The following is a 52,349-nucleotide window of genomic DNA, read 5'->3' as shown; positions in this document are numbered from 1 at the left end:
TTATAGAAAAAACATGGTGACATCAGAAAATGTTAATGTTATGGAATACAATATATACTTATATATAAATACTTCAAAAAGTATTGTAAGCGTTTAAGATGTTAATAGTGGTTACCTCTATAGGTAATATAACAGGATGATTTTTCTTTGCAATTTTCTCCAATAAGCATGTAATAATTTTAAGATAAGACAAAGAGTGATAAACTAAAAGACAAAACAAAAAAATTCGTGTTTCCCACTCAAGTTTGAGTTAATTTCAATAAACATCACAACTAAAGCTTTTTAGTCTGAAGACTACCCTCTTAAACAATATTTAAAACATGAAAGTCAAATAAGCAAATTAAATATAGCATGTGTACCACCTCTGAAGGTCAACAAACCCATTATTTAAAGAAACAAAACAGGACACGAATTCCTGAAACAGGAATCATAGCCCACAAATATCCTGACCTCAGCTGCCCAAAGTCTGGACTGGAGAAATGAATGTCTATAATTTATTAGGATTATATCCTCATTGACAAAATGATTACTGAGTGTGTTGCAGCACCTGGGTAATGACATGAAAATCTGCTCTCTTAAATTTTGTTGTAACAACTGGAAACTGATTGCTAAGGTGCCAAATTCAGTTGACAACCAGAGCTGTGTGGAAAAAAAAAAAAAAGGCAAAAAAAAAAAAAGAACAAAAACAAAGAAATCCTTAAACATCAAAGGAAGAGTAATGAACTCTGAGGAGTAGCAAAATACAAAGCAATTTCAGAACACTGTGGCTGAGACTCTGGAGTTAGAGGACCTCTGTTCATATCTTAGTCCTGCCACTTAGTATTTCTGCGATTTTTGACAAGTGATAAACTCTTTTCTGTCTCATAGTCGTTATCCATCAGCTGGGTAAAATAACAGTATCTACTTAAGGAGGATGTCATGAGGATTAAATGATTTAATATAACGCTTTACCATAATGCTCAGCACTTAGTAATGAAACCATTAGCTGTAAGTATCATGCAAATGTTATCCATTATGGTTATCCATCCAATTGGAGTTTCAGGAGAGGAGACAGAGAATAGAATAGGAACAATATTGGAAAAGAGAATCACTAAAAATGTCAAGAACTGAAGAAAGACACAATGTTGAGGTTCACGTTATGCAATAAGTTTTAAGTAATATAAACAAAAAAAATGCATACCATACTCATTTCAATATCCATTCTCTGCATTTAGAAAGGCAAAGGCATATTAAAAGCAACCAGAGAAGACAGAGGAAACATCTTCAAAGAAATGAAGCTGTTTTCTCAATAGCAACCAGAAAACAAAAGACAGGGGGATATCTTTTGAGAAATATGTGCTAAGAAATAATAACTGTTGACCCATAATGGTGTTACCTGGAGGAGGAAATAGCAATCCACACCAGTATTCTTGCCTGGAGAATCCCATGGGCAGACTACATGGGACTACAGTCTGTGGAGTCAGACATGACTGAAGAGTTGGAAACAACTGAAGCGGCACACACACGCACACACACAATGATGTTCCCAATACAAACTTTTTTTTAAAATAGAAGGAAAAGAAAGACATCTGTATATAAAAACACACATTATTCCACCACTGTATCTTCAATAAAGGAAATCTTAAAGGATGCACTCAGGCAGAACAAAGTAGAAAGTCAGGGGTGAAAGAACTAATGGTGATTAAAGAAAATTAAATTGGGGGAAAGGAATCTAAATAAACACTGACAATATAAAACATAATATCAATTTTGGGGAGTAACAAAGTAGCATGAAGCAGAACCAAAATCTATAACAAAAGTAGTTTCCAAATTGTTTCAGTCAGTTCAGTCACTCAGTCGTGTCCAACTCTTTGCGACCCCATGGACTGCAGCATGCCAGGCCTCACTGTCCATCACCAACTCCCGGAGTCCACCCAAATCCATGTCCATTGAGTCAGTGATGCCATCCAACCATCTCATCCTCTGTCATCCCCTTCTCCTCCTGCCCTCAATGTTTCCCAGCATCAGGGTATTTTCAAATGAGTCAGCTCTTCACATCAGGTGGCCAAAGTGTTGGAGTTTCAGCTTCAGCATCAGTCCTTCCAATGAAAATTCAGGACTGATCTCCTTTAGCATGGACTGAGTGGATCTCTTTGAGTCCAAGGGACTCGCAAGAATCTGACAGAACGTGGTCCACTGGAGAAGGGAAGGGCAAACCACTTCAGTATTCTTGCCTTGAGAACCCCATAAACAGTATGAAAAGGCAAAAAGGACACTGAAAGAGGAACTCCCCAGGTCGGCAGATGCCCAATATGCTACTGGAGATCAGTGGAGAAATAACTCCAGAAAGAATGAGGGGATGGAGCCAAAGCAAAAACAACACCCAGTTGTGGATGGGACTGGTGATAGAAGCAAGATTCGATGCTGTAAAGAGCAATATTGCATAGGAACCTGGAATGTTAGGTCCATGAATCAAGGCAAATTGGAAGTGGTCACATAGGAGATGGCAAGAGTGAACGTCGACATTCTAGGAATTAGCGAACTAAGATGGACTGGAATGGGTGAATTTAACTCAGATGACCATTATATCTACTACTGTGGGCAGGAATCCCTTAGGAGAAATGGAGTAGCCATCATGGTCAACAAAAGAGTCTGAAATGCAGTACATGGATGCAATCTCAAAAATGACAGAATGATCTCTGTTCATTTCCAAGGGAAACCATTCAATATCACGGTAATCCAAGTCTATGCCCCAACCAGTAACACTGAAGAAGCTGAAGTTGAACAGTTCTATGAAGAACTACAAGGCCTTCTAGAACTAACACCTAAGTTGTTTGGGGCTTATCAAAGTTATTGTGGTCTAGAGTGTTTGTATTAGCTTGAGAGAGAAATAATATTGGTTAACTTTAGACTGTGATAAGTTAAGTTTGAGTTCTTTACTGTCTGAGCCACCAGGGAAGCCTGATAAGTTAAGTACACATGTTAAAAGTGCATTGCATGTGTATTTTGGAAATTAATCCTTTGTTGATTGTTTGATTTGCTATTTTGGGGTGGGATAGGGAGGGAGATGAGAGGGGGGTTTAAGAGGGAGGGGATATATGTATACCTATGGCTGATTCATGTTGAGGTTTGACAGAAAACAACAAAATTCTGTAAAGCCATTATCCTTCAATTAAAAAATAAACAATTTTTAAAAAAATATTTAAAGAAGTGCATTGCAACTGATAAGAAAATATAAATAGAGAGTATAACCTCTAAACTAGTAAAATGAAAAAATACAATGAGAGAAAATAATCAAAATAAAGAAAGAAGAGAAGCCAAACACAGTTAAATTTAATAGGCAAACAAATAGCACAAAACAAGATAGAAAAAAATAATAAAAAGCAATGCACAGTAACTACAATGAATGTCGATGGACTCAATGCTCAAGTTTAAAAGCTAAGGTTGTTACTCTAGGGAAAAAGTGCTATTTACAAAAAGATATATCTAGACTTTAAGGATACAGAAAAGTTAAAAGGATGGACACAAAATTATGGCAAAGTGGACTAAAGAGTTCAGCACTGTCACCCCAACAACAACACAGTTTAGTTGGAGAAAATTATTTGAAAAACCAATTATTTAAAGTCTCTAGAAATTGTCCTCAAGGTACACAACAAATGGAGAAACATTCATTTAAGAAAAATCTATTTAATCTTGGTAAGAATGAGAGTGGGGATTCCATGCTGAGAGGGGCATGTTGTGAAGACCCTAGGCTCAGAGCACAGCCAGCTAATCAGCGAAGGACTTCCATGACACAGCCAATCTTCGCAGACTGAGAGAGGTGGCTGTTTTTTCAAATGCACACTTTTTAACATATTTATGTATTCATCGCTGAGTTTTGGTTGCTGTGCACAGGCTTTCTCAAGTCACAGAGAGCAGGGGCTATTCTCTAGTTGTGATGCACCAGTTTCTCGCTACAGCAGCTTCTCTCATTGCAGAGCATGGGCTCTAGGATACTTGGGTTTCAGACACTATGGCACACAGGCTCAGTGGCTGTGGTGCACAGGCTTAGCTGCTCTGAGGCACGTGGAGTCCTCCCAGGCCAGGGATTGAATCTGTGTTCCCCGCACCAGCCGTGGACTCCTATCCACTGCACCACCAGGAATCCCTTGCGGATTCTTAAACCTTAATATGTCTCAGTATTTCTTCTTCCCCATTCCCAATCTGCAACCTTAGTCCAAGACATTATATTTCTGCTAAAGTCTAATACAAGTCTCTGCTCCCCAAATCAAAACATCCACTACTGTGGATATCTTAGTAATTATTCTAACAAGAATATCTGTCACTCCTTTGCTCTAATTCCTTTAAGGGCTCCTCCAACATGTTCATAAAACATTTTTTAGCATGCAATATTGTTCATTATTTCTTTTTTACCTATTCATGCAGTCACATCTGTAGCCATCCTCTCTCATGTAACCTAAGCTCCAAGCAAAGTAAATGACTTCTAGTTTCCAGATCTTTGGAATGTGGTGACCCAGGCTGCCAGCCCCATATACCTCTTTGGTCAAAAATTTTTATACACCCTTTAAGTACCAAGTTAATTGTTACCGCCTGTGAGAAATTTTTCAGTATTTCCTTTTACACTTTATGGCCATGACTTCCCAGTGTTCTACTGCTGACCTATCATTTATCTCTTTCAAACTCTGTCCTTATTATACCCTCAAAACTTCTCTCAAAAATTGGACATCACATTAATGTGGCTTGGATAGAGTGCCTGAAGAACAATGGAGAGAGATCTGTAACATTGTACAGGAGGCAGTGACCAAAACCACCCCAATGAAAAAGAAAGGCAGAAAGGCAAAATGGTTTATCAAACGAGGTCTTACAAATGGAGAAAAGAAGAGGAGTGAAAAGCAAAGGAGAGAGAGAAAGATATACCCAACTGAATGAAGAGTTCCAGAGATTCGAAAGGAGAGATAAGAAGCCCTTCTTTAAAAAACAGTGCAAAGAAATAGGGGGAAACAACAAGATCTGTAGTCTTCTACAGGTCCCCTCAAGAAAATTGGAGACGCCAAGGAAACATTTCTTACAAAGATGAGCACAATAAAGGACAGAACAGCAAGGATCTAACAGACTCAGAAGAGATTAAGAAGAGCTGGCAAGAATACACAGAAGAACTGTACACGAAAGATCTTCATGACCCAGATCACGATGGTGTGATCACTCACCTAGAGCCAGACATCCTGGAGTGTGAAATTCAAGTGGGCCTTAGGAAGCATTACTAAAAATGAGACTAGTGGAGGTGATGAAATTCCAGCTGAGCTATTTCAAATCCGAAAAGATGATGCTGTTAAAGTGCTGCACTCAAAATGCCACCAAATTTGGAAAATTCAGCAATGGCACAGGACTGGAAAAGGTTAGTTTTCATTCTAACCACAAAGAAAGGCAATGCCAAAGAGTGTTCAAGCTACAATTGCACTCATTTCACATGCTAACAAGCTAATGCTCAAAATCCTTCAAGCTTGGCTTCTTCAGTACGTGAGCCAAGAACTTTCAGATGTACAAGCTGGATTTAGAAAAAGCAGAAGAACCAGAGATCAAATTGTCAACATCTGTTCAGTTCAGTTCAGTCACTCAGTCGTGTCCGACTCTTTGCAACCCCATGAATCGCAGCACACCAGGCCTCCCTGTCCATCACCAACTCTCGGAGTTCACTCAGACTCACATCCATTGAGTCCGTGATGCCATCCAGCCATCTCATCCTCGGTCGTCCCCTTCTTCTCCTGCCCCCAATCCCTCCCAGAATAAGAGTCTTTTCCAATGAGTCAGCTCTTCACATGAGGTGTCCAAAGTACTGGAGCTTCAGCTTTAGCATCATTCCTTCCAAAGAAATCCCAGGGTTGATCTCCTTCAGAATGGACTGGTTGGATCTCCTTGCAGTCCAAGGGACTCTCAAGAGTCTTCTCCAACACCACAGTTCAAAAGCATCAATTCTTCGGCACTCAGCCTTCTTCACAGTCCAACTCTCACATCCATACATGACCACAGGAAAAACCATAGCCTTGACTAGACGGACCTTAGTCGGCAAAGTAATGTCTCTGCTTTTGAATATGCTATCTAGGTTGGTCATAACTTTTCTTCCAAGGAGTAAGCGTCTTTTAATTTCATGGTTGCAGTCACCATTGGAAATGATTTTGGAGCCCCCCAAAATAAAATCTGACACCGTTTCCCCATCTATTTCCCATGAAGTGATGGGACCGGATGCCATGATCTTCCTTTTCTAAATGTTGAGCTTTAAGCCAACTTTTTCGCTCTCCTCTTTCACTTTCATCAAGAGGCTTTTTAGCTCCTCTTCACTTTCTGCCATAAGGGTGGTGTCATCTGCATATCTGAGGTGATTGATATTTCTCCTGGCAATCTTGATTCCAGCTTGTGTTTCTTCCAGTCCAGCGTTTCTCATGATGTACTCTGCATATAAGTTAAATAAGCAGGGTGACAGTATACAGCCTTGACGTACTCCTTTTCCTATTTGGAACCAGTCTGTTGTTCCATGTCCAGTTCTAACTGTTGCTTCCTGACCTGCATACAGATTTCTCAAGAGGCAGGTCAGGTGGTCTGTATTCCCATCTCTTTCAGAATTTTCCACAGTTTATTGTGATCCACACAGTCAAAGGCTTTGGCATAGTCAAGAAAGCAGAAATCGATGTTTTCCTGGAACTCTCTTGCTTTTTCCATGATCCAGCGGATGTTGACAATTTGATCTCTGGTTCCTCTGCCTTTTCTAAAACCAGCTTGAACATCAGGGAGTTCACAGTTCACGTATTGTTGAAGCCTGGCTTGGAGAATTTTGAGCATTACTTTACTAGCATGTGAGATGAGTGCAATTGTGTGGTAGTTTGAGCATTCTTTGGCATTGCCTTTCTTTGGGATTGGAATGAAAACTGACCTTTTCCAGTCCTGTGGCCACTGCTGAGTTTCCCAAATTTGCTGGCATATTGAGTGCAGCACTTTCACAGTATCATCTTTCAGGATTTGAAACAGCTCAATTGGAATTCCATCACCTCCACTAGCTTTGTTCGTAGTGATGCTTTCTAAGGCCCACTTGACTTCACATTCCAGGATGTCTGGCTCTAGATTAGTGATCACATCATCATGATTATCTGGGTCGTGAAGATCTTTTTTGTACAGTTCTTCCGTGTATTCTTGCCACCTCTTCTTAATATCTTCTACTTCTGTTAGGTCCATACCATTTCTGTCCTTTATCGAGCCCATCTTTGCATGAAATGTTCCTTTGGTATCTCTAATTTTCTTGAAGAGATCTCTAGTCTTTCCCATTCTGTTCTTTTCCTCTATTTCTTTGCAATGATCGCTGAAAAAGGCTTTCTTATCGCTTCTTGCTATTCTTTGGAACTCTGCATTCAGATGCTTATATCTTTCCTTTTCTCCTTTGCTTTTCGCCTCTCTTCTTTTCACAGCTATTTGTAAGGCTTCCCCAGACAGCCATTTTGCTTTTTTGCATTTCTTTTCCATGGGGATGGTCTTGATCCCTGTCTCCTGTACAATGTCACGAACCTCATTCCATAGTTCATCAGGCACTCTGTCTATCAGATCTAGTTCCTTAAATCTATTTCTCACTTCCACTGTATAATCATAAGGGATTTGATGTAGGTCATACCTGAATGGTCTAGTGGTTTTCCCTATTTTCTTCAATTTGAGTCTGAATTTGGTAATAAGGAGTTCATGATCTGAGCCACAGTCAGCTCCTGGTCTTGTTTTTGTTGACTGTATAGAGCTTCTCCATCCTTGGCTGCAAAGAATATAATCAATCTGATTTCGGTGTTAACCATCTGGTGATGTCCAGCATCTGTTGGATCATACAAAAAGCAAGAGAATTCCAGAAAAACATCTACTACTACTTCATTGGCTATGCTAAAGTCTTTGACTGTGTGGATTACAACAAAATGTGGAAAATTCATAAGAGATGGGAATACCAGACGAACTGACCTGCCTCCTGAGATACCTGTATGCAAGTCAAGAAGCAACAGTTAAAACCAGACATGGAACAATGAACTGGTTCAAAATTGGGAATGGAGTACATCACAGCTATATATTATTACCCCGCTTATTTAACTTATATATGCAGGGTACATCATGCAAAATGCCAGTGTGGATGACTCACAAGCTAGAATCAAGATTGCCAGGAGAAATATCAGCAACCTCAGATATGCAGATGACACCACCCTTACGGCAGAAAGTGAAGAGGAACTAAAGATCCTCTTGACAAAGGTGAAAGAGGAAAGTGAAAAAGCTGGTTTAAAATTCAACATTCAAAAAGCAAACATCATGGCATCTGGTTCCATCACTTCATGGCAAATAGATGAGGAAAAAGTGGGAGCAGATTTTATTTTCTTCAGTTCAGTTCAGTCACTTAGTTATGTGTGACTCTTTGTGACGCCATGAACTGCAGCATGCCAGGCTTCCTGTCCATCACCAACTCCTAGAGCTCGCTCAAACTCATATCCATCGAGTTGGTGATGCCATTCAACCATCTCATCCTCTATCGTCCCCATCTCCTGCTGCCTTCAATCTTTCTATCAGGGTCTTTTCTAATGAGTCAGATTCTTCACATTAGGTGGCCAAAGTATTGGAGTTTTTTTGGGTTCCAAAATTACTGTAGACAGTGACTGCAGCCACAATTAATTTTGCTCCTTGGAAGAAAAGCTATGACAAACCTAGACAGTATATTAAAAAGCAGAGACATCACTTTGCTGACAAAGGTCTATACAGTCAAAGCTATGTTTTTTCCAGAAGTCATGTACGGATGTGAGAGTTGGATCGTAAAGAAGGCTGAGCACCAAAGAACTGATGCTTTTGAACTGTGGTGCTGCAGAACTCTTGAGTGTCCCTTGGACAGCAAGATCAAACCAGTCATGCCTAAAAGAAGTCAACCCTGACTATTCATTGGAAGGACTGATGCTTAAGCTCCAACACCTAGCCACCTGATGGGAAAAGTGGACTCATTGGAAAAGACCCTGATGCTGGGAAAGATTGAAGGCAAAAAGTGAAAGGGGTGGCAGAGAATGAGATGGTTGGACAGCATCATGGACTCAATGGACATGAATTTGAGCAAACGCTGGGAGATAGTGAAGAACAGGGGCGCCTGGCCATGCTGCAATTGATGGGGTTTTAAGAGTTGGGCATGACTTAGCAACTGAACAAGTTTATCAGCAGACAAGACCTTGTGAAAACAGCACTGGACTAGAATTCAGAAGTTTTAGGTGCTCTTGTGATTGTCTCCTTCCTTACCTTTCCAGGCTTCAATTGCCTCACTCACTGAGGAATGTGGTAGACCAGAGCCCTAATGTTTGAGTGGAAATTTACAACTTTTTTTTTTTTTTCAAGTATCCAATCCAGCCCTTCATTTCACAGATGAGAAAAGTTAAGTCTTAAGGACCATATACAATTTAAGTCAAGATACCGGGGGAGAATGGATACATGTATGTGTATGGCTGAATCCCTTTGTTGTTCGCCTGAAACTACCACAACACTGTTAACTGGTATACCCCAATACAAAATTAAAACGTTAAAAAAAAAGAGAGGGAGATAAGATTAATATCTAAAGGACAGGGAATCTAGGGATATTCCAGGGCTGATCTGTAAAAACACTCCCAAATCTCAAAATTTTTACTCCGCCCATTTAACAGAAGTAGAGAATATAAAGAAAAGCCGAAAGGCAGGAGACTTGACGGAAACAAATGAAAAAAGTGAAACGCCAGAGTTTTCCATGAATTACAAATGAACTTCCCGTCCCGGGTAAACTTCCGCAATCAACAAGAGGGAGAGCCAATCAGAACCTTTCTCCTGGAGCCAATGGAAGAGCAGATTACAAAGAGCCAATCACATCGGCGCTGTCACTGTTATGGTCCTGTCAGGGCGCCGGCGTCGTGGTTCCTGGGCGGTCGCCGCCGAGGACACTTCGGTGGGGACCTTTGGGGATAGCTTCGTGGCTAGCTGCGTTCGTCTCCGGCCTTGCTCCCAGCCTGCATCTCCCGGTTCGCGGGTCCCACCGTAGGGCGCGGGTGCGGGTCGGCGGCGCGGCGGCCTTGGGGCCTGGGCCCAGCCGCAGCCTCCTCCTCCGCCGCGGGCTCGAAGGGGCCACGAGATGCAGCCGCCGGGCCCGCCCCCGGCCTATACCCCCACTAACGGGGACTTCACCTTTGTCTCCTCAGCAGACGCGGAAGGTGAGACTGGGCCCCCGAAGGGCCCGGCACCCCGGGGGACACCGGGCGGACACGACAGGGTCTTTCTGATGCCGAGGTGATTGTGGCCTGGTGGGTACGGACAGGAAGCTGACCTACGGGTGACTCGAGCCTGTGCGTTTGCCGGGCCTTCCGAGAGGGCCGAGTGGCCGAGGGTGGGGCGTGGGGAGCTTTCCAAGTGACTCGGTCGGCTTCTGGCTTTCCCCACACCATCTGGTGTCAGGTTTATTTGGCGGACTCCCCCACCTCGAGTGCACCCACGGGACCCAAAATTTTGTTTCTAAAATGACTTGCTGTAACTCAGAAACGGATGGTTAGCTTGGCCGGGACCGCTGTCAGAGAATGAGAATGAGGAAGGAGGGCTGTGTTGCTCTGTTGTTTATCAGTACAGAACTTTTGCGTAGATGAGGCGCTGCAAGTACTAACCTCCTTCGAGTTCGTGGCTTTTATGGAATCTAGTATTTTGCCTACGTCCTTAGTTTTCCTATTTCATGGTATTTGACAATGTTCAGAGAAGTAAACCCAGATGTATTTGAAACTTCTTGTAATCCAGCCTAGAGTTCCCAGTAGGTTCTCTAGATTTTCGCCAGATACTGTTTTGAGGAAGCTAGAGAGATTTTTCTACAGTAGGGGAGAATTTGTTTTCCTCCTTTTCTGTGTACTTTACCAAACTCTTTGTAACAGAAATCTTTCTCTGCTCCTTTCGTTAGACTTTGTTAACCAGTAATTTTCCAGTGCCGAGACTTACCTGTTCAATATGAAAAAAATAAATTTTTCTTAATTGTAGAAACTTCATTGACGAGGACATAGTGTGTTTCCTGAGAAGACTAGTTTTGTAATATTTAATTAATACAACTTGCTTTTCCTTTTTCTGTTTTGCTTTCCTCGTTTTTGTTTTATGAGTGTTATCTTTTTTAAAATACTGTAATTTTGGCTATAATTTAAAATGTAAAACAAAAATTTTATCATAGAGAACATAGCTGATACATTTAAATGTAATACCGAAATTTGGTGAAATATGGCCACCCAAAATAGTTTAATTTGTTACATCTACATTTGGTAGCCTAGTGCTTGGGGAGAAATAAGTGATCTTAATTTGCCAGGCTTTAAGGAAAAAATTATGTCATTTAGTATCACAGCCTGCTTGTTCAAACTCATGTATCTGTGTTTATAGTTTTCATATCCTTCCTTCCCCCAGAAATTACCTTTCTTAAATACACTGAAGAAATCTGATAATAATATAGCAAACTAATCCATTGACTCCATACATAATACCAAGAAACCTGGAATAAGTAAAATCCATAAGGCTTATTCAAACTTGTCCACATATCCTCCGAGATTGTATAGACTCCCTGTATATCTAGGGAAACATAGGCAAAGATAGATATGTGTATAAAATTCTCATGTGTATAACCTTATACAGTTGGAATATGCAGACTATTTTAAGCAAACGACTTGTTTGATCTTTTTAAGAATCTTGCGGAGCTTTATTATTTCTGAGTTTTAGTGAACCTGAGGCTTAGAAAAGTTCAATAACCTCCACCTGAAGGATCTGGAATTAAGAGCTAGTGTTCTGTCTCCTCAGATTTCTTTACACTAAATCATGATGCAGCTTTCACATATTTTTGTAAAGTGGATATTGTATATAAAGTATATAATCCTGGATTTCCGTTGTGTCGTTACCAATTACTGTCCATGTGATATTGGACAAATTACCATCTCTCTTAACCTCAGCTTTCGTATACTTGAAATGAGAATGATGGTAGCCAAGTGCTCAAACATTTTGCAGATGCAAAGCAGTTAGTACATCTGGCAGAGTGAAATGCTCAGTACTTGTTAGCGGTGTTGTTGCTGCTTTGCGTTTCATTATCAGCTGGCCCCACAATTATTTTCTGTTGTTCTCTAACATAAACATTCACGCTGTGACGCCAAGTCTCTTCTTTGGTTCCTAAGCATGCCATGTAAATTCTTGCTTTTCTGTGTTTATGTTTTTTGTCTAAACACGAATGTTTTCAGCTTATAGATGTTTTCATGTATACTGTCCTAGATTCTGCTCAGGTCTCTTAATACTTATCGTTACTAACTGTACATGTTCTTTGTTCTAAAATGTGCTTTGATGTTTGTATCCATATATGTGTGTATCCTGGTCCTCATGCTTAGAATGAGGTTTCTCTTCCTTATACCAGGATGAAATCAGATATTCCTTCCTTGCTGAAACTTTGCTTACCTGTTACTCAGAAACTTCCCTAATCTTTTCTGTATCCAGTACTTAGCACAGAACCCAGAATATAAACATCACAACATAATTGTTGGTTGAAGGAATAAATGATTTCTGCTTTCTTTTGTCTCATATGACATTGACATTTTTGTCTACAAAACTTAGCACATCTGGATGGTATAGCTAAGAACTTACTGGATTCAGAACCGGAAGACTTCAGTTAAAGTTCTGACTCTGACAGTAGCTCTGTGATATTGGCCAAATTACATAGCTCCTGTAAACTTACATTAAGTAAAATGAAAAGCACACTTATAAGAATATTGTGAAAACTGCTTAAGGTAATGTGTATAAAAGCAGGGTCCATAAGTACAAGTTATAAGAGCATAGGCTATGTATGGCCAGTAAATTAATAAATAAGTGAATAATGAAATCCAGACTGAATATTCAAGTCTGTGGTGTAAACCTACATCCAAAAGCAGTAATGAAATGCGTGTGTATAAATGCAAGAATGTAGAGGAGCCTGGCAGGTCCATAGGGTCACAAAAGAGTCAGAAGTGCTTAGCGACTGAACGGCAACAATGATACTGTTATACGTATGTAAAATATTATATAGAAATCTTTAAAGCAACCCTTTGACTTTATTTTTTATCACACAAATCAATGATTCTTTGCCTGTTACATTTCCACAGATCAGCAACATTGGCATTGCTGGGCGCTAGTAATGCAGAATAATCTGCTTAATTGTAATATACATTTTGAGAAGATCATCCTTCAGTGATTCATGTAGCACATTAAAGCTTGAGAAGCTCTGATTTAGAATTTTATGAAAGATCAGTCAGGAGAGGAGGACATTTTTTATAGCTGAAAGATCAGGGACAATTTAAGAGGGGTAATATTTTGCCAAATTTTGAGAAATAAGTAATGTTTTTTTATGTAGAATGAAGGGAGTATGTCCATATGTGAGGGACTGCATATGAAGAAGTCCCTAACACCAAAAAAATGGCTTAATAAGAAAGGGATTTTCAAAAATTCATCGTATATAATACTATAAAAAGGAGGTTGAAAGGTAGAAGTGGTTAAGTGCAGGAAGGGATCAGGAGGTCTTCAGCGAAAGATGAGGTACAGTTTAAAGGAAAAGTTCCTCAGGTTGAAAAGAGGGAAGAACATTCTTTAAAAGCTGTAATGTTGTTCAGTCACCAAGTCATGTCTGACTCTTTGAGACCTTGCTGCAGCACACCAGGCTTCCCTGTCTTTCACTATCCCCTGGAGTTTGCTCAGATTCATGTCCATTGAGTTGGTGATGCCATCCAACCGTCTTATCCTCTGTTGCCCCCTTCTCCTCCTGCCCTCAGTCTTTCCCAGCCTCAGGGTCTTTTTCAGTGAGTAGGCTCTTTGTGTCAGGTGGCCAAAGTATTGAAGCTTCAGCTTCAGCATCAGTCCTTCAAGTGAAAATTCGGGGTTGATTTCCTTCAGGCTTGACTGGTTTGATCTCCCTGCTGTCTAAGGAACTTTCAAGAGTCTTCTCCAACACCACAGTTCAAAAGCATCAGTTCTTTGGCACTCAGCCTTCTTTATGATCCATCTCTCACATCCGTACATGACTTCTGGAGAAACCATAGCTTTGATTATATAGACCTTTGTCAGCAAAGTGATGTCTCTGCTTTTTAATACGCTAAGTTTGTCATAGCTTTTCCCCACAGAGCAAGTGTCTTTTAATTTCATGGTTACATTCACCATCCACAGTGATTGTGGAGCCCAAGAAAATAAAGTCTCTCACTGTTTCCGTTTTTTCCCCCAGCTATTAGCCATGAAGTGATGGGACCAGATGCCATGATCTTGGTTTTTTTGAATGTTGAATTTTAATCCAGCCTTTTCACTCTCCTCTTTCACTTTGATCAAGGGTCTTTAATTCCTCTTCCCTTTCTGCCAGTAGGATGGTGTCATCTGCATATCTGAGCTTATTGATATTTCTCCCAGCAGTCTTGATCCAGGTTTGTGATTCATCCAACCTGGCGTTTCAAATGATGCACTCTACATATAAGTTAAATAAGCAAGGTGACAGTATATAGCCTTGACATACTCCTTTCCCAGTTTTGAACCAGTTTGTTGTTCCATGTCCAGTTCTAACTGTTGCTTCTTGACTTGTATACATGTTTCTCAGGAGGCAGATAAGATGGTCTGGTATTCCCAGCTCTAAGAATTTTCCAGTTTGTTGTGATCCACACAAAGGCTTTATTGTAGTTAATGAAGCAGAAGTAGATGTTTTTCTGGAATTCCCTTGCTTTTTGTATGATCCGACGGATGTTGGCAGTTTGATCTCTGGTTTCTTTGCCTTTTCTAAATCCAGCTTGTACATCTGGACGTTCTCAGTTCATGTACTGCTGAAGCCTAGCTTGAACGATTTGGAGTATAACCTTACTAGCATGTGAAATGAGCACAATTATCTGGTAGTTTGTGCATTATTTGACAGTGCCCTTCTTTGGGATTGGAATGAAAACTGACCTTTTCCAGTCCTGTGCCATTGCTGAATTTTCCAAATTTACTGGCATATTGAGTGCGGCACTTTAACAGTGTCATCTTTTAGGATTTTTAAATAGCTTAGCTGGAATTCTGTCCCTTCCACTAGCCTTGTTTGTAGTAATGCTACCTAAGGGCCACTTGACTTCTGACTCCTGGATATCAGGCTCTAAGTGAGTGACCACACCATCGTATTATCTGGGTCATTAAGACCTTTTTGTATAATTTTTCTGTGTTATCTTGTCACTTCTTTTTAATCTCTTCTGCTTCTGTTAGGTCATTACCGTTTCTGTCCTTTATCATGCTCATCCCTGCATGAAATGTTTCCTTGGTGTATCCAGTTTTCTTGAAGAGATCTGTAGTCTTTCCTATTCTGTTGTTTTCCTCTATTTCTTTGCATTGTTCATTTAAGGAGGCCTTTTTATCTCTCCTTGCTGTTCTCTGGAACTCTGCATTCAGTTGGGTATATCTTTCCATTTGTCCCTTGCTTTTTGCTTCTCTTCTTTCCTCAGCTGTGTGTAAAGCCTCCTCAGACAACCGCTTTGCCTTCTTGGCTTTGTTTTTCTTTGGGATGGTTTTGGTCACTGCCTCCTGTACAGTGTAACGCACCTCTGTCCATAGTTCTTCAGACACTGTCTCTCAAATCTCATCCCTTGAATCTATTAATCACCACTGTATAATCATAAGGGATTTGATTTAGGTCATACCTGATTGGCGGAAACAGCACCCCACACCAGTACCCTTGCCTGGAAAATCCCATGGATGGAGAAGCCTGGTAGGCTACAGTCCATAGGGTCACAAAGAGTTGGACATGACTGAGCGACTTCACTTTCACTTTGATTGGCCTAGTGGTCTTCCCTGCTTTCTTCAATTTAAGCCTGGGCCTTTTTTTTTCTCCTTTCAGTTTTAACCTCTTCATTGATCACAGCCTTGTGATTATTGCAAAGGCAGTAATTACCTGAGGCAGGCCCTGTATATTGCTTCCCAGGTGGCTCAGTGGTAAAAAAAATCTGCCTGCCAATGAAGGAGATGACAAGGGTTTGATCCCTGGGCTGAGACAATGCCCTGGAGTAGGAAATGGCAGCCCACTCCAGGATTCTTGCCTGGAAAATTCCATGGACAGAGAAGTCTGACAGGCTACAGCCCATTGGGCCGCAAAGAGCCAGACATGACTGAGTGTAAGAGTCCATGTATTTTATACCTCCCGATCTTCACAGACCTGAAACAACGCTGATTTATAGCTTGAGCTCCTTGGAGTTAGAAGCTGTGTTATACTGTCTACCAGTATCATACCCACTGCCTAGCACAGCACCTGGTTCATAGCAGGAACTTAATAAATGTTTGATGACTACATTATACTTTTTGATTACGATAAGGCTGTTGAGCTACTAGAACTGAAGCCAACACAAATTGGACAGAAGTCCAGCACGTGGTTGGAAAGGGGATGAACGAGACAGCTTAGCAAGAGAGATGGTCTAACCCACCAGTAACCATTTTTCTGCCCTCATGTTTTGCTACCCTAAATATCTTTGTATTTATATCAAAACATCCATCTTTCTTCCAAATCTTAAAGGAAAAGTTTCTTCTTTTTCTAGGATAAGCCTCTGTATGCTTTTATTCCCATATCTTATTGCTTCTTTTGGAGCTTTTCTTGCTCTTTGTTTTTCTGTGTAGCATTTTTTAAAATTTGTATTTCTACTCTTGTTTCTTCCATCTCTGTCATGACTCACAGGTCCCCTCCTAATTGACAGAATTTTTAATTAACTCGACTACTCCTGCTTTTCATTGCTTTCACAGCTAAACTATCTCTGTTACTTCCTATTTCCTCAGCATCCAGTAGTCCTTACCACTTTGCTGGATCTGTACTTGTTTCCTATCATCTACAGGTGGATCCTCAGCAGTGTTTCCCAAACGGGAAAGGTAATTCCCAGAGTCTTTAAAACTGGGCCTTTCATTAGCTTTGGTTGTCCATGCCTTTGTCTCTGCCCTTTGTTTTCCTTGGAATGATAGCTTTTTTAATTTTACTTTTTACTGAAGTGTGATTTGTTTTACGGTGCTCTGCCAGTCTCTCCTGCACAGCACAGTGACTCAGACACATGTGGACATTCTTTTTTAAGTATTCTTTTCCATGATGGTTTAGCACAGAAGACTGAATATAGTTCCCTGTGCTATATATAGGACCTTGTTGCTGATCCATCCTATATATAATAGTTTATATATGCTGATCCCAAACTCCCTGTCCTTGCCTCTCTCACTGCTGCCTTCTTGGCAACTGAAAGCCTCTTCTCTCTGTCTGTGAGTCAGTTTCTGTTTTGTAGATAGCTTCATTTGTGCCATGTTTCAGATTCCACATATGAGTGATAATGTATGGTGTTTGTCTTTCTCTTTCTGACTGACGTCATTTAGTATGATAATCTCTAGTTGTACCCATGTTGCTGCAGATGGCATTACTGCGGGCTTTTTTATGGTTGTGCAGTATTCCATCTTATATGCATACCACCTCTTGATCCACGCCTCTGCTGATGGACGTTTCGGTCGTTCCCGTGTTTTGGCTATTGCGAATAGTGCTGCCATGAACATAGTGGTGTGTGAATCTTCTTCAATTATAGTTTTGTCCGGTATGTGCCCAGGAATGAGACTGCTGGATCATAGAGTAATTCTGTTTTTAGTTTTCTGAGGAAGCTTCACATAGTAGCTGCACCAGGTTACATTCCTACAAGCAGTATAGGAGGGTAACCTTATCTCCACACCCTCCCCAACATTTGTCATTTGTGGACTTCTAATGATGGCCATTCTGACCAGCGTGAGGTGGTATGTCATTGTAGTTCTGATTTGTATTTCTCTAATAATTAGTGATGTTGAGCATCTTTTCATGTGCCTGCTGGCCATCTGCATGTCTTCTTTGGAGAAATGTCAGTTAAGGTCTTCTGCCCATTTTTCAGTTGGGTTGTTTGTTTTTTTGTTGTTGAGTTGTGTGAGCTGTTTGTATGTTTTGGAGATTAAGCCCTGGAAATATTTTCTCCCATCTTTGAAATGATTTCTTATTCCTTCTCTGCTCATCCACTTACCTCATGCCAGATTCAGGGTCTGCTTCCACATGGCCCTCCTGACCCCCTCTTTGATGACTTAGGCCTCTTTACTCCTCTGGCACCTATGATCTGTTGGCAATAGGCCTTGTCTTTTACCTAGGGAAGAGTGTGTTTTACAGTACTAGTAGGATTTTGTATCATTTTCAACACTCTAAAAAGAAACCCTGTACTCATTTTCAGTTACTCCTTTCCCTCCCTGTGTTCCAATCCCTGGTTACCACTAATCTACTTTCTTTTTTTTTCTCCTAATGTACTTTCTGACTCTAGAGATTTGCCTATTGTTGATACTTCATGTAACTAGAATAATACAATATGTGACCTTTGTGTCTTTTTTTTTTCACTCAGCTTAATGCTTTCAAGCTTTGTTCATGTTACAGTATGTGTAACTCATTCCTTTTCTGGCTGAATAGTAGTCCATTGTTTGGATATATGATCAATTGGGTTTTAAACTCTTTGAAGTATCTTACTTCTTTATATCACTCTCAGGGCTTATAGAAATAAGTAAGCCATAAATATTTATCGGTGGATTACTTAACCAATGTTGAAAATGAGGCAAGTACTAAAGAGAAAATGAGTTAATGTTTGTGATATAGTTCCTCTTGCCAAAGTCCAGAAACTTGTCTCCAGTCTCTCTTTCACCTTCTCATAGTCAGTTGATCATCCAGTTATTGCAGAATAGCTCCATTGCCTTAGTTCAAGTCCTTTCTGTTTCTCTTCTCTGTTCTTTACTGACAATACTTCCTCCTCAATCTCTCCCCCCTTAAATCACTCCTCCATAGTCTAGCTAAAATTATGTTTATTGTTGTTGTTTAGTCGCTAAGTCATGTCTGACTCTGTTCGACCCCATGGACTATAGCCTGCCAGACTCCTCTGTTCATGGAATCTCCCAGACAAGAATACTGGAATAAGTTGCCATTTCCTGCTTAAGGACTGTGTTTACAGAGTGCAAATATAATTTTGTATATCTGCTTTATTAAAACCCTCTAATGTCTCTTCCTTAAAAATTTTTTTTTCGTGCCTGTGCTGGGTTTTTGTTGATGCAGGGGCTTTAGTTGCAGTGAGCGGGGGCTACTCTGGTTATGGTGCATGGGCGTCTTGTCGCAGTGGCTTCTCTTGGTGGGGCGTGGGCTCAAGGGCGCACAAGCTTCAGTAGTTGCAGCAAGTGGGCTCAGTAGTTGTGGCACACGGGCTGAGTTGCTCCACAGCACGTGGGATCTTCTTGGACCAGAGATCAAACCCATTTCCTGCTTTGGAAGGCAGATTCTTTACCACTGAGCCACCAGGAAAGCCCTAATGTCTTTTCTTAATATAGCTTCTATTGTTTTTTATACATTCCAGTTCATTAGATACATGGCTTATTTTTCATGTTATTGCAGGTTACAGTGTTACCAAAATACACTGCAAAAAGTCTTCTTTCCTTTAACTTTCAGTTTTGAAACTGAGCTTGCAACTTCAACATTCTTATTACTTTCTTTCAAGATCTGTGCTGCTATGTGCCCTCCCATTAATTAATTCATCCAACCTGCACACATTTGTTGGCTGCCTACTATGGACCAGGCTCTGTAACAGGTATTGGAGTTAACGTGTTCAAAACAAAAGGACAAGAAACACACTTAGCTTCTCCCATCAGAGAACTTAGAGACATTAACCAAATAATCACACAAATATATTATTATAAACAATAAGTGCTGTGGAGGAAAAGCCAAGGGGACTATGAAAGGAATGTTATCTAGTCAGGGAAATCATGGAAAATTTCCTAAATAAGTATACCATAGAATTGAAGAATGGGTTGCATTTAATTATCTGAAGTTGGAGGAAACAACCAGATACAGAGTCCCTAAGGTTAAAGGGACCTTGGTTCATTCAGAAAACTGAGCGGCTTAATATGCCTGGAACATAGGGTCACAGTGGGGCGGGAGACAGAAAATTGTTCTGAAGAAGTGGATAGGGCATGTGGAGATTATTAGATTTAGCTGAAAAAGCAATGGGAGGCCACCAGAGGATTTTAGAGAGTGAAAGATTTGCATTCAAGAAAGGTCGTCCTGACTGTAGGTGAGAATGGATTGAAAGAATAATTAGGGAAAGCAGTTAGCAGACCATTGCAGTCATGCAGGCAGGAGATGGTAGTTTGCACTAGATTGGTACTGGTGGTAGAAATGGAGGAAAGTGGGCAGGTTCAAAAAATATTTGGAGATAAAAGTGATAGAATTTAGTGGTGGTTGAATGGTGCGGGAAGCATGTGAATGAAGGAGACTGTCAAGGATAATCAGACTTCTTCCTGGTTTACAATGCTGGATAGGATAGTGGTACTATTCACTGAAATAAGAAGCTAGAGGAAGACCTTATCCAGAATTCACTTTTGGAATATTGAGTTTTAGATGCTTTTGAAATAGCTACAGTGTGAAGCTGACATGTTAAGCTGACAGTTGATTAAAGTCTACAGAAGAGAACTGGGCTCAGTATATTGCCTTTTGAGCTCAACCTCCTCAACGTTTCTACCCCGTTATGGTCTGAATAGTTGTGTCCCCCAAAATTCATGTGTTTAAATTCTAATGCCCAGTGATGAAGTTAGGAAGTGGAGCCTTTGGGAAGTACTGAGATCATGAGGATGGAGCTCTCATGAATGAGATTTGTGCTCTTGTAAAAAAGATTCTAGAGCTCCCTACCCACTTCTGCCATGTGGATGCACAAGGAGAAGTCAGCCAGCTAGAAGAGAGCCCTTACTGAACATGCTGACACCTTGTTTAGCCTTCCAACCTCCAGGATTGTGAGAAACAAGTTTCTATTGTTTACAAGCCACAGTCTATGGTATTTCGTTATAGCAGCCTAAACAGACTAAGACCCTCCTATATAAAACAGTACAGCCCTTAGGACATGATTGTGATCAGTACTTTGCAGACATATGATGCAGTGATTTTTGTATTAATATGCTCTTTTTGAGTAAACAGCAATTTTCTGTTAATCTGTTAAGGTAACTATTTAGCCTACTTTGTGTGATATTCCCCCTCTCCAGAAAAGATACCATCTCTAATACAATTTAGTAGTGTTGATAGAGGAATCTTTAGTTTTACCTTTTAAAAAATTTCCTGCTTTCCTATTTTTAAAAACATTATATCCATGTAGGTATTATCACAAATATCCTTTATACAGTATGCTCATGAAACACAGTATATGATACATAATGGGTGCAAGAATTAGCTTTCCTTTCCTGTTTGAAAATGACTCAACCTTTCTTGGGAAGGGAAAAAAGGTAGTTATGCAAGATTTACCTTTTAAAAAATTCACGTTTATTTTCATAAATTTTAAATTTGTAAGGTACTAGACAAATCTACGGAGAAGGCGATGGCACCCCACTCCAGTACTCTTGCCTGGAAACTCCCATGGACGGAGGCGCCTGGTAGGCTGCAGTCCGTGGGGTGGCAAAGAGTCGGACACGACTGAGCGACTTCCCTTTCACTTTTCACTTTCATGCATTGGAGCAGGAAATGGCAACCCACTCCGGCGTTCTTGCCTGGAGAATCCCAGGGATGGGGGAGCCTGGTGGGCTGCCGTCTATGGGGTCGCACAGAGTCGGACACGACTGAAGTGACTTAGCAGCAGCAGCAGACAAATCTAAAATGCGGTAAAATTGCATAGAACTGTACGCACGTACAGGGCTTCCCTGGTGGCTCAGTGGTAAAGACTCTGCCTGCCAGTGCTGGTGACGTGGATTTGATCCCTGGGTCGGGAATATCCCCTGGAGAAGAAAATGGCAACCCATTCTAGATTCTTGCTTGGGAAATCCCATGGACAAAGGAGCCTGGTGGTGAAAGTCTGACTTGCAAAAAAGTTGGATGTGACTTATCAACTAAACAGCAACAACAAATACATATAGAAACACAAATAAGTGCTCTTTAAACTGGTAAAATCTGAATAAGTTGTATTGACTGCCTCGGTGTCAGTGTCCTGGTTTTGATAGTGATGTAATGGTGCCGTTGGGGGAAAACAGGGTGACGGGCACATCAGACCTTACTTCCTGTGGAGCTATGATTATTCCAGAGTAGGAGTTAAAAGACGCATAAAGCAAATGAAATACATTTCTGTTAGCTAATTGATTAGCTAACAGAAACGTGGTACAGTGGAGAAGGGAATGAATGGCAAACCATGTCAGCATTTTTGCCTTGAGAACCCCATGAGCAGTATGAAAAGGCTGATATGACACTGGATGATGAGCCCCCCAGGTTAGTAGGTGCCCAGTATGCTATTGGAGAAGAGTGGAGAAATGGCTCTAGAGGGAATAAAGAGTCTGAGCCAAAGCAGAAGCAACGCCCAGTTTTGGATGTGTTTGGTGGTGAAAGTAAAGTCTGATGCTATAAAGAACAGTATTGCATAGGAACCCAGAGTGTTAGGTTCATGAATGAATTGGTCAAACAGGAGATGGTAAGCATGAATATTGACATTTTAGGAATCAGTGAACTAAAATGGACTGGAATGGGTGAGTTTAATTCAGATGACCATTATGTCTACTACTATGGGCAAGAATCCCTTAGAAGAAATGGAGTAGCCCTCATAGTCAACAAAGAGAGTCTGAAATGCAGTACTTGGGTACAGTCTTTTTCTGGGGTCACAAAGAGTTGGATACAGCTGAGTGACTGAACAGCAACAGCTGGTTTGCCAACATGAGATTTAATTTTTCTAAAGGTAGGTTCAGGAGATTTAATTTCTTTTAATTAATATTATGTGCAATATGAAAATTAACTAGTAGTATCAAACAGTAAGAGCTTCCCTGATGGCTCAGACAGTAAAGCACCTGCCTGCGATGTGCGAGACCCAGGTTCAATCCCTGGGTGGGGAAGATTCCCTCGAGAAGGAAATGGCAACCCACTCCAGTACTCTTGCCTCAAATAGTAAAGCTACTAAAATTGTAAACCAAAATGATATGAATGAAAATATTACCTAGGACATAATTTTATGCAAGGCTTTAAAATTTTTTCTTATGGAGTAATATAATCAAGCTCCAATATAGGTCTATTGTTGCTGTTGTTTCTAAGTTGTGCCCAACTGTTTGCCACCCCATGGCCTGTAGCCTGCCAGCCTTTCTGTCTGTGGGATTTCCAAGGCAGGAGTAATGGAGTGGTTCCCATTTCCTTCTCCAGGGCATCTTCCTAACCAGGGATTGAACCTTTCTCGTGCATTACAGGCGGATTCTTTAGCACTGAGCTACTTGGGAAGTCTGCTGCTGCTGCTAAGTCGCTTCAGTCGTGTCCGACTCTGTGCGACCCTATAGATGGGCAGGCCACTAGGCTCCTCTATCCCTGGGATTCTCCAGGCAAAAATACTGGAGTGGGCTGCCATTGCTATTATAAAACCATTATGTACTTGCTTGGTTTCTTGAGCTCTTTCATTGAACTATATGTGCATTAAAATGTTTTTATAACTAAAATGGAACAGTGGAATTTATCCCTTAAGTGTGAAACATGTGCTTGTTTTATTTTGCTGCACAGATAGTCCATTGTGGTTTAGATTTAAGCTCACATGGATTTCATTTCATTTTCATTCAAATAAAATGGAGTAATTTTTTTATCCTTGATCTTGTTGCTTGTTAAGTAAGAAAATGCTTATTCACGTATATAAGAAGTTGGCAAGTACCAACAAAATATTCATGTTCATTGCAGTTTACTCTTCTTTCATAAAATTAGAACTTTCGTAGGGGCAGATCAGCAGTAAATTTCATCCTGAATATACCATCATACTACACTGACCAAATTCTTCAAAGTAAAGTTCTCAGGCTGAGTAGAAGGTTCAGAGAAAGGATTCCTCAACACAACTTGAATTGAATTGAAAAGGAGGGAGAAGTACCATTAAGTTTTGTTCTGCCATTTTTCCAGGTGGCTTTCAATAAAATTTGAAACGTATTGATATTCTTCACTCTGAGCCCAGACAAGCAAAGGAAACATTTTTGAGATTTCTTTCAAAGATTATTTCCTCTTAAATCCACTTACATTTATTATTATCCTTGTTGTTTTTTTACTTAGAAAATGACAAGAATGTTATAGTGTAGTAAGAGAGAATTGGGGCTTCCCAGGTGGCTCACTGGTAAAGAATCTGCCTTCCAAGCAAGTTTGATCCCTGGGCTGGGAATATCCTCTGGAGAAGGAAATGGCAGCCACTCCAGTATTCTTGGGTGGGAAATCCCATGGACAGAGGAGCCTGATGGTCTACAGTCCGTGGGGTTGCAAAGAGTCAGGCATGACTTAGGGACTAAATAACAACAACAAAGAAAGAATTAATTTAAAATGAGTGCATTATAATTCTGGTAGATGTGCTCAGTCATTCAGTGGAGTCCAACTCTTTGCAGCCCCGTAGGCTGTAGTCCGTCAGGCTCCTATGCCCATGGAATTTTCCAGACAATACTGGAGTGGGGTGCCATTGCCTACTTCGGGGGTCTTCCCGAACCCGTGTCCCTGTGTATCCTGCATTGGCAGGCAGGTTCTTACCACTAGCACCACCTGGGAAGCCCTGTAATTCTGGATACCTATGCTGGAGTTGATCAAGCTAGCTTCTTTCTATTCTGGTTTAATGCAAGACAGCTGTGCTCCTGGAGTGATTTGGAATATTTCTCATTGTTTTCTGATGTATTTTATGTGCTAGCTTGCTCATGTTTTAGGATAACTACTGAGTTTTTTATTTTTAACTTTTCTGTTGCTTTTTTTGTACTCACATCTACTTGTATCTTGGGAGAACTGAGTGATGTGTCAAACTGCTGCTTCTAGCATTGTCCTGTATGTGTCCATGATGTTTTTCTACATTGCCTAGAATGGAAAACACTACCAAATTGTAAGCCAAAGGTGCCTTTTTGAGGCTCTGCATCCATGCTATGAAAAACCACTAAGCATATACAATTGTTTCTCACAGCACTCCTTAGCTCTAGGATTTATATAGCTTTTTTTTTTTTTGGTTTAGAAAAGGACTTTAAGTGCAGTCTTTCCAAGAGGCCAGGAAACAGTTGTTAAGGTCCTTTCCTGTCTCATAATTCCAAAACCTTTCATGTCACTGTTGTACTAATGACTTCCTGATCTAAATCATCTTCTTGTTAAAGCAAAAAAAAAAAAAAAAACCACTCTTTGTACCTGTTGGAAGTAGAATTTTAGTTAAATTTCAACTCTTTCATCTTCATCTCAGAGTAAGATGAAGCAGAAAGTAATTTTGAGAGAGTATTTTAATCAAAAGATTCTATGGCAGCATCTACAGAGACTATTTTTTAAGCCTAAGCAGGGAAGGACAGTGCATTCAAAAGTACTTGGATTTTATCTCTAGCTGAATAAACTCCCATTTAAAAGCTTCTTAGAGTCATATAGTGTTAAACATGGAAAGAACTTTGAATAGGAAACTGGAGACCAGAAGCATTAATAATTTGCTGTATTAATTAGTAGCTAAGTTAGAACTTAGCTTCAGAATACAAACTTTATTATGATTAATTGCAGGAGTTGTCAGAACCAGAAATATGAATGCATAAAATATATGTAGATGTACAGAATGTGTGTTAATCACCTTTTTATGTAATCGTTAAGTCTTTCGGTCAACAGTAGGCTGTTAGTAGTTAAGTTTCGGGGAAGTCAAAATTATACATGTATCTTTGGTGGAAGGTGGCACCCATGATCCCCACACTATTCCCATAATTGAGCCCCTCAGTGATTAAAGTTTTAAGTCAGATTTTTAAAATAGCATTTTTCAAAAGCTAACCTAGAAAATTTAGGGTGATGTGCAAAATTAAGCTCTTCTTTTTACTGTATGTGGTCTTCAGGGAAGGAGAGTCTGTGTTGTGAGTGTTCTGGCTTGCTATTGCCAAAATTGTTTTTTGATGGACCACTCCAGTCATGTGACTAGGTAGCAGCATTGATGATTGTTTACTAGTGCATGATGTTTGGTCCTACAGATGTCTTTTTCAGTTAGTTCCTTTATCACCCCAGGCAAGTCCTTCCCTATTCCCATTTTTTTTTTTTTGGACCAGAACATGTGATACATGTACTGCTGTGATTATCTGTAACCTCTGAGGCACTGGTACAGACTGTGAATGGATTTATTTTATTATGTGGATAAACAGGATCTCTTGACTGCTTTTTAGAATTTACCCAAATTGCCAAAACTAAAGATAAAGGATGTAATTATATAAAGAAAAAAAGTTAGCTGAAATATCAGGGAACTCTTACTACTTAGATTTATCCAGAACTAAGCATTAATATATAAAGCACTTAGCGTAGATAGTTGATGATTTTAAAAAAAAGAATATTAATAAGTACATGAAAAAGTAGGAGAAATTATCTGTGGTTTTCCTTTAGCAAATAATAATATCTATTGGTTTACATATATAAATATGCAGTGCCTTTAAAAAGAATGTATGTAGTCACTTTGTTCTGAAGCACATAATGTACATAATGATGGAAATTCAAAATGATATCCTGTTGGGAATTCCCTGGTAGTCCAGTGATTAGGACTTGATGCTTTTGCTTCCAGAGTCAGGGTTCAATCTCTGGTAGGGGAACTAAGATCCTACAAGCCTTGAGGTGTGGCCAAAACCAAACCAACCAATGTACCAAACAACAACAAAAAAAGAAAATGATATCCTGTAATATATTTATTTTTCTATATCTTCCATTTAAAATTTAAAGTTACCATTAACAAGTCTAGATTCTGGTACAAGGTTAGCTAATTAGATGTGAAATCTTTCATATGTCTTCACTACTCTGATTTTCATTTTTTGTAAAAATAAAAGTGAAGGTATCTATTGGTGAAAAAATAAATTGAACTGAGTAACTTTTAAAGATTTTATTGGTTTATTCAGTGATTCATGAATTGGGCAGCATCCCATTTAGCAGATAGAAGGGAGCTTTGAGGGGCTGTACAAAATGAAAGACTTTAAGCAGAAGGAGGCAGGGAAAGGAAGTTGTGTTAGCTGGAAGTGGGTTAGTTATGGCAAAGTGACTTTCCTTTAGGAGATTGCAGGGTCTTTCAGGCAGATTACCTCACTCACGATGACCAGGTGATTTCTGACTCCCTAGTTTTAAGATTCTGTTTCTGGGAGAAGCCAAAACTGTAATTAATTTTTGCTTTGATGACACGGGACTTAGCATAAGTGACTCCCATTTTGTGTTTGTTGTCTTGTTTTTAATACTAGCAACTATAAAATATGAAAATTACATGCACTAGCAGGTGTTCATACTTAGAGATCTTCAAATGACAATTTTTAGTTGAATATTTGCTTATGTTGGTTAAGATCTACACATTTTACCTTGATTTAGAGTTTTGTCGTCTTTTCTCCTAAGATCTCAGTGGTTCAATAGCACCCCCAGATGTCAAGTTAAACCTTGGTGGAGATTTTATCAAAGAATCTACAGCCACAACATTTCTGAGACAAAGAGGATATGGCTGGCTTTTGGAAGTTGAAGATGATGACCCTGAAGATAACAAGCCACTCCTGTATGTAAAAATAATATATATTTTTTGGATTTTAGAGCTGGTCTGTGAAATGATTATATTCTTTCATGTTATTTAAGACAGGTATGGAAAACCTTAACCTTTTTGGTCAAAAGTTTTAGCTAATTTCAGTTTTGCTAGTACATTTGACCTTTGAACTACTGAGGTTTGAACTGTGTAGGTCTACTTATACATGGATTATTTTCAGCACTTGTACTGGAAAATTTTTTTGAGATTTGTAGTAGTGCAAAAAAAACTCGCAGGTGAACTGTGTAGCCTAGAAATATCATGAATGCATAAAATATAGATGTGCAGAATATGTGTTAATCAACTTTTTATGTAATTGCTAAGTCTTCTGGTCAACAGTAGGCTATTAGCAGTTAAGTTTTGGGGGAGTCACAATTATACATGTATCTTTGATGGAGGGTGGCACCCATAATCCCCACACTGTTCAAGGTCACCTGTAATTAGTAAAACTGGAATAATGAATAATATTTTTAACTCATTGAAAGTTACGTTTAAGACAAATTAAGAATTCCCAAAAGATTACCTCTCCAAACTCTCTCCCATATAGCAATTCTCAAGCTACCCCTGGGAGGACTACAGGGATAGTTTCACCTTCTTCATAGTACTTGAAGATTTTTAAGCGATTATGTATCCCTTGAGCTCCCAGGTGACGCTAGTAGTAAAGAACTCCCCTGCCAATTGCAGGAGATGTAAGAGACATTCAATCCCTAGGTTGGGAAGATCCCCTGGAGGAGGGCATGGCAACTCACTCTAGTTTTCTTGCCTGGAGAATCCCCATGGACGGAGGAGCCTGGCGGGCTGTAGTCCATAGGGTCGCAGAGTCAGACACGACTGAAGCAACTTAGCACATGTAAAGAATCAATAGCATGCATATGTATCACTTAGGGGGGGGAAAGTGAAGAATTTAACAGTTTGGAAAGAAGAACCTGCTGCTGCTGCTAAGTTGCTTCAGTCGTGTCTGACTCTGTGCTACCCCACAGATGGCAGCTCGCCAGGCTCCTCTATCCCTGGGGTTCTCCAGGCAAGAATACTGGAGTGGTTTGCCATTTACCTCTCCAATGCATGCATGCATGCTAAGTTGCTTCAGTTGTGTCCGACTCTGTGCGACCCATTGGACAGCAGCCCACCAGGCTCCTCTGCCCACGGGATTCTCTTGACAAGAATACTGGAGTGGGTTGCTATTTCCTTCTCCCCTAAGAACAACCTATAGCATTGTAAAATCAAGGCATTACCAGGTTATTCTCTGTAGTAATTATTGGTAGATCAAGTACTAAGAACATTCTGTTTCTTAATGTTAATATACTGAATTTCATCAAATCTAAGATGTTATAGATTATAAGATGCAGTTATTTTACAGTTATTAATAAAAGAGAAAAAGTGGCTAAGACAGCATAAAGCTAGAACATTAAAGGGCTATCTTATCTCCTTATTGTAAGGATAAAGGAGAAATGATCAGTCATGCAAAAAGAGAAACCAAGGAAGTTTGCTTGTCTGTTTGGCACTGGGTGAAGTGTTGGAAGAAAAAGTTCCTATGAGAATATAGACTTGCAGACTATGGTTCCAAAAATTCTCAAGAGAAGAATTTTATTTAAAGTCTCAAATTGGTAGTGCCTGGAGGAGACTGGCAAAAGGAAAAGCAGATCTTGGAAGCACTTGGCCTCACGCCAGACTGACAACAATTGTTAAGACACCAGCTATTGTGAGATGTATCCCAACTTTAGAGATGTTGAAAATGTACATCTTGGAAATGTACTTCAAATGCAAATGTTTTGTTGACCTGTGGAGACTACTGTTATATTTAAACTTTTCTTAAATTCTTTTACAACTGGCTCAGTATTCAAAAGTATGTGCCTTCTAAGAATTCTCATTTTAAAATTATAGGGAAGAATTGGATATTGATCTAAAGGATATTTACTACAAAATTCGGTGTGTTTTGATGCCAATGCCATCACTTGGTTTTAATAGACAAGTGGTGAGAGACAATCCTGACTTCTGGGGTCCTCTGGCTGTTGTTCTTTTCTTTTCCATGATATCATTATATGGACAGTTTAGGGTAAGTACATCTTCCTTTACACAAATTCTAAATAGTTTAGAGTTTTAAAATTTAAAATAACAAATATTAACTGTAGTACTTCATTATGTTTGAAAAATGCTATAGCTTTACCCATTATTTCTCACTTTTCCATCCCTACAACTGTTCTTAAATAAGTGGGAGGTTCCTTGGATTAATGGCTTGCAAACTGTTCTACATCATCATTCACATGAAAAGTATTAGTATTTATATGGCAAATGGGTAAGTGGTTGGGACTGTTCCCAGCTGCCCATGCCCTTTCTGGTTTTCCATAAGAATAAATAATTGAAAAAAACAATACTCATGTTTTTACCTTTTATTCATTTTTAGTTCTGTTTTTTAAAATAAACATTTTAATGATGACAGGAATTCCATCAGTATTTGTTTTTACCATGTCCCATTCTCAGAGGCCTTATCTGTATCATCAAAACACAGTATATACACATCACTCCCTCATCTTTAGTTTAAGGCTTTAGGGGAGTAAAAAATAATTCTTTATCACAGAGTGATTTGGAAATAAATTAGTTTCCTTTTGTTCTATAATACATTTCTGTAAGTTTAGTGACTTAATGCAGATTTATTCTTTGACAGTTCTCAAAGTCAGAAGTCCAAGCTGAGTGTTAAAGGGCTAGAATCAAAATGTCCGCAGGGCTGGTTCCTCTGGAGGCTCCAGGACAGTCTGTTGCTTGCCTCTTTCCAAGTCAGAGGCTGCAGCGTTGCTGGACTTCTGGTTGCATCACTGCAGTCTCCATTGTCACATTGCCTTCACTGCTGTAGTCAGATATCCTTCTGCCTCCTTTCCTAAAGGACATTTGTGATTAAATTTGTGCTTGCTTGATAATTCAGAGTATTCTCTCCATAGCAGAATCCTTAATGTTATGGAACACTAGTCCTATTAATATTTACCTTGGATCAATTTATATCAAGTATTATGTTGCAGACAAGCACCATTGAAGAAGTTGAATGGAGGTTCTGGTCTCTTGCCTACCACCAACCCTTCATGCAGAGCATCTCTAAGTGAATTTTAGCTATATAATCTTTCATTTGAATGCAGGGTTCTGAGGCTAAAAACAGAAAATTCTTACCTCCATAGAATGTTTCTTAACTTGAATTTGTTTAATATTTTCTCATGCTGGATTGAGGTAATACATTTCTGGCAGGAATATCAAAGAAGTGACATTGTGCCCTTCTCTACATACTATTAGGCATTACATGATGCTGATATGTCTTATTCCTGGTGCTGTTATTGTTGATCACTTGGTAAGGCAAGGGGGTGGTATCTGCCCAATTCCTCCACTGTAAAGTTGCTATTTTTCCCTTTTTAATATAATAAATGTCTTGTGGAGATACTTTGTGACTAGGCAAGCACTCTGTTTCTCATCAAATTTTAGCCCACTAATTTTAGCTTCTATTGATGGCTCTTCTTTCAATAATTATTACTATATTGTTTACTGAATATGATTTTCCTCCTTTCTTCCACATGGATTTATTAGTATTCTCTTTGGAACAGCTATTCTTTCTTTGTCATTACTTTCTTATCTTTGTTAGTATAGACAGATACTTTACTTTGTGGACTGTCAGTTCAATTCAGTTCAGTTCAGTCGCTCAGTCGTGTGTCCGACTCTTTGCGACCCCATGAATTGCAGAACACCAGGCCTCCTTGTCCATCACCAACTCCCAGAGTTCATTCAAATTCACCATCCATCGAGTCGGTGATACCATCCAGCCATCTCATCCATGTCATCTCCTTCTCCTCCTGCCCCCAATCCCTCCCAGCATCAGAGTCTTTTCCAGTGAGTCAACTCTTCGCATGAGGTGGCCAAAGTACTGGAGTTTCAGCTTTAGCATCATTCCTTCCAAAGAACACCCAGGACTGATCTCCTTCAGAATGGATTGGTTGGATCTCCTTGCAGTCCAAGGGACTCTCAAGAGTCTTCTCCAACACCACAGTTCAAACGCATCAATTCTTCGGCACTCAGCCTTATTCACAGTCCAACTCTCATATTCATACATGACCACTGGAAAAACCATAGGCTTGACTAGACGGACCTTTATTGGCAAAGTAATGTCTCTGCTTTTAAATATGCTATCTAGGTTGGTCATAACTTTCCTTCCAAGGAGTAAACGACCTTTAATTTCATGGCTGCAGTCACCATCTGCAGTGATTTTGGAGCCCCCCAAAATAAAGTCAGCCACTGTTTTCACTGTTTCCCCATCTATTTGCCATGAAGTGATGGGACCAGATGCCATATCTTAGTTTTCTGAATGTTGAGCTTTAAGCCAACTTTTTCACTCTCCTCTTTCACTTTCATCAAGAGGCATTTTTTAGTTCCTCTTCACTTTATGCCACAAGGGTGGTGTCATCTGCATATCTGAGGTTATTGATATTTCTCCTGGCAATCTTGATTCCAGCTTGTGCTTTATCCAGCCCAGCGTTTCTCATGATGTACTCTGCATAGAAGTTAAATAAACAGGATGACAATATACAGCCTTGCTGCTGCTGCTAAGTCACTTCAGTCGTGTCCGACTCTGTGCGACCCCGTACAGCCTTGACGTACTCCTTTCTTTTCCTATTTGGACCCAGTCTGTTGTTCCACGTCCAGTTCTAACTGTTGCTTCCTGACCTGCGTATAGGTTTCTCAAGAGGCAGGTCAGGTGGTCTGGTATTCCCGTCTCTTTCAGAATTTTCCACAGTTTACTGTGATCCATACAGTCAAAGGTTTGGCATAGTCAGTAAAGCAGAAATAAATATTTTCTGGAACTCTCTTGCTTTTTCAGTGATGCAGCGGATGTTGGCAATTTGATCTGTGGTTCCTCTGCCTTTTCTAAAACTAGCTTGAACATCTGGAAGTTCACGGTTCACGTATTGCTGAAGCCTGGCTTGGAGAATTTTGAGCATTACTTTCCTAACGTGATATAAGTGCAATTGTGTGGTAGTTTGAGCATTCTTTGGGATTGCCTTTCTTTGGGATTGGAATGAAAACTGACCTTTTCCAGTCCTGTGGCCACTGCTGAGTTCTCCAAATTTGCTAACATATTGAGTGCAGCACTTTCATAGCATCATCTTTCAGGATTTGAAATAGCTCAACTGGAATTCCATCACCTCCATTAGCTTTGTTTGTAGTGATGCTTTCTAAGGCCCACTTGACTTCACATTCCAGGATGTCTGGCTCACCATTGTGATTATCTGGGTCATGAAACTCTTTTTTGTATAGTTCTTCTGAGTATTCTTGCCACCTCTTCTTAATATCTTCTACTTCTGTTAGGTCCGTACCATTTCTGTCCTTTATCAAGCCCATCCTTGCATGAAATGTTCCCTTGGTATCTCTAATTTTCTTGAAGAGATCTCTAGTCTTTCCCATTCTGTTGTTTTCCTCTAATTCTTTGCATTGATCACTGAGGAAGGCTTTCTTATCTCTTCTTGCTATTCTTTGGAACTCTGGATTCAGATGCTTATATCTTTCCTTTTCTCCTTTGCTTTTCGCCTCTTCTTTTCACAGCTATTTGTAAGGCCTCCCCAGACAGCCATTTGCTTTTTTGCATTTCTTTTCCATGGGGATGGTCTTGATCCCTGTCTCCTGTACAGTGTCACGAACCTCTATCCATAGTTCATCAGGCACTCTAGGTACAACCTAAATCAAATCCCTTATGATTATGGACTACAATCCAGTATAATCATGTATTTTATTGCTTAGATTGTTGCAGTTTTAGCTACTGGAAGCTCCTTCAGCTTAGCTTTGGTATCCTTTTGACATATTCCCGTCCTTTTTTGAGTGCTTCCTTTCTTCTTGACTCCACAGTGGATTCTGGACTCATCTTTCATTTTCCCTGTCCCAGCCCTGGAATCAGTCATTTCCCTAGGGAATCCTAGTTCCTTTTATAGGGGAATATTTAGAAACCAGTAAGTGTCTGGGTTTCCCAGATGGCATTAGTGGTAAAGAATCCACCTGCCAGTGCAGGAGATGTAAGAGACGTGGGTTCGGTCCCTGTGTCGGGAAGATCCTCTGGAAAAGGAAATGGCAACTCATGTCTGGAAAATCCAGTGGGCAGTAGAGCCTGATGGGCTACAAGTCCATGGGGTCGCAAAGAATCTGACACGACTAAGGACACACATCATGCACCATAACTGGGCAGTTAGTCTTCTTACGTTGCTACCGGGTATCTTTATTTCTAGACCCCCTCAAGCAGATAGAACTTGGACATATATGCATGTATCATTATTATGTCAAGTCTCAAGAGTTAAAATTGTCTGAAGTGTTGTCCACATTCTATTACTTGGATAAATGTGTAATTAATGTAAATTTTAGAGACCTCCTGAGATTAGTAACTTGTTTCACAGATAAATTTACCATGTAGAATGCTGTAAAGCAGGAGTTGAGAGTCAACACTTTGCTCTCTTTTTGCAGTCATCTTTTATCATAGATCTTAAAATACTGAGGTTTCCTTAAGTAACTGATCATTGCCAAATTTTCAGTTTGGATGTAAAATTATATATTATATTCTTATTAGGTTTTGGGAAGATACCTGGGAACCCAAACTTCCTATGACCTAAAGTCAGTGATACCAAAATACCTTATATGGTAGAGAATTGAGCTCATGGGAAATTTTCAGCTTATTTGGTAACACAGATATTAATTGCACGAATTTTTTTCTCTTAAGGTGGTCTCATGGATTATAACCATTTGGATATTTGGTTCACTAACGATTTTCTTACTGGCTAGAGTTCTTGGTGGAGAAGTAAGTAGTTAATTTTGAAAATAGTCTTTGTTTTTTATGGTAAGCTTTATTTTTGATATTGCAGATACTATTAGTAACTATGTTCATTATAATTATTTGTTGCCCCAGAACTGCTTTTAATTTATGCTGCTTCTTTCAAGGTGACCTATATATTAGTATTATTTATACTCTACATGTTATGAGAAAGAGGAAAGAAAAAATCCTATCATTTATAAATAACTTAGAGCTTTATAGGGAAGCATACAGTTTATTCTCTATTTAGTCCTCAGACTTTTGATCTCAGGTCCATAGAGCTTATTGCCAAATTCAGACTTAAACTGAAGAAGGTAGAGAAAACCACTAGACCATTCAGGTATGCCCTAAATCAAATCCCTTATGATTATATGGTGGAAGTGAGAAATAGATTTAAGGGGCTAGATCTGATAGACAGAGTGCCTGATGAACTACGATGGAGTTTCGTGACATTGTTCAGGAAACAGGGATCAAGACCTTTCCCAAGAAAAAGAAATGCAAAAAACCAAAATGGCTGTCTGAGGAAGTCCTACAAATAGCTGTGAAAAGAAGAGAAGCAAAAAGGAAATATATACCCATTTGAATGCAGAGTTCCAAAGAATAGCAAGGAGAGATAAGAAAGCCTTAGTGATCAATGGAAAGAATTAGAGGAAAATAATAGAATGGAAAAGACTAGATCTCTTCAAGAAAATTAGATATCCCAAGGGAAAATTTCATACAAAGATGAGGTCAATAAATGACAGAAGTGGTATGGACCTAACAGAAGCAGAAGATATTGAGAAGAGGTGGCAAGAATACACAGAAGAACTGTACGAAGAGGATCTTCATGACCCAGATAATCATGATGGTGTGATCACTCACCTAGAGCCAGACATCCTGGAATGTGAGGTCAAATGGGCCTTAGGAAGCATCACTAGGAGCAAAGCTAGTGGAGGTGATGGAATTCCAGGTGAGCTATTTCAAATCCTGAAAGATGATGCTGTGAAAGTGCTGCACTCAATATGGCAGCAAATTTGGAAACTTGGCAGTGGCCACAGGACTGGAAAAGGTCAGTTTTCACTCCAATCCCAAAGAAAAGCAGTGCTGAAGAATGCTCACACTACTGCATAATTGCACTCATCTCACAACGCTAGCCGGCTGCCGTCTATGGGGTCGCACAGTCAGACATGACTGAAGCAACTTAGCAGCAGCAGCAGCAGCACACGCTAGGAAAGTAATGCTCAAAATTCTCTAAGCCAGGCTTCAACAGTACTTGAACCGTGAACTTCCAGATGTTCAAGCTGGTTTTAGAAAAGGCAGAGGAACCAGAGATCAAATTGCCAACATCCGCTGGATCATCGAAAAAGCCTGAGAGTTCCAGAAGAACATCTATTTCTGCTTTATTGACTATGCCAAAGCCTTTGACTGTATGGATCACAACAAACTGTGGAAAACTCTGAAAGAGATGGGAATACCAGACCTCTTAAGAAACCTGTATGCAGGTCAGGAAGCAACAGTTAGAACTGGACATGGAACAACAGACTGGGTCCAAATAGGAAAAGGAATACATCAAGGCTGTATGTTGTCACCCTGCTTATTTAACTTATATGCAGAGCACATCATGAGAAATGCTGGGCTGCATGAAACACAAGCTGGAATCAAGATTGCCGGGAGAAATATCAATAACCTCAGATATGCAGATGACACCACCCTTATGGCAGAAAGTAAAGAAGAACTAAAGAGCCTCTTGATGAAAGTAAAAGAGGAGAGTGATAAAGTTGGCTTAAAGCTCGACATTCAGAAAACTAACATCATGGCATCCGGTCCCATTACTTCATGACAAATAGATGGGAAAACAGTGGCAGACTCTTGTTTTGGGCTCCAAAATAACTACTGCAGATGGTGATTGCAGCCATGAAATTAAAGGACGCTTACTCCTTGAAAGGAAAGTTTTGACCAACCTAGACAGCATATTAAAAAGCAGAGCCGTTACTTTGCCAACAAAGGTCTGTCTAGTCAAGGCTATGGTTTTCCAGTAGTCATGTATGGATGTGAGAGTTGGACTATAAAGAAAGCTGACTGCCAAAGAATTGATGCTTTTGAACTGTGGAGTTGGAGAAGACTCTTGAGGGTCCCCTGGACTGTAAGGAGACCCAACCAGTCCATCCTAAAGGAGATCAGTCCTGAATATTCATTGGAAGGACTGATGTTGAAGCTGAAACTCTGGTACTTTGGCCACCTGATACAAAGAGCTGACTCATTTGAAAAGACCCTGATGCTCTGAAAGATTGAAGGCCAGAGGAGAAGGGGAAGACAGAGGATGAGATGGTTGGATGGCATCACCAACTCAGTGGACATGAATTTGGGTAAGCTCTGAGAGTTGGTGATGGACAGGGAAGCCTTGCATGCTGCAGTCTGTGGGGTCTCAAAGAGTCGGACACTACTAAGCAACTGAACTGAACTGAACCATAGAGCTTAATGTAGGTTGTGTTTACCAGTATTTATCATGGGGACTTCCCTGGTGGTCTAGTTGTTAAGATGCCACACTTCCACTGCAGGGGGTGTGAGTTCAGTCCCTGGCCAGGGAATAAACATGCCTCATTTTGTGACCAAAAAAGTTAAAGCAAACAAAATTATCATGTTAGAAATTAAAAATAAAAAAAATTTAATGTGTGTTTATTCATTTAAAACTAAAAGCAAATCAAATACATTTTAACATAAATAATGCATTTTAAAGAAGACTTTTTAAAAACAAATTGAGGAAAAGGCATTGTTATACATTCTTGCAAGTAGCTTTAATATCTGGGTTAGTGGAATCTGGATCCTGATATCTGCTTTCTGCATTCAATTGTTATAGGATATATCGCTTTGGATAAAGTATATATAAAAAAAACATCCTCATACAGGTATATAATTTGGAAAGGAAGGATATTTTAACACATTTTTTTGGATGATTGTGGTTTTTCTATTTTGATACTACATTAACACTCAGGAGATAATATAATAGATTTTTTTTTGTCTCGTTAATATTTATAATTTGCCAAAAATCAGACATGTTGTCTGACCTATACCATCACTTTTTTCAATTAATTAATTTTAATTGAAGGATAATTACTTTACAGTATTGTGATAGTTTTTGCCATACATCAACATGAATTAGCCACAGTTCTACATGTGTCCCTCCTATCCTTAACACACCCCCCCACCTCCCTCCCAACCCTGTTCCTCTGGGTATTCCCAGAGCACCAACTGTGGGTGCCCTCAACAGGAAATAGTTTCTTAAAAGTTTTCTTGTGAGGAATCTCAAACCATATTAGTGAACTTTTTATATTCTGTTTCATTGAAATTCATTTTGAATGGATCTTTTTACCCATGCATGGTCATCTAGAAAACACTCGTTCACTGAGGTTTGCAGAACTTCCAAATGTTGACACGTTTTATTCTACGATATCAGAAAACCACATTCATTAATATCACCTATCTCAGCAGAAAATGTCAACATTACAGTGTTGGATGTGAGTTTACCAAAATTATACTTTTTGCTTGAGAGAGCATTTAGTAATTTGAAAGAAATACTGTGAGTTGTTTTTCTTGAAGCAACAGGCTCATTTCATTCATTTTCAGTCATGTTGCCTGTCAGCACCTAACTGTGAATACTTACAGTTTTTCATTTGTTCTTTCACGTAAGAATGGTGTTCCATGGATAAAGCATCTAATTCAGCTGTTCACTTAAGCAGTTGTACACGTGCTTTCCTTGGGATAACCATTGAATCAAGGTAGAAGACATGCTTTCTGTGTGCTTTGCATTTTGTTACACAGAATATTAAAAGTCATATTCAAAGGTTGAGGCTTAATAAAATCAGTTATTTTAACTGCTTCATTAAGGACGTTTTTAAGTGAAACAGGAGGGTTTTTTTCTTTCTTTTCTGTGTATGGTATTAAAGAACATAGTTACTATTAATACAATTCATACCACCTTGGCATAATAAAGCAGCTTGATGTTTTACCCATTGCTTTTGTTCTATTAGTATCAATGTCAACCTTATTTAAAAAGGCAAATAATGTTTTATCACTATTATAAAAAATAGTTTTGATGTCCAGTCTTTTAGAAGAGTCTGCTGGATCCCCAGAATACCATGGGCCACACCTTGAGAATCACTGCCCCATTAACTTAGAGTTTATGAATTACTGTATACCTAGGAATTGTAGCACTCTGGAATTCAGCTATTTGTGGAGAGAGTAAAGCAAAAGGGATGTCAGGCACAGTTATCATACGGGTGCTGACTTATATTAGGCTTACTGTATGAACACTGACTCCAGTACTCTTGCCTGGAAAATCCAATGGACGGAGGAGCCTGGTAGGCTGCAGTCCATGGGATCGTGAAGTGTCGGATACGACTGAGCGACTTCACTTTCACTTTTCACTTTTCATGCATTGGAGAAGGAAATGGCAACCCACTCCAGTGTTCTTGCCTGGAGAATCCCAGGGATGGGGGAGCCTGGTGGGCTGCCATCTATGGGGTCGCACAGAGTCAGACACGACTGAAGCGACTTAGCAACAGCAGCAGCATGAACACTGAATGCTAAATGTTGAACTCTTGAGCCTTTTTCTCACACTTCGGGGGACGGTCTCCAAATCTGAATCTTAGCTCTTGTTCTTCTACTTTCCAGTTTCCAAAATTAAGTTGCTGTTGTTGCAACTTCTTGCCTCTTGTTTATGCCTCTTACAAAAAGGAGTTTCTTTTTTTCTTCCCTTTTAGTGGAGTTTTGAGAAGGAATGGTATTAGATATATGTTCAGTTCACCATCTTAATCTACAACTCTTGAATAAATTTAGAGTAACAGTTATCTGTGTAACTCTTTTACTCTGCTTATGGAAATTTAAAATAATTTTAACAAGGACTTAAAATGACATTTGTTTGTGTATTATTTCTAATATTCTAGATAAAATCTCATACAATTTTTATATGAAGACAGGTATCACTAATTGTTTTGGTAATTTAAGATTGTTGTTGATTCAGACAGGGACTCTGTATTAACCTAGAGGGGTGGAATGGGGAGGAAGATGGGAGGGAAGTTCAGGATGGAGGGGACGTATGTATACCTATGGCTGATTCATGTTGAAGTTTGACAAAAAACAACAAAATTCTGTAAAGCAATTATCCTTCAACTGAAAAGTAAATAAATTGGAGAAAAAAAAAAAGACTATTTGAGGAAGTTAAAAGATCTAGATCTTATATCTTATTTGAACTCTAACCAGCTAGGTGTGTCTTTCCTGAACAAAGACCTGAGAATCAGTTTCTTCATAATGGGGATAGTATTACTACTACTACATGATACTTTTATGATTTTCTTAATTCTCATGCTTATGTAAATACAACAAAGTGTATATGATGCTTAATAGTGGTTAAAATAAGTAACTTGATTTCTATGATATTTATTTAAAATTTTGAAAATTCACAGGTTGCGTATGGCCAAGTTCTTGGAGTTATAGGATATTCATTACTTCCTCTCATTGTAATAGCCCCTATACTTTTGGTGGTTGGATCATTTGAAGTCGTGTCTACACTTATAAAAGTAAGTAGTGTGTGTTATAAAAAGTAGTTTACTGTTTTCCAGTCAGGACAGTCTACAATTGCCCCTGCATATCCATGGGAGATTGGTTCAAGGATTGCCCCCACCACCACCACCACCACAGACACAAAAATCTTCAGATGTTCAAGTCCCCAGTATAAAATTATGTAGTATTTACATATTACCTATGCAAATCCTTCCATCTACTTTAAATCATCTCCGGATTACTTATGATACCTAATACAATAAAAATTGTTGTCTGTAGTCCAGCATACTCAGGTTTGGCTTTTTGAAACTGTCTGGAATTTTTTTTTCCCCCAAATATTTTCAGTCCACAGTTGGTTGAATCCGTAGATGCAGAACTCACAGGTAATAAGAGCTGACTGTACTAGCTTTGTGGTTAAAGAATCTTGTAATCTAAAACTGTTTATATCAAGCAGTTAGTAGTATTTTGAAACAGTAACCTTACTCACTGATTTTACCAAATACTTTCCCCTTTTAATTGCCAGAAATTATAATGTATATCTAAGGTGGAATAAAGAACAAAGAGCAAATCAGGCCTCAGGATATTACACTCAAAATTTTTTATTTAATGTTAAAAATTTCTTTTCTGTGCTTATGAGATGAATTTATATTTATTTGAAATTCCATTGGATATTTATTTAATAATTGTTACTCCTATTTGAATAGTAAATTACTGGTCAAGTAAGATATACGTAGTTCTAATAAACTGATTTTTCTATGTTGCAGAAATCAGGACTTCTTTATGCTGTGTTAAACTTATTAACAGTGTACCCACTTTAAACATTTAGTGTTAATATTAAACACTTAATGAATAATGATAAAGCAAATGTTGGCATTTATTAATTTTGAACCACTTTGGAAAAAATAAATGACTACTTTCACACATGTATGTATATTACACAGTGAATGTAATTTTTTTTCTTTATGGAAAATAGAACTTCCTAAGACCACTACTTTCAATACTAGAACTACCATTATGTAGTCTCCATATTAGAGTATTTAAATACTAAGAGTATTTAAGTAGACTCACTTAAGTAGAGTTACTTTATGACTTTTGGTTTCACTTAAAGTTTATTACTAATTCCAGTGTAAAAGAAATTATTCCTTTTAGAATTGAGTAACTCCAGGCTAACACTGACATATAAGCCTTGGATATTGAGAAGAGTCGGATTTTAGAACTGAATTCTAAATTCCTGAATTCAAATCCTGATTTTGCCTCTTGCTGTCTGCCTTGGGGAGCTATCTTTTCTTACTCTCCTCTTAGAGTAAACTTAGCAACTACTTTTTCGGATTTGTTATGAAGATTTTGAAGAATAAATAATGACTAGTATAGTGCTTGACATACAGTAGGCTCAAACAGTAGCTGTTACTATTATAAATATTAAACGAATATTTTGAGAACATCTTTGTATGTTTCAACTGTTGGAACACGCTAGAAACCAAGAAACACTTTCATTCCTCTAACCCTAATTTTTAAAAAAATATCATTATTAGTGCTTAGGTTGAAAGTCTTGCAGTGCAGAAGCTAGCCCCACCCTTGCTGGCATTTAATTATTTAGTCTTAGTGAACATACCACTTTACTGAGTCATTCAGGCACTACCTGTGTGTTGTTTTACTTGGGTTAAAGATTGTTTGAATGCTTCTGAGACTATTCCCAAAACTGCTAAAACTGTATCCTCTGATTATTTTTAGTCATTGAGTTCAACTGAAAACTGGTCTTTAATATTCTTTATACAACAAGTGAATGTGTTATTATAAAATAGAAGTCTTTTATAAAATCATTAAAATTTTAGGATAAAAATTTTGTGAACTTTAGATATTTCTTTGCCACATTTCTTTCCCTAATCACTTTAATCTTTGTGTAGCGATCTGTTTTGCATGTTTCTTGTTTTAGTCCAAAGTCTGTTGAGAAATAATGAAATAATAATGAAAGAATGAAATAAATCATGAGAACTCTTATCCTTTAACTGTAGCATTGGAAAGCAGTTTACAAGCACTAATTTTTTTAACATTAAATCTCTGTAATTTTACCAATCTTAACCATTTATTCACAACAAACATTTAATCATCATGTACAAATGGAATTTGATTATAATTTTATTTCTCTATACTTTTCTGTAAGATTAAAATATCTTATATGTCTTGTTTGCATTTAGTTTTAAAAGTGCAGTAGAAAATTGGATCATCTCAAATAATTTTCAGTCAATCTTCCAGTATTTATTTTTTACCTCTGTACCGGTGGTTCTCAACTGATGGCAGTTTTGCCCCCCAGGGACATTTGGCAATATCTGGAGACATTTTTGCATGTCACAGATGGGGGAGGTGGGGTGGCACTAGTATAGAGTGGCTAGAAGCCAGGGGTACTGCCAAACATCTCTCATTTTATTTTATAAAATGCCTTCAGTGACTACACTAAGAAGTATTACATAAATTTCTAGTGGATGTAATTTAAAATTAAGTAGGTGCATAGTCAGAATACTCTAAACCAAAATGTTACATTTTTCCTCCTTCCCTTGTAACACTATATTTCTACCTAGTCCTGGGAAAATGACTCGATACTTATAAGATTGTGTGAAATTTTCACTTAATCTGTTTTTCTACCTCTTGGAAAAAAAGAATATATTCTACAGAATCAGTTAATTTTCTTAGGAAACAAATATCTTTCAGCATCTCATCCCAGTAATAGTTTTTCCAAAAGTTGCCTTGTCTTAAATCATCCAGGACAGTTGTTAAAATGACTTATAATTAGACCCTTCTTCTGTTAGAGATTCTGATTCAGTAGAACTAGAATGAATCCCAGGAAGCTAATAGTCACCCCAGGTGATTCTTATAATTAGACAAGTTTGATAACGTAAAACCTGAGTCATTTCCAGATGTCAAGAAACAGAGCAAGGATGAATATTCTTAATAAGGTTTCAGCATTCTCAATAAATTTTGCTGTTTCTCTAATTGGTTGCCAGGGTTGTTTTAAAAAAAAAATACTGCAAATGTTATTTTTACTCTATGATACTTAAAATGTTAATTGACTTGCTAATATGCTGCCTTTTGTCTTTTTTTTTTTTTTTTTTAAGCTCTTTGGTGTGTTTTGGGCTGCCTACAGTGCTGCTTCATTGTTAGTGGGTGAAGAATTCAAGACCAAAAAGCCTCTCCTGATTTATCCAATCTTTTTATTATACATTTATTTTTTGTCCTTATATACTGGGGTGTGATCTAAATCATATATAAGTAGAAAAAGACAATGTTACATTTCTGTGTAGGCTGGAAATTCTTGCTTGAGGATATTAAAAAAACCCTGTTGACGGTAAAATTTTACATGTTCAGATGTAAAGGCAGTTTCAGGTCTTTTTAAAACAGTTTTTTTTTTGTATTTAATTAAGCAATTGGAGTTATCTGAATATTTTTGGTCAGAATTCTGAATTCTGTTTGATTCTTCATATTCCAGTGAATAAAATATAAAAGCATTGTGTTTTTAAGATTGTGTCAATATTCACCTAAAAATCTGTGCCAAAAGCACCTGGAATGGTAATTATATTTCACTTGAAGGGTAAATATAATAACATTCTGATCATCTAAAAGTGCAATTTTTCCTTTAAAGAGTTTTCTCCTGCATTGCAGATCCTGTAGATATATATTTATATTTATACATATATATTTATGAAGTAATTCTTATTCACAAAATATATTTCTGAATAGCCTAAAAGTTAAGATATTTTAAATCCGATGCTTACACTTTCTTTAATTTGGCCTTTAATGTTTTTATTTATGAAATTAAATTTGCTCTTAAATTATATATAATTTTTAAAGTCTCGTACATGCTTCTGGCAATATGTCCTTGTTAAGAATTCTTTTTTTTTTTTTTTTAACTTTTTTATTGCAAGATATTTGCTTTACAATATTGTGCTGGTTTCTGCCATACATCAGAATTCTCAATAATAACAACTAAGACTAATTATAACAATTGCTGATGTAGATTCGGTTTGTTTGAGTGTGCTATTTTTTACAAACCACTTTTGAATGTCTAAATATCTGATTTAAAGTTTCTGCTTATGGCATTTGATGACGGATATGGCATTTATTAAAACTGTCAGTATGTAGAAAAACAATATTATTTATAGCATCAATAAATATTTTTAAGTGGCACTTCTAAGCCGTAAAATTTGCTGAAAAGAGACCTTTAGAGTCTTGTGGTCCTGAGCAATGTTATATGAAGTAGAAAAAAATAAAATGCTTCCCAGCTGTGTGTTTTGTTTTATAACACCTTGTCTTGTATTACCTGATATTTTAACAAGTATCAGGTACTCTTTAACAAACATACAATATTTGGTGAGAGATACTAAGAAATTCCAGCTAGTTTGTAAAGTAGGTGAAATATTTGATATCCATAAAATACCAAATGCCTAAGAACTATTAGCAAATTATTATATTGTCCTTTCTGGTCTCAACTGGAAGAATTAACTGCTGTCTTCAATATGATAATGTGGCCACCTCTTGGGATATATTCCTTGAGCACTCTAATGTGTCAGGAAATATCCAGCAACTCTGAAAAAAGCCTACAAGTTAACAAGATATCAAGCCCATCTCTCATTCTTTTCTCCTCTCCCCCTAAAATAGAAAAAAAACAAAAACAAAAAAACTTTAAGCTGCAGAAGTGAGAAGTATAGAGCTATCTTTGGGCCAGAATAATGTGGGAAAATTACATGATGCTGATAATTTAAACAAGCTTAGGAAAATAGACTAGAAGCAACAGAGGGATAAAACTTCTAAAACCTAAAATAATTTGGAATAGTAAGGAAGGATCTATAGCTACAGAAGCAGTAACTACAAAGTAAATGTTTATCATACTGTAGGGGTTTCTGAGAGCAATACTTTGTTTTGGTTGAATATTATATTTGATGTTCATAGCGCTGACCCTGGAATCTTCTCCTAAAAGCTTGGGGGTCCGTACCAGGCAGTAGAATTTTACTAAGCAGTAAGTCAAGTGATTTTAGGACCAACTCCATCCAAAGGTGGTTTAAATTTTTTTTTAAGCTATCCTTTTTTTAAGATGTGAATGAAAAGTTCACTTGTATGAATCTTGTTTATTATTGATGTAAGATAAAATGAAGTACTTATGTTCCAAAAAAGTATTTAAAAATAATAGCATTTAATCTTGGGACTAGTCCAGTTTAAGGTATATATAAAAACAATTTATAATGTTTCATAATGTTTCAAGCTCAGCCACTGTCTTCATGGGCTAATGAGCAAAGCACTTAAAAAGGATTGTCAGTTTGAAACATGATTTGTAAATGTGTACAAGATACAGTACTGTTACAGCTGATAATGGTAAGTTGACCATAATGTCCTCTGCTTGAATTTATATATAAAAATATTTTGTCATATTGATTTAAAATAATGATTTCCAATCTAATTATTAGTTCATTAGTATTTTTAAAACAGAATTACCCAGATGATCTCTCCTAGTTTTATGTGTGTATAAGTGTTTAAAGTGTTTCCAGTCCTGATGAATGTTAATCCTCAAAAAAAAAAAGAATTAGAGACATTTATTTCTGTTTTAAATTGATTATAAATCAAAATCTATATATAATTTTGTTTATATTAAAATACAGTCTAGGAAGATTTATAAAGTTTTATGAACCATTACTAAACTTGCTAATTTCTAAGGTCTATAAGGCAATTTTATATATAATCTATTTCTAAAAATTCCCTAAATATTAATATATTTCTAAATTAGTGAAAATTTACATTGACTTAAAATGTGAGATAGATATTTTTGTTTATATATTGTTTAAAATTTAGTTAATTTAAAAAATTCTGATGTAATAAAACATTGAATAAAATAATCCTTCTACAAACTAATAAAAATAATATTTTTCAGATTCAACAAACTGAATATTTTAAGATGATTGTTACTTATCTTTTACCTTTTCAGTAATACGTATTTTAGCTAGTGTTAAGTTTTAGGAAATTGTGACACATTTGATAATTTTTAATTTGATAATTTTAAAATGTCTTACTTCCACAAAGTTTTGTTTTATATATATAATATACAAGTGGGGTTTCTTGTTTTGTTCTTTGCTGCAAAGGAGAACACCACACATCATGGCGAACTGTTGTGTCTCAGAGTGTTTAAAAGGCCCTATTACAGGATTTAGACTTGAGTTAATACAATTCATGGCAGTCAGAAATAAGTCTTAATAGAGCTAAAAATCATCCTCAGATTCTCTATTCTCTGATATTTTAGTCACATAAAATAAGTTACTATCCTCTTTCATAAAAAGTTTCTTTAATTGAACCCTTGTGTTACATCTTGGGCTTTACCTAGTACCACATGGTAATTTCCCTTTAGAAACAGAATTACAAGGGTTCTGTTCCTGTTTTGTATAATCTGACAGTAGTTTGTGTGTTTGAGAATCTGCTGTCACTTTTTAAATAAATTCCAAAATATGATTTTTGACATTAGTCAATATTAGACATTCTTATATCTTTTCACTAGAAATCATTATAGTTCTGAAGAAAGTTCTGTTTGTGAAATACATTTTCTTTATAACAGACTTTCAATATACTTTATGACAGTTTTAGGTTCTGCTATGTCTTAGTGGGTATAGTTGTCTAAAGAGAAATGGTTAAGAGAATATTCCCTGTGCAAAGTGTATATTATTAAACATAAAGCTTAGGGTTAGGTTGGAGCTTCCCTGTTGGTAAAGAATCTGTCTGTAGTGCCAGAGACTCGTGTCCGATCCCTGGGTTGGGAAGATCCCCTGGAGGAGGGAATGGCTACCCATCCAGTATTCTTGCTTGGAGTATTTGTGGACCATGGAGCCTAGCAGGCTGCTGTCCATGGACTTGCAAAGAGTCAGACACTTTACAGGGTTAGGTTGCTCACTTGAATTCTCTCGATATGCTGATGGTACTACACCTTGGAGGTTAATTTAGGTAAAGAATGTTGGAATGATTAAGATGGCATTAGTAAAATAACTCCCTATTTTACATTCTGTATTGGTGATTACCCTGGTTTCAACTTTTCTGACTTTCAGCAAGATATCTATAAGTTTTTACTTTGAAGGTGTTTAGTTTACAACTTGCAAATGCTTGGAAATAATTCTTTAAACATCCTTTCTGAACAGTTCAGTGATATACTAATACTGTCACTGAGATTTAAGTTAGATATTAATATGAAAAACATTTAAATGAAATATTTTGAATTTAACTTGTAATTAGAGTATATAAAGATTATTAATGCTTATGGGGCAGGGAAAGTATGCTCTCCTACCTGTAATAAGCTTGTTAAATTAATACTTGGAATATAAGTAAATTTGATTTATCAAGAATGGAGGCACTAGTTTTTCTATAATAGTTGCCACTGAGCAATTTTTATTAAAAACCAAGCAAGTGAAAACAGCTTACCAAAGTATTTAGACAGGATCAAATGAAATTACAATGAGTGACTGATTATGGGAGAAATTTGTCATCTGGTAATAAAGAGGAAAAGCTGGTATAAAAGATTGCTGCTCTTCATAAATGCTCAGTGATAAATGATTGAAATTGTACATTTTTCTTGATTTTATAGTGACTCTACTTCTGTGAAAATTAATCAGTTGCTGTATAAATATCACTTAAATTGTGTGCAGCATTTGATAATGAAACAACCCATATGTTTTGTAATCCTTATGCTAAATTACACTCTGATAACTGTAGCGTCGCCCTAGAAAACAGTGAAAATATTTTTGTTGTTGATGATGGGCCTACATGCTAAGTGCTTCATACTCAATTTTTTTGCTAAATGAGACCTAGGAAACTTTTGCCTAATATAGATTTATTTTCAAAGAATGGTACTGGTTGTAGCTTCAGGAATGAAGCATTCAGAAGAATTGGCATTTGAATTGGGTACCGTGAATGTGAGAAGAGAACAGATATCCATCAAGTGTTTATTGACCCCTTTCTATGTGCCAGGTTCTGCCCTAGGTTTAGGAATAAATGCACATGTGTGGTCTCTGATGCACAACAGAGACCACACATGGCACCCTAATGAGCCAGTATTTTTGAGAGATAATTAGTTTAACATTGTAAAAACAGTTGCAACAAATGAAGGAGGGGCTTGTGGTAATAAGACAGTATATGACAGAGGAATTAGACAAGAAAAGCCTTCCGGAGGCAATGATGTTTAAGCTGAAATCCTCGGGTAAGTAAAAGTTAACTAAGCAAAGAAGGAAGGGAACACTATTACAGATAGAGGGAATAGCAGGTGAGTAGAAGGAAATGAAAACTCATTTGGCGGAAGTTAGTACTCATCAGAGCTTTTGATTAGATGTAATGGTGCTTTTAATACCAAGGCCAAGGTCTGTAGTCCTACTCTTGATATATCCCCAACAGAAATGCATGTACATATGCCACAAAAACAGGAGCATAGTAATATGATTCGTAATAGCAAAAAATTGGACATAGCATGTCCATCAACATAAAATAGGTACAAGTATACAGTGGGATTTTATGCAATGAAAATAATTAGTGCCATGTGCAGGAAAGTGACCACCAAAATGTTTTAATGCTTTACCCTTATTGAGGAGGGAGAAGAGTTGTATTTGGAAAAAATCTTAAGGAGGACTTAATAATTAAGCTCTATGGTTTATGTGCTTTTCTGTATGTGTGTTACAGGGCATCCTTAATTTTTGTAATTGTTTTAACATAGTTAAATTGCCACTTCACATTTTACTCTTTTTCATGTATTATGCCATAACTATCTTAATGTTCTACAGACTTCATAACCATACTTCAGAGGAATCTTCCCTGAATCTTGTAACTCCCCGGCTGTATGCCCCAGTTAAATCTTTATTACATCATTGCTTATTTCATTTGTAGTACTACTACTTGGTAAGTGTCTAGATTTCTTTTTTTCAAGTCTTCCACTATTATGTAAGCTCCACTGGGGCAGGGACATTTTCTGACATGTTTGTTAATGTATTCCCAGTACTTTGTTGAATGAATACAGCAGCCTGGTCATTGAATCCCAAATTCAGATTTGGATCCAGTGAATTTCAAAACCAACAGCTTAATTATTAGTTTTTCATAGATTATTAAAGTTAGGGAAAGCTTTAGAGATCATCTACTGAGTGTAATCATACCTCATGGTACAGATGAGGAAACTAAAGTCTAAGGAAGTGTTGTCAAACAACCTTGACCAACAGAATTGGAATAAGAGTTTATGTCTTCAAACCATCCGTCTGCTGCTTTTTCCATTACAGTGTGGAACACCAGTGTTGCCAGATAGAGGGCAACATAGATGGTTGCCTTCTGCTGCAGTCTGTCATATAGATAATTGAAACATCTTTCTCTTTCCTTTTTGATCTTTTTCCATTTCATTAAAAAAAATCTACCATTGGTGTTAGGTTTACAAGTACTACACATTAATATTAAATAGTGAAGGTTCAAAGGGCTGTTGTGAGGCTTAAGTGAGCTAGTTAATATAAAGCATATAAAAGTGTCCCATATTCAATAAAAGCTATTAAACTGAATTTATTTAGATCAATGAAACGAAGGTTTCCAGAAATATACTCAATTATATACAGAAAGTATGAGATAAAGGTTGCATGCCAAGTTGGTGTACATGAGATAATGCATCAGATAGAATGTGTTTGTTTGCAAGAAACAGTCCTATGATCAGTATGGTCATACTGGATAATTGTACCCTATGATCCTTCAGTTAACAAAGAGTTTCTTTTTCTCACATAAGCAATCCAAGGGTGTATAATCTAGGACTAACAGCAACTTAATGTCGCCAGGGACTCAGGTTCCTTTTATCTTTGTACTCTGCTATTTTTTTTTCGTTGGTGGCTTTCATCCATGTTGTCTCAAGATAGCTGTTTCACCTCTAGGTAGTACATCTAGATTCCAATCAGGAAGAAAGGGAAGGTTAAGAGGCCAAATGGAGCATGTCAGTCAAAGTTGCCTTTAAAAATCTCTCTGGAAGCCACATTCAGTGACTTCCTATTATATCTCAGCAGAGAACAGAAACACTTGGCCACCCCTTGCTGTAAGAGAGTTTGGTATTTTAAGCTGGGCATGTTTACTGCCCTAAACAAAGTCACGTCTGTTAGTAAGGAAGAACGGTGCCAGGTAGGTAACTAGCAGTGTCTAACAAAAACATTATAGGCCACTTTAAAAAATGCAAGGATGGTTCTACTTCTTAGGCTGGAGTATGTAAGTTACAGATACATCAAGTTTTTTTTTAAATAGGCAGGAGAAAAATTGACTTTTCATACGCTATTTGAGAAGGTAAGGCTTTTAAACATGACGTAAAACACAAAATCTAAAAAAAATTAAACTTGACTACCTAGCATTTAAAACAATTTTATAGGAAAAAGATAAACTACTATTTGGAGGAAAATATTTTTAAGACTTATGTGTACAGAGGGCTAATTTCCTTAATATAAAAATAACATTTGGAAATTAGTAACTTTGAGTGAGCAAAGGACATACATGGGCAATCATAGTATATAATGTGCAGTAGTAAAAGAATTTATAAATTGATAGTTTAAAATGGACAAGGAATATAAATGAGCAACTCAAGAGGGGAGAAATGATAAAGACCAACATATATATGTACAGGTGCACAAATTCATTTGTGGTTAAATACAGTTTAAACAACATTGGCCTCCGTTTGCCAAAACTTGAGATGATTGGTAATATTTGGTGTAAATTGGTTGGGATTATGAGGAGATGTGATGTTTAGCTGATAGACATGGCTGTCTCAGTTAAAATACTGAAATTTATACCAGTGGTAGATGATTTTACTCTAACTGCAATAGCACTGAAATTAATAGATATAAGTCCATTAGTTCTTTTTTGACAGCCGTTGATAAAAGCCGTTGACCTTTTGTTGTAATGTCATCTGAGAAACATTTGGAACATCTGTTAACTTGAACTGTGTTACGGTAAAAAGTGTTCCTGCCTTGTTCATTACCTGTGAATCATTCCATGTTCTAACAGTGGCTGTTGTGGTTTTCCTATTTAGTGTATTATGATTATTAGGTGAAAAGTAAATACAGTGTTTTAATATTTTAAAATAGAAGAACTTGTAACAAAATAGTAATGGACACTCTAAAACTATTTGATGCTATCTTCTGTTAATGTGGAACATACGCATAGCTTCTGACCCAGCATTTTCATATGTTCACCAACTTGTGGATTCAGCACTATGCAGTGGAGCTTGCTGCAGTGATGAAAGTGCTCTATTCTATGCTATCCATACAGTAGCTGCTAGCCATGTAGCTACTGACCATTTGAAACATGCCTAGTGCAACTGAGGAGCTGACTTAGAGAGCTGCATTTGGCTAGTACCTACCATATTGGTCTAAGCAATGAGTGTCCACAGCAGTGACATTACTAATATGCATACTTGGAAACAACCCGGATTTACAAATTATGGTGTTGTCACACAATAGAATACAATAATATTGAAAGATGTATAACCATGTATAAGATTATGGATTATCTCAAAGAGCTAATGTTTAACAAAAGAAACCAGGCACGAAAGAATACATACTTTGTGATTCTGTTTATATGAAGTACAAAAACAGGATGTTGGTTACTCTTAAGTGGGAAGGAAATAAGTGAAAGAAGGTATGGGAATTGAGACTTTTGGGATGCTGGTATGTTCTATGATCTATTTCTTTATTTGGGTGCTAATTGTGTGTGTGTGCAGTTTATGAAAATTTATCAAACTATACATATGTAACATTTATACCTTTCTGTGAAGTTATTGTGTTTGAGTTTACAGTTGTGAATTGGAGGGAGAAAAAACACCCAGAGTGAGTGTTAGCAAAATGTTGATAAGCTTCTTAACATTCCTTTTAAATGCTGTAAGTGTTCTTATTCTAAAACTGTGGAAGAACATGATAATGAACTATAGCTTGAAATGTTTCTTAAAAATGTCCTGAAACATCTTTTGATATTGCCTAAGAATTAAGATAACATAAATGATTTTCATTTCTGAAATGAAAACATGATTTATTGCAAGTGATGTTCTAAAATTTTTATCTAAGAGTTTCAATTGCTCAAATAAAAAATGTTTTTAAATACCCTTCAAATTGTTAACATCATCTGCTATGTTGTTAAGTACTGCCGCTGCTGCTAAGTTGCTTCAGTTGGGTCCAACTATGTATGACCCCATAGCCAGCAGCCCACCAGGCTACCCTGTCCCTGGGATTCTCCAGGCAAGAACACTGGAGTAGGTTGCCATTTCCTTCTCCAATAAAACATTATTAATAAAACATAATTAATGCAGACTTGTTGGAATTTAGATTTATGGTCTCACTTGTAAAACATATCTGACAAAAACAGAAGAGAAAAAATTCAGTCATTACTGCACAGCTTCAGTTGTTACACATGAAAGTGTCTTCATAATTTACTTAGGCAAAATATCATAACTTAAAATG

The 52,349-nt window shown here is 37.8% G+C and overlaps 1 protein-coding gene across 1 annotated transcript; it reads left to right on the top strand.

Moving 5' to 3' along the window:
* The first annotated feature begins 9,888 nt into the window (after nucleotides 1-9,888).
* Nucleotides 9,889-52,001, top strand: YIPF4 (Yip1 domain family member 4). Its single transcript, XM_004006037.6, has 6 exons — nucleotides 9,889-10,199; nucleotides 27,344-27,497; nucleotides 29,403-29,574; nucleotides 34,252-34,329; nucleotides 39,783-39,896; nucleotides 42,990-52,001. The coding sequence occupies exons 1-6, from the start codon at nucleotides 10,121-10,123 to the stop codon at nucleotides 43,125-43,127; spliced, it is 735 nt and encodes a 244-aa protein (XP_004006086.1). The 5' UTR covers nucleotides 9,889-10,120; the 3' UTR covers nucleotides 43,128-52,001.
* The last annotated feature ends 348 nt before the right edge of the window (nucleotides 52,002-52,349 follow it).

This window comes from Ovis aries, chromosome 3 (genome assembly GCF_016772045.2).
Source record: "Ovis aries strain OAR_USU_Benz2616 breed Rambouillet chromosome 3, ARS-UI_Ramb_v3.0, whole genome shotgun sequence".
Taxonomy (NCBI): domain Eukaryota; kingdom Metazoa; phylum Chordata; class Mammalia; order Artiodactyla; family Bovidae; genus Ovis; species Ovis aries.
Note: the sequence above shows the minus strand (reverse complement) of the source record. Positions and strands in the feature narration are given on the sequence as shown.

Coding starts and splice junctions, on each gene's coding strand:
- YIPF4 (XM_004006037.6), top strand. CDS start 10,121: ATGCAGCCGCCGGGCCCGCCCCCGGCCTATACCCCCACTAACGGGGAC. Junction 34,330..39,782: donor CTAGAGTTCTTGGTGGAGAA/GTAAGTAGTTAA, acceptor GAAAATTCACAG/GTTGCGTATGGCCAAGTTCT. Junction 39,897..42,989: donor TCGTGTCTACACTTATAAAA/GTAAGTAGTGTG, acceptor TTTTTTTTTAAG/CTCTTTGGTGTGTTTTGGGC.